Source organism: Zonotrichia leucophrys, chromosome 14 (genome assembly GCF_028769735.1).
Source record: "Zonotrichia leucophrys gambelii isolate GWCS_2022_RI chromosome 14, RI_Zleu_2.0, whole genome shotgun sequence".
NCBI classification, from domain to species: domain Eukaryota; kingdom Metazoa; phylum Chordata; class Aves; order Passeriformes; family Passerellidae; genus Zonotrichia; species Zonotrichia leucophrys.
This window is the reverse complement of record NC_088184.1, coordinates 5,692,254-5,764,342: the sequence shown is the minus strand read 5'-3', so window position 1 is coordinate 5,764,342 and position 72,089 is coordinate 5,692,254. Positions and strand designations below refer to the sequence as shown.

The 72,089-nt window shown below is 42.4% G+C and overlaps 1 long non-coding RNA gene across 1 annotated transcript; it reads right to left on the bottom strand.

Annotated features, from left to right (window-relative positions):
• Positions 1-20,319: 20,319 nt before the first annotated feature.
• Positions 20,320-60,251, bottom strand: LOC135454208 (uncharacterized). Its single transcript, XR_010442039.1, has 3 exons — positions 60,194-60,251; positions 35,287-35,426; positions 20,320-20,966 (listed from the first exon to the last, which is right to left on the bottom strand). It is a non-coding gene; the product is annotated as an uncharacterized LOC135454208 (long non-coding RNA).
• Between the last annotated feature and the right edge of the window lie 11,838 nt (positions 60,252-72,089).

Genomic DNA, 72,089 nt, shown 5'->3' with positions numbered 1-72,089 from the left:
CAGTTACATTGGTTTGAATCAACACCCAAACCTGACCACAGTTATATTGGTTTGAATCAACACCCAAACCTGGGCACAGTTATTACCATGTGGCAATGACCTGGCTGTCTGGACATGATTGCTGCTCTCTCCTCATCCCCTGCACCAGACAGGAATTCTGCTTGCTGACAGGAACCATCTTTCCTCTTGCTATCAACCTCAACCATTCAGTTAAAACCAAAGGAATTATTCTCCTCTTTTCCTAAAAGGGCTGTGACTCAGAAGGTAGCATTTTACAATGACTGCTATCCATCTTCCCCCTCACTTTTACTGTTGCCCTTTTCCCTCCACTGTAACCCTGAAGGAGAAGGAATTCCCTTAGCATGAACCAGGAGGAAAGAAATGTCTTCCTGGTTAGAGGCTATTTGTGTTCTCAGGCTCTTGCAAGAGACCCTAGTGACCAGAACACCAACAAACGGGAGAAAATCTTCCCAAGTTATTTACAAACATCTGCTCCTAATATCCCACAGCCACTCTGTGAAGTCCTCATGGACCTTGTTAATAGGGACATGCAAAAAACCCAATTGTGGTAAATCTTGTGTCTGCCAAGACAGCTCAGATCAGGTTTGTGTCATGCCTCTCTGGAAACATCAGCCCTTGAAGAGAGCCCTGTCCCTCAGGGTCCCTCCTGTGTCCTCCCTCCCCAGGGAGGGGCTCCAGCTGACCCCTGGTGCTTCTTTACCAACATTCTCTGCAGACTTTCACCATGTAACTCAAACCCAGGAATTAGACCTAAGTGATTTCCTCCACTTTGACAATTCAAATAGGAGAAGTTACAAAGGATATTCAGATCATCTCATTCCCATTACCCTTGCCCTTTTCCCTGGCAAACACAGCTATTGAGGAACATGCAAACTGTTTCTTCAGGTTTTCTGCTAGTAGTAAATATATTTCTCTTCATTGTTTTATTTCCCTGATCTTTGTTCAAAGAAACCTACAAATGCAGTGAAGTGTTACCTGCCAATCAGGTCATCAGCTTAGCAAATGTCTGCCAGCAAAGAAACATGAAAAAAAGCAGCTACAGTGTAATTTTCTGATCAGTCTATTAGACATTTGTTCATTTGAACAGTTTGTGCCTCTCTTCTGCTATGTCATCTGGCAAGAGCTGACATCTGAAAATTATATTCTTTCACCAGATATAAAGTCTATAGCACTCATTAAAATATTCATGACAAGAAACACTCTAGTCAATTGGTGAATTGCTGTTACAGTTAGAACATAAATCACCACCATGCCATTGCTGTGGTGTGGGAGAACTTAATGGACTTGCAGTAATTTGTGTGTAAATACAAAGAACAGGAACACTGTGATAAGCTCAAAGCAGCCAAGGGCTTCTCCTGTGTAAATGAGAATTTGTGTACAGATAATTCTGTAGAGAATTTTATAAAGAAATTCCCCAAAAATGAAAAACCCCTCTAATTCCAAATGAACTAGCCTGGGTACAAGCTCAGGTGCTGCAGGGAGCACAGCAGAGAGTGCAGAACCCATGCAGGGCTGTAACTCCCAGGCTGCCAGCCCTACCTGGGCTCTGCCAGCTGGGTCTCAGATCAGGAAATCTGGACTGGTTTTCTACAGGAATGGCAATCACTGCCATGCACACCCTACAGACCCCACCCCACCTGGGGAAATGCTTACAGAGTGTTAATTGAAACAGGCACTGGGTATTTCAGGTAAAAGGACCATCAATCTGACTATTGCATTTAAAATAAAGATCTTCTAGACTAGAGACAGCATATTCTGGAGCAGGAAAATCCTCCAAATGTGTATTTGAAAGAAGCAGAGAAGGCACGAAAGGTAAATTTCCACAGCAAAATCCAGGCATTTCACCTGGAACCAGCCACGTGGGAAAGGCCAGGACTGATTCTTCTTCCCCAGGTGCATTTTGTAATCTCAGTATTATCAGCTATGAGAGACTTAAATTAAAGCCATGAAAACCTGAATGAACCCATGTCCTGGATTTGACCAAAAGCCCAATGAATTCTGTAAAATTGCTTCACAGACTCCTAGTGTTAAACTCAGGCTTTTGGCAAGGCTGGTGCTAGAATAGATATACAAATTGATTCAACAGGCTCATTACAAAGTACCCAGAAACACTCAAACCCCTCTCCCCAAACAACAAACCCTCAGAGTAACTTTCCATTCTAGTTTTCCTTTAGATTACAATTGCCTTTATAAACAATTGTTTTTACAATTTTATCTAGCATTCAGCTATTACTACCCTGAATAGTAGTTTAAAAATCCCACCATTTTTGTCTGATTTATCTACTCATCACATCATAATGATTTATAGATCATTTCTACTCTCAAATTAACCTTGGGAAACTTTTAGATACTCTTTGGGAAGTGCTCAGCTGACTATGGAAATCTCTAATTTCTAGATCAACAGAGGGCTCTGCATGCCTGGTTAGGTCTGGAACTATCTGTTCCTAATTTGTTTCTCCATCTGAATATTTATTTGATTCCCAGCCTGTTTCAAAGATTCTTTTATACATATTGTGATCAAGGAACTGGGATACAAAACTAGAAACACCTATTTTGTTTTGCTGTGTTGCCACTAAACCACTCAGTTGTTTCACCTTCCAGTTCTGCTCTGAAGAACAGAGAGGCCTAACGTTGGAAAAACCCATTAATTAATTTTGAGGTGGGTGTTTAGCTGCTAAAGAGCAGCAGCCTGCTGCAGCACTACCATGGGTGAAGACTTTATTGCTAAAACCATTTCTTGCATCTCCTTCCATGCTGAGTGGTGAGTTCCTGACCTTGAACTCTGCCAGGTAATTGTAGCAGAGTCACCAATTTTAGGAGGAAGGTTAAGTGATAAAAATAAAAATATCACCAGGGATAGAAAGAGAAGTGGTAAGGCAGAAAATGCAAATAAAATGGAACAGAGTCTTTAAAGAGATATTATGAGTGGCAGAGTCAGTGTGGTCACCCTGCCTGCACCCTGCCCTGCCTGTCCCTGATTCTGTATGCAAAGGCAGCCACAGGCAGCTGATTAATTCAGCTACTGCTATAAACTAGAAAATAAATTGTTCCATTAAAAAAAGATATTTTAGCATCAGCTATGATCAGTGAACCTCTGGCTCTAATTTTTCTCCTCTTTCCATTTGCCATGAGTCCTTCCCAGCTCTGCCCAGGACAATTTAATTACCCGCAGTGAGCGATTGCCACGGAGCTGCAGGCAATGTGAGGAATCACTTTAAAAGTACAGTGGCTCATGTGCAACTTCTGCTGCTGCAGATTACTGTGCTAAAGATTACAAGTCACCCAGAAAATCCCAGAAGAGAGCATCATCAGGGTTTAAACAGAGTATGAAAATTGTAGGTTCACATTTGAACGTGTTTCTTATTGGATTTGATTTGCCACGAGAGACCCAGCATGACTCGTGTCTGCTGTTCCCTCCCAGCCAGCTGTGGAGGACTCAGGCTCTGTTTGGAGCAGGGTTATAAATAAAGCTGTCAGAAGCCTGTCCCCACAGGGCCATTCCTTTGTCCACACAATGACAATGGTAATACCCTCCTCTCAACAGCTTTTCTCCATAAACATGGATGTGATTTTGAGCTCACATGAAGTCCAGCCAGTTAGAAATCACAGCCAGGTCCTGTGGTGCTATTTATCCTTGTCACTGCATCTTCAGCAGCTCAGAAGTGAAGATCCAGCTGCCAATTAAAGCAAGAGTTACCCTTCAAATTACCATGTAACCCAAGTTATCCCCACTTGATGGCCTAATCCTGTTCCCAGGGAACTCTGTGAAAGTGCCTGACTCCACTGAAATCATCTGCTGCCCAAACCTGGCAGCTGCATTAGCACATTTGAGGCCAGAATGGGGGCAGGAGAAAAATCCAGGTTATTCTCATCAAGAATTTGCAGGAAGTGCTCAGGTTCTGTAAGCTACAAACTGGGATGTAGCCAGTAAAGGCAAATAAGGATTTGGCCCTATTTGAGTAGGTATAGATGTGGTTTTGAATTTATATTTATAATCAAATATAATGAAAGCTGACAAAAAGAAAAACAATGTTTTTTTTTCAAGTTGGCATAGCTGTTATTCATTCTGACTGTCTGGATTTGTAATCAGCTTTATCAATTTAATTTCATTTATAGCATGGTTTGTGGCAGCACCTTTCTCAAGTTCAGAGACAGCTGAACTCAGTTAATTAAAGCCCTGGATGTTCCTTGTGCTTTATTGATGCAAGTATCAATATATTATATGGAATTCAGAAAAAGCAGACAATTGAGATATTTGGGAATGTAGATATAGCTGTTAGACCATGTAGAGAGGAATACTGACAAGGCTAGGAGAAAAGCCAGACCAAACAAAGCTGGAATTGCCAAGAGAGATCAGTGAGGAATAAACACTGTATGCCTGATCCCTTGGGAGAAGAAGTGGAAGAAGGAGTCAGCCAGCGCAGCAGGCTCTCTCCAGCAGGGCACGTGCTTCCCAAAAGCTTGGCAAAGGGCTGGCAGTGCTTCAGGATTTCCAGAATATTCACCCATAAATAAGTAGGTAATGAACATATTTAAACCAGTTTATCCATGCAGCCCTGCCTGTGGAGGCTCCCTGTTCAGGGGCAGCAGGACTCTGCTGCCTGGCTCAGGTGTGGTGGTGAAGGGACAGGAGCTCCTCTGCCTCAGGAGCTTCACTGCTGCTCTCTGGTGCCATCATGCTCATCCTTTCCTCTCTAGCTGCTCTCTCGCCTTGGTTTGTTTGACCTAAAGGACTTGCAGAAGTCAAGTTTCACTGGTTGCAGACCCAGCCATCTCCTACCCAGCAGTTTCAAAATAAAGAGCCATGACCTGGGGCCAGGGAGTGCTGCAGGATGGTTCCAGGCACACAGTCAGTGTGGGGGAACCCACCTGCATGAGGAGCCAACACAGCTGTGATCCATCACTCCATTCCCTCCTGAAAGCCACACATCAGCCACTGAGACCTGCCCAAGTGCCTCTGAGCAGATTTTGAGGGAATCTTAACACATCACACATCCCCCAGCCTGCTGGTTTCAGAGTGGAAGCCAATCTGGGATTGCCTCTCAGTGGTCACAGGACATGGCAGAAGTGATGGGGAGGACAAAATGAGCAGAAATTTCACATTTCCTGAGATGGCAGAGTGAGCTGGGAGTGCTGGGCCAGGATTATTGGCAAAGAACATTGCCCATGTGCCACACTGAGCTCTGTGAGCTTGGCAGCTCTGGTTCCTTGTTCTGTGCCTAATGACTCCAGTCTCCATCTCTCACTGCATCCTTCACAGCAGGAAATCTCACAGCCCTAAGTGACCTTTACCTTCAGCCATGTGGATATTGACAGATATATTTTAAAGTGTTGCTATTGTAAAACAAGGTCAGGGATTGTGTTGCTAGATGAAAAGGAAACCACCACTGAAATGCAAAGCCAAAGAATTCCCACAATTAAGCCAAAAATTCTCATTTATATTTATGGATTCAAAACTAATCACACACTCCTGAAGCCAAAAATCCTCATCAATATTTGTAGATCCAAAACAAACCCTATTTCACTGATACATTTATTAAAAGGAGAAATCTAATCTCAAAGGGATGGGAATGCCATGACTGGTAGGACATTGAACTTTCCTTCTTCTCCAAGTTCACCCATTCGACCTTCTCTTGCAGCACTCTTAATCAATGCGTGCAAATCCCTTTTCACAGCTCTGTTCCCACTTAAATCAATGGCAAAAACTCCCACCAAATTGAATGAGGATATAATTAAACCCTTCACATTTTTCTAAACTCCACTCAAGTAGCTCCCAAACCTACAGACTGAGTAAAAATTTGGTATGTAGATGGCACAAAGCATAGAGAAAAATGTGGAAAATTAAAGAAAAGACAGTTTCACATGCCTCTTGGCCAAGTACTAATCCTGTTCCTCCAAGGGAGTTGTGGAGAGTCCTGTTCAAGCAAGTTATCACAATTCAGACCTGTCTCTAAGCATCCAAATTCAGCATGACTGGTCTGCACAAGATCAGATTCTGTCCCCTTTCCTCATGTTGATGCTGAAGAAACCTACCTCTACCTCCAATTGCTGGCTTGGGGATAGAAATACCTGCTGAATGTGAGCTGCACAAGGGCCAGAGATGACAGATAACCCCAGGATTGCTTCTGCAGAGTCACTGTGCAACGTGGATGCCCCTAGCAGTAAGTGAAGTTAAATCTCCAGGATGCTCAGCCTGCAGATTCAGAAGACATATTTAAAGGTATTTGTAGCATATTGGAGGGGAAAATAACTGGTCCTGGTTTAACATGTCTGTGTGAACAGCACAGCTGGAGGTTTTCAATCTGGATCAAGCCCAGCAGTGTGCATGAAGTACAGGCAGGCAGAGCCCAGCAGAGATGAGGTCTGTCAGAGTCACTAGAGTAATCCTTTTCCCCCAACTCCATGGTTAAAAGTGGCATTTCAGGGGAAAAAACTGGCTTGCTGTGCCTTGGAAACCACTACAAAACCATTGCTTGCCAGAAGCACAGGCTGCCTTGTAATCCTTTTCTAAGTATTAGTTTAGGAAAATGATTTTAGAGCATCTTCCAAATCTTTGCAACCAAAGCCTGAGCCCTGCAGCAGAGTGCTCCGAGTGCCCTGCCAGCACCCTCCACATTTCCCCTCCCTCTGCAGTGCCCAGCCTTGCTCTGCAAAGGCTCCCCCATGAGAGGTGCCACATCTGAGAGGCAGTGCCATGGCTGGTGGAGGAGAGCTGCTTTCCCCAGGGTGCTGCCCAGCCTGGAGATGGGATACAACTCTCCTCAAAACAATAAGCAGGAATAGGAGTTATTGCTGCTCAAATGAAGAACTAAAATAAGATGTAAAGAAGAAAGGAGATGCTCTGCTGGCAGGTTTGCCTCCAGACATGTTCCCTGCAGCACCAGCCTGCACTGGAGGCTGTGCAGTGCCCTGGGGGTGGCAGGAGCTGTGCAGAGCTGTCTCTGCTTCCCAGTCGTGTGCTGCCACTGCTGGGGCTTCCAGCAATGAGATCCCATGAACAGCATCTTCACACTGGAATCTGGAAATCAGAGCAAATCTTTGGGCAAGTCCTGCATCAGGTTACCACTGTTCTCATTCTAAATCTGTCTGTCTTATCTTTCAGACAGGAAACAATTAGCTGGAGAGACAATTATGTCATGAATATGTAAAATTCTCCATAGACCCCTGGGGGATGTCCTATATCATAATAAGCAAAAATCTTTGATTAAAGTGTGAAAGCCTCACCTCTCTAGTGATGTTACAGGGGTAAGTACATTTGTAGTGCATGTATATGTAATTATGAGTTCGTATCAGGACACACAAACAAATCACAGAATAATGAGGCTGGAAGAGACCTCTAAGATCATCAAGTCCAAACTATGCCCTAACACCTCAACTAGACTATAGCACTAGACTAAGTGCCATATGAAGGGTAGGGAAGGTTTAGGCTGGATATTGAGAGGAAATTCTTAACTGTGAGGGCCGTGAGGCCTTGGCCCAGCGTGCCCAGAGAAGCTGTGGCTGCCCCATCCCTGGAAGAGCCCATGGCCAGGCCAGATGGGGCTTGGAGCAACCTGGGACAGTGGAAGGGGATGGAATGAGATAGGATTTAGGGTCCCCTCCAATCCAGCCCATTCCAAGGCTCCGAGATTCATCTTTCAGGCCTAGAGGAGCCTGTAGGTGCCCTGGCAGGAACCTCCTGGCCTGTGCTCAGCACTGTGGAGGGGCAGGGTCAGCCAGGGCCTGTCCTTGCTCACGAGTGGCCCCTGGGAGCTCCAGTGCCACAGCAGGGCCATGTCCCCCTCAGCAGGGACACAGCACTGGGCCCGAGCTGAGCACTGGGAGAGCAGCAGCAGCAGCACAATCCCTGCCCTCATTATACACAGATCTAGTAACCTACTTTGTCAAAAAAGCCCTGAATGAGATGGGGTGGCTGGGGACCAGAGCAGCAGCTCTGTGTCTCGTACATCTTTGCACTGTCACCTCACCCCACTGAGCTGCAGCATAAGAAGCAAGGCAGGGAGGAATTTTTCATCTGCCTGGCACAGAGAGACCTTGCTGCTGCTGAAGCCTTTGATTTATCCCCTGCATGAACACCAGCTTCTTTTGCTGTGGCAGAACAGCCCATGAGCAAAGTTCTGCTGTCCTGGGGCTGTCACCTGCTCTGAATCCCCCTCACAGGGCAGGACACAGCCCTGGATGGCTCTGTCAATGCCATTCCAGCATTCCACAGCCACATCTTGCCCTCAGCTTTCATAGAAATCACTGATGCTCTGTGATTTACATCAGCTACAGTTTAGGGATACTGTTTTTGGAGAGCTGGACAAGATGCTGGGCACTAAGGGAGGAACTTCCAAAGGCCAGAACAGGGATTGCCAGGGAGGTGACCTGGGAGAGCCTGACCTCCTGGGAGAGCCTGACATCCCAGCCGTGCAAGCTGGTGGCCCCAAGTCTCTGTTTCCAGATGAGCAGGCAGGTGTCACCTCCCTTTTATTTTAATGGCAGACACTTACACATGGACTGCTTGAACCTCTGCTTCCTGAAGTCAAGGAAAAGAAAACAGAACTCACATTTAAGCCTCTTCTCTGGGATGAAATGACTTGCAACCTGTAAATGACTTTTAAGATAACTGCAATGTAGCCTGAAAATGAAGTATTCAAACTTAATTATACGCACTGAGGAGCAAACAAAACTGTCTAAACACAAGTTCTCTCACACAGTTTCATTTCCCAGACTCACATTGGAGCGATATTGTTTTCTTTCAGGCATTAACTGTTGAGATATAAAATTTCTGGACCAAAGCATCCATGCCAGAGAGTGGATATTGTTTGTGAACAAGAAACATATTGCTTGCTTCATTGGTCAGATCTTTCCTATTACAAAAGGACATTATGACAGCTGCTCCAGTGGCAGACAGAGCTCCCATCCCTTTCAGTGTGTGAACACTGGGTCAGCTCCCTCTGGAGGTGCTCTGTGCCCCCCAAACACCACGAGGGCATTGCTGCTGTGCCCAACACGCAATCACACTCACAAAAACACATTTAGCAGTCTTAGGGCCACAGAGAAACTTGCATTTTCACTACAGCCACAGCAGTGTTCAGCAGAGAAAAAGGCTTTCAGAGGGCCCCACCAGGTCAGAGCAAATCCCTTGGCAGCTCTGGGTCTCCCTCTGCTGACTTGGCAAGGTTGGAGAGCAGAGGGTTCCTGCTCCTGGTGCCTGGGTCAGCAGTGTGAATGGTGTGTTCAAAACTCTTGTGGGATTTCCAGGGAGGAGAAAATCTCTGGTTTCTGGTGCCCTGCCATGTGCTGCTGGGAGTTATTCCCTGCAAGCTCTTGGCCTAAGGCCCACTTTCATTTTCCTTCTGTCAGAAGATGACTTTCTTGAGTTTGCAAACATCTCCTGCACAGGCAAAATTTTCAACATTACTTGAGAAGTTTTTCACTCAATTTGGCTGCCCACATCTCCTGTGATCAGAACAGTCAGATGCTTATTTTACAGTAAACTGCTGTTTTACAGTAAACAAGTATTTTGGTGTAAAAAGAACTCCACAAAATTCATCTTATTAGATGCACTCCACTGTACATAGCAAGCCCTTTTTATTGTAGTCAAGCACAATTACTAACTTTCCTAACACCAGAGATCAGGTTCAGAAGCTGTTTGACCTAATGTTTGTGGCCTAGAATACAGCCCCCAAAACTATTTGGTTTTATGCATATATACTTTAATTGATGCTGGTGGTGCAGGAAGCCAGAAGGATCCCCTTCCATGCCTCAAAGTCATGCACCAAGTTTGTTGTTTTTTTCCACATCCCTGCCTGCTCCAAATACAAGGAAATGTATCAGAAATGTTTGCTAATCACTTTTTCCTGCAGTGCCTTTTCAGAACAAGTGATCCAGGGCAGTTTTTGCCCATCTGGCTCTTCATGGAAATGTCCTTCCTGGATGATGGCTAATTAGGCAATATAATAATTTATCCTTCTAATGAACTGATTTACTCAGCAAAGCAAACAGTATGCTGGTGTATTTATTCGTGGCATTTATGTAACTGTTTGCACATAGGTATTTCAGTGCCTGTGAAATAATTATGATATTGAATTAGCATAAACATTGCATTTCTCAGCTCACAAAATGTCTCCTTTTGATTTTGGGGCAAAAAGAAGTGGGAGGATGCTTAAACATTTGAGAATGAAACACACTCATTAACTGTAGCTCAGTTTATGAACTTCAGAGGTTAAGTATTAGCTACAAAAAATCTTTTAATCAAGATGGATCAAGCTTCTCCACTTAAACGCATTATCCAAATTTGCAGTCTTCTCTAGTTAATGAGTCAGTCTGAATTAGCCTTTCAAAAGAATTAAGGGAAAAGAATCAACACTTTGATGGTGTTTGAAGCACAAGTTGAAGTAATTGAATCAATGTGTTAAATCTTAGATGAGATCTCCTAATCCGTAAAGCAGTGATGGAGAGCTGTGTGACTGAAACCAGATGCAGTGGCTAATTTGGATGAATTATTCTGTGCAGGGAGGTCCCCCTCAATAGCAGCCTGCCTGAAAGCAGAATTTGCTATATTCACCCTGCTTGGAAAAGGAACAATTAGGGTTGAAATGTGCCATTTGTTGTTGGTGCATTCCCCTGTGACTTTAAGACAGATTTTCAGTTTTTAGGTCAAAGCTCATACCTGAATGCTGTTGTGAAAACAAGACTCAGAGTGAGTCTCCTGGGACACCATCAGGGAGGGATAATAAAACTTTTATCTTTCCAGGTCTCTGGAGTGAGATCAGTGAACAGACAAGCTCTCTGCATTCACACTGCAAACCTACTCTGAAGTTTGCCCAGATCATTAATTTGGGAAATTCCTACAGCAGCACACAAGCAGAAACCCTGTCTCCTCAAAGAATAGTTTAAAGGGACCCATTTTAACTTATAATGGACCAGATCTCAAGATTCTGAATGTGTAGGTATAAACGGAGATGTTTGAGCATTTTCCTGTCAGAATAAGTTGAAAAAAGGAGAAGTCCTCAGTCTCCTGAGTCCTTGTATTAGTCCTTGTCCCCTGGCCACCCACTCTGTGTGTGCAACTCCCTTTGAAGCAAAGACCACATTACTTTTGTTTGAAATTTCATTAATGGTCAGAGTCAGTTTCTGTAATTAAGATCTGATGAAACAACAACAAACCAAGCATTTTCTTCCAACAAAGCACAAACTTCAAAGCTATTTATATGCTTAAATGTGACCTGTAAAACCACCCAGAACATCCTTTGATGTTCTCCAACTGCAAGTGACTCTACTCAGTGACAAAGCTCAAAGGACAAATAAAAGTGGGCATCAAAACCCGGCTCTGAAAAAAGTACAGCTGTGTTCAAGGAGGGAGAACAGTTCTCTTTATGGCTGCTGAAAGCTGCAGAAATTCACAAAACCCTTCTGAACTAGGAGCTCCTTAAAAGCAGCACATTCAACCTGCCAACAGGGGCTCTTCCCAAAATGAAATACAGAAAAGAGCTGAGTCCAAAGCTGTTCCAGCCACAGGAGGGATGAGGCACAGCCCCACCAAGGCCCTGCACACCTGGGAGTGAACCCAGGAGCTGAGGAACAACCCAGGGACGTGTGAGAGAACACACTGAACTGGTTTGAGATCTTCATTCAACAGGTGCATTAATTTCCTCACTTGTTTCTTCTGTTCCTTATTCCCTCCCCATTCTGTGAATTGAACCTGGGCACCCAGGGGTGCCTGCCCTGGGCTGTGAGCCCCTGCTCCTCCTGTCCCTGCTGCAGCTGAGAGCTCCCAGGGCAGCCAAGGGGCTCAGGGGGATTTGCTGTCCCGGGGACACGAGTGAAGGACACGGACAAAGCTTCAGGCACAGTTTAAAACAATTTTTCCTTCCAGCAGAGAGAAGGAAAAAATAAAAAAGGGGGTGGGAAATGCCATGCAGAATAGAGAAGATCTGAAGAGAACATCACATAATGTAAGCAGATTTTTGTGTGGGAGAAATGAGCATTGACAAAATTCACGTCTGAAGGGAATTTAATTGAAAGATTAAATGCAAGTCAAGACTCAGAGACCCAAAAGCAAAAGATATCATGCTTTAAAAGTAGGAAGTCATGCCCTTGCTTAGAAGAGACTGTGTTGAACCACGTGCCTTCTACTGGCACAGCCTGATTAAACTGCTTATAACAATCTGAGGCCTCATTAACTATGAATTTTTAAAGTTTGTTTTTTATAAGAAGACAAAGCACATGTCAAAGCAAGTACAAGATGGTTATAGCCAATCTCTTTTCCAGCACACAGAGATATGCTCCACTGATCACTGACACCAAAAAAAAAAAATAAAATAGACTGCACTGGGTTTTAGAGGTGAGAAATGGAAAAGATCTATTAGGTCAGCTTGCCCAACTCCCAGCTAAAGTACACAGCTTTTTCCAAGGATTGTTTACCCAAGTTTCTAGAAAAATTTCCCTTGGACTAAAGGAAGCGTTGTATAATGTTCTTAGTAACATCAATATTTTCCCTGTGCTGAAATAGCTGGATGCATTTCTGTGTGTTTAAAATATTATTTCCCTGGTAGATAGGGGTACAAGGTTCCCACAGCCCCAAGCTCACATGGTCCCTCTAAGAACTCAGCTGGCACTGATAGTCCCCCATCCTGGTCTCCTGGAGGAGAGGGTTGGAGGGACATTTGGAGCTTGGCAGCTCAGAGAACCTGAGCAAAGCAAAGGGAGCAGACTCTGCCTGGGGATGGGACCTGCAGCAGAGCTGCTCCCACCCCTGGACAGCCCCTGCCCCTCTGGGCACAGGCAGGGACCTGTTCCAGGCTCCCATGTGCTTCCATGGGCTGCAAACAGCCCCAGAGCCAAAGCAGGAGGAAATCAGGTGATGGAACCTCCACAGCACATCCATGGGCATTGGCAGGAGCTTTGCTGAGCACAGCAAGGCACTGCTCGAAGAGAAAAACCCCTCAATATTAATATTTTTACTATTAATATTACTATTAATATTATATCTTATGGAGTTTTCTTTAAAGAAGCATTGTGCTTCAGAGTCAGTAAAAAGATAATAAATAATTGCTGAGAAATGCAGGGCACAGTCTGAACCAGGGTTTGATGCCTGAGGGAGCTTCCAGCAGCCCTGGGTGCAGCTCCACCCAGCCCCAGCAGGTTCCAGGGAACAGCAAAACTGTAATTCTGTTTGTTTCAGATTTCTTTTTGAATAAGCACAAGGAATGAGACAGAAGTTGTGAGGGTAAAGAGCTGAACTGTTAGCATATAACTTCTGTGATCAGATTAATGAAATGCCAGAGGATCCAGGTCTGGACATAACAAAAATATAGAAATTACAATCATGCTTCATGCTGTGAGGGCAATTAAAAAAGCAACAACATATATTTACAAATATTTTCTTTATCTATAATGAGAGAAAAAATGATAACAAAACAATGTTGTCTCCCTTTGAAAAGACTGAATTGCAATGAAAATGCATTTCAGGATTTTTTTTTCAGCTTTGATGAAGTAAAGCTAGTGGTAAATTGATATGAGTACAAGTCTTACCTTTCTTTTGATCACAGGAGACTTGTTTTCTAACAGTGAAAATCTAATATATTTGAGTGAACTAACTTAGCAGGGAATTACTGCACTGCTGATTGCATATTTTTATAAATAGCAGTTATTAGTTGTTTTCTGTCTGCTTTAACACTGCCAAATTAATTTAACAGTAGATAAATAATGATAGTAGATAAATAATGACTGTAGATAAATAATGATACATATTTACAATACAATACAAATGTTACTGTGCAATGACACAAATACCTGTAATCCTAGAAAGGATATTTATGTTGCTGAAATAAGTCATTTCAAGGGTGACTAATTCTCCTCCTGGCCATAGATTTCCCCACCAGTCACAATATTCTTACAAATGGTTACAATTTAAAAAACTCTGAGCAAAACAGCCACAAAACCCCACAGAATTCTCACACCAAACACTTCACAGAATGTTCCCACCAAAACTTAGATCTGAGAATTTCTGCAACTGTGTGATACAGTGAATCCATTTGGCCTACCACACGAATCATATATTCATAGCCCATAAGAATAAGCCCATAAAAATGGGTTTGTGTTGCTATTTTTCCTTACAAAAAAGCTCCTCCAGGTCCATGTGGCAGCAGCTGGTCCCAAGGGATGCAGCCAGCAGGCAGAGCCAGGCTGGAACATTCTGGCAGGGGAGCAGCTGCTGCCTCACTTTCCCTGCAGGATCAAGCGTGGGAGTCCCAGGCTGCTCTGGCCATGGTTGATGCCTTTTCTCTGTTCCTACACTGCCAGGTGTCTCCTTGCCCTGCCTGGGGCTCTACTGCGCAAAAATTTGCATTTCCACAGCAGCACAACAACTGGGTTGCAAAAAACCTTTTGAGATCATCAAGTCCAACCTATGACCTAACACATCCTCATCATCACCTAAATCCTGGCACCCAGTGCCCTGTCCAGGCTTTGATTAAACACATCCAGGGACAGTGACTCCACCCCTCCCTGGGCACACAGTTCCATGGCCCAATCACTTTTTCAGTGAAGAATTTTTTACTTATGTCTAACCTAATTTGTTGTGTTGCTCCAGACATGCTGCATCCTCCTGCTGGTCAATGGGGTCAGAGGAGGGGACAAACACTTGGGGCTGTCACCAGAGCTGCAGAAAATGAGATTTTTGTGTCCCTGGTGCTCTGCAAGGGTGCGCAAGAGGGGCTCAGACCTCACCAGGGCACGGAGTGTGCCTCCCACACCATGGCACAAACAGTGCCAGCTCCTGAGCAACACCAGAGCTGCTGCTTACACTAAAGAGCTTCTCCATTCAGGATGCACCTGATTGCTGTCCCCTGGCACTGCTGCACACAGTGAGGCTCACCCTGCCATTCCCTGGGGTGAGAGGGGCCAGCAGAGAAGCTGCCAAGGTTGTTCATTATCGCGGCCTTCGCTCCTTTGGCTTGGCCAGGGGGAACAGGCAACATAAAGAATGGGAATGATGGTCTTGCCCAAAAAATGAAGCCTTTAATAGCAAACTAACAAACATAGAAACTGCACAGTTAAGGGACAAGATCTGAAGACCCAGGGTCATGGCAAACACCACAAGATATAGGGGTCTTCTGAGGGCAAGGGTCCAACCATGAATGTGAACTCAGAACGTGACCTTACATGTGACAGGTGCTGAACCAGCTGGGAGCAAGAATCAGAAACCTGACGACATGTAGGATAGTTCTATGAACGTATTGACTCCCATGACCTGGCCAGGTGTCCCTTTTCCAGTGTCCTGTTTGCCATGGCCTCAGGTTGATGCTGTCTGTATACGCTACTGAGCCAAACCATCATTTATCCCAGCAGGATAGAACTCCACACTTCAGCTGCCACTCCCCTCACTGAACAGGGCCCTTAAATGCAGTGTCCCAGGGTTCATAAAAGCCTTCGACCAGTGTTAGGGAAGGGTTATTGTTGTCATCTTATTCTAGGGGTTCCATACCTTCTGAGCATTTTCTCATGGGCATCTCCTCACAGCACTGACTCTTTCTCCTTCCCAAAGCAGCCACTGACTCCAGTTCCCTTCTCACCCAGCCACCCCACTCTTTTCTAGCACTCTGCTTCTCATTGCTTACAGCTGTGGCCTGGTAAAGTCAGGCCTGTTCCTGATCTTTGATAATTGGCCCAGCTGCAACTCCTTAGGGGTGAGATTGCTTTCTACACTAGCTTTCTTTCCTTATATTCTACCCCCCTCCAGGTTCTCTCTGCACTGGCTCTCCTGGCCCTGCAGAGCAGGCAGTTTGGGTGTTGGTTTGGCAGAGGCTGGAGGTTCAGCACAGTTGCAGCCATAATTTGGTGCTGGAGCCAATGCTGGTCATGGCAGGGCCATCAGTGCTCTACAAATATGGCTCTGGGAAAGTTTTCTTCTTAATCATCCCAGTAGCTACTAAAATGAGAATTATCATGGCAATTAAGACTAATTAAAATAAATAATGAATGATAATAAGAAGCCAACATGATCTATTTCAATGCAATGAAGTAGAAGGTTTTACTTATTACTCATTATGGCCTAGTTAAATATATTCATTTATCTGGAAATGTAAAAGCCCATATTCCAGGAGGATAGCTACCTCACAATTCTTATCTCCTTTCTTCCTCTCTTGAAAAGATAAATGCTGTTGTACTCAATCTCTTTGAAAAACTGCTGAAGAAAAAGCCAGGAATAATTAGATCTGATGGGGCTGGCTGTAAACATTTTCAGAGAAAAATAGAATCCCCTTCAGAAATCATCAAAGTAATTATTACACTACAGGAACTCTAAGCTTGAGAATGAAGTAAGAGAAGAGTATTTGTTTTGGAGGTTATTCTATTTTGGTCAGAAATTGCTGCATAGCCTGTTTCTTATTTTCCTTTATTAATGTTCTTTGCAGCATGGTATTAACCTCCACTAAACAGTTCCTTCTCAGTTTGCTCTTTGCTGTTCAAAACAAACTGCACCTGTTTTTTTCTCACAGATCATTGTCAGATATGGTGTTGGCTTGATTACAGATGGGGTTTGGAGTGCAGGGTCTGTACCAGAGCCACAGTGACTCCCAGGGCTGCTGCTGGGGCTGAGGATGCTGCAGGGCTTGGGGTGAATGTGGGGCTGGGGCTGCAGGAGCCATCAGCAACATCTGTAGGCAGCTGTGGAACCACAGAACCCAGCAGTGCCTCAGTTCCTGGCTGTGCTGCAGCTCAACACACAGGGACAGCCAGAGGAGCCATGGAATGAGCTTTTCTCCCAAGATCAAGAGATTTCAAGGTTGCCCAATTCAAAATACATTTTTTTAAATGTTATGAACTCTCTTACAAAATGTGTTTACAAGCTAGTGCCAAATATTCAGCATATTTCTGAATATTCAAGGACTCCAGGGCAGGTTTTTCAAACAAATGACAAGTTCAACTACCATATTCAGGAGGAGCCACCTTCAAAACAAATTTCTCAGGACCTTAGAATACAGACATTTAAAAGTATCTTTAAAGATCAAATGCACTTCTTCTCTCCCCTAATGGTCACATTTAGATAATATTTTGTGGGTTTTGTGATTTCATTCCCACTTGAGCTGAACAAACATGCCCAGACAGACCTGTCTGTCTGAGTCCTTGCTCTGGTATCAAAGGGTCTGTCTGCCTGAGCTTATTGCAACAAATAAAAATCAATGCATTTTAAATGGAAAATCATTTCCACCTGAATTGCTGTAGATACAGATGTGGAAACAACATTAGTCACAGCTTGCTGGATGACAGGCATTTTTGCCTTGCTGCTGCTTTGTGACTAACACTTCATGAGCAAATATCTGCTTTCATGCAAATAGAAAGCCTCAATCTCCCCAAGTACATGGAAACCATCATTGCAGAATGGAAATGACTCACATTAATGTACTGCACTTCATAACAGCCCTGTGAGATACAAAATTGTCAGATGATAAGGATGTGAGGCGCAGAGATTAAATGATTTAACTAACTCCTCTAGACTGCTTTTTGACAGAGCCAGAAAATGAGCTCCAAATTTTTCAGTCCCCATGCAATATTTTAATCTCAACATTAGTAGCAGCAATATTAGAATAACCTCTCTCCCCTGCACAGTGATAGAGGATGCAATGGGCCATGAGGGATTGCTGCAGACACCAAATCCCCTCTCCAGGAAGGGCTTTGCTTCTTTTCTTTCAATCTGTGCACACCAAGACCAGGCACATAAATACAGAACAGCAGTGTCAGCCCTCCAGCTCTTGGGCCAAGCGTTAAACAATTTTTAATATGTAGATGAGGCTTTGGCTTTCCTTTGAATCTGGCAGACGAGACTTTCAAGAGCACAATGTCCAACAGGATTAGATGGGGCTGGCTCTGCCCTTCACCAGAGGAACTTTCCAGCTGCTCTCTCCCCTGCCTGCTCCCAGGAGCTCTCTGAGCCTGTCCCAGCCTCACCTTTCCCAGCTGTGCAGCAAATTTTGCGTGACACCGCCGTGTGCCTCAGAACATTTGCCTGCAATTCCCGGGGTCTGTGCCGCATTTCTGGCTGCTTCACTGATTTTTCTGAGCCTTTCCTCCCTCCCTGTTACTTGTGGGGAGGCAGAAAAGCCCCATTACCCTGGAGTTCCCTGTGGTGAGGGGCCTGGCAGCCCCTGCACAGCACAAGTTATCGCAGAGAACCCCTGACGTGTTTGTTTTCAAGCCAGTCATTTGGAAAAACAGATTAAGGCTTTTTTCAGCTGAAATAGTTCTAATTTATTTCTAGATTGGAGTAACAAGTAAACAGAAATGAACCTGCCAGGTACAATCTCTTCAAAAGAAGTTCAGAAGCTGGGTTTTAATTGTTTTAGTTCTTAAGCAGCAACCTTGGCTACATAAAACTATAAATCACTGGATTTTAATGACTTATGTAATATTTTTCCACAATGCATAGAGAAAAAGACAACAGCTAAAATAACTTCAACTGTGGAGCAGCTATTTCTTTATCCCATTTATTTCCACTCTTCAGCAAAATGAATAAAATGTTCCAGACTAGCTTGCTGATATCACATTCAAGTTTACAGAGCTTTCCTACCTTGAACTTTGCATCAGACCAAGAAATATTTGTAGAAACCTTTGGAAAAGAATGTCCTTGTTTCAGTGCATCTACTGAAACTAGCAATGTTCGACTCCAAGAGCCATGGCTCAATCTCACAGCAATTTGAACAATGTTCAAGTAGTATCAGTATTTATCAGCCAGTACAAAACCTGTTTGCTTCTAAATTATTTTAATCAGTGTCAAGATCTCGGTATTTTGCAGCATTGTTGGCTGCAATATCTTCAGAACTGCACTGGTTTGAAGGGCTTTTTTTTCCTTTTTTCCTCCACTAAATAAGCTGATTTGCTAAACCAGCCTGTTTAACAGGAGGGTATTGATTCAAAGTTTTTGATGGAAAGGTTTCTGAGGACAGACTAAGAAAAAGAAAAAAAAAGAGACTGAATAAAATGTCTGACCCTCTTGAATTGCAAAATGGGTGCTTTAACTGAATCCTGCTCCAAAAATATGTTTGAAAGTGTGAGTGGAAAGTGGTATGGAAGTAGAAAAAGTAAAATCTACAAAAGATGTCACAAATTGAAATTGCCATTCTTCAGCCATCTCTGCTTCTGGAGGCTGCTATATGTGAACTAAAGAATGACATTATGAATCATAAAGTGCTTAGAATAAAAATATCAAAGAATTCAGATCAAATAAGTGGTAAGTGCCCTCCAGTAAGATTAAATGAAATTCTCTTTTGACAATTACAGTTCAATAGTACAGCAGACATTTTATGCGATTCTATAATAATTTGTAATTTTGCAGTAGATAGTTATCAAATAATTTTTTCTTCTCTAGATAAATTTACTTCAAAGAGATTGTTGCCAAAACACCTTTTTATTTCCTTTATAAAGAACCCCAAAAGATCCATTCATTAGACTTAATCAAATTGTTCAATGTTGAAAAGGAATCAGGAAACAATTCTATAACATGTAGGATTAGTTATGACTAATAACCTCAACAGAAATTCAAAGTGATGAGCCACTGGTATGTCTCCCAACATGTATGAAACCTCCTGTCTGAAGTGTCACAGCACTTTCAGAGTGATGCTGGTTTGGGAGCAAAACTTGCTTTTTAAAAGGCATATTTAAAGACATTTATAAAGAGCATATTTTAAATAAGAAACATTCATTAATTACTTATAGTACAATTTTCTATGCCATAGTCTGTTTGTATGGAGCAAGATTTTAAATCTAAACAGTTGAGGAACTTTGTGGTATCCCAGCGTTGTGCCTTTATTCTCAGCTAAATCTGTTTGCATTAGTGGGGTTTGGCTTGTTTGGTCAAAACAATTCCAATTTATAGAGGCATCTTTTGTACAATTTCTGGAGAAAAGAAATCAACTTGTAGTATATTAGAAAGTTTAGGTGTTCAGCACTGTCCATAGTCCCAGTGGAGAAGCAGTCTGCATACCAAGGTAGGAAAATATTAATAATTTAGGGAACCCACTCCAAAGACCAAGGTGCCTGCTATTTTTACTGTCACAGGTGAGCAGACTTTGAATAAGTTGAATTCATGCTTAGAAATCTGCTTCAATACTTCAAGATCAGATGGCTGAAATAAAAATATTTTAATAAGCAGTAGGTTACAATGAGCTGTCTTTCATTAGAATAGATGAAGAGGTAAAGTAAGTCAGATCTTGCACTGAAATGTCAAATGACAGCTGACATCATTCACCACAGAATTGAAAGCTGCTCATAACAAGAGAACAGAAATTTAATTTCAATCTATTTCAATGTAAATTGATCTTTAAGGGCCATTACATAAAATAATCTTTAGAAATGTGGTTCTAAACATGCCCAGGAACAGCTATTGGACTCTTTGCAAATGGCATCTTTACTTGATGGAGGGAAGTTTACATAACCTGATACAAGAGCTGTTCACAGCCCTGGTAGAATCAATGCACAGGGGTGTCATTTTCAACCCAAAAGGTTTTTTAATTTTTTGTATTATGCAGAGACAACAGTGGAGGATCTGATTAAGTTACTGCTTTACCATCTGTAAATAAGGATTCAAAGCTACATCACATCCTGCATAATCTATAGCAAAGGCATGTGGGAGCCTGACTGAAAGATAGGAACTCTCTTCTCAGGAACCTTTGAAAGAGAATTTTGTCCCTTCTCTAGCATATTCTCACAGTTTTCAAACCTTCTGATTTTTCAAATGAACTGCTAGAAATTATGCATGCCAGCAATGTTTACACCACGGAATATCTTCCCTTGTTATGATTTTAACTCAGGTTTGGCTGCATCCCAGAAACAGACCAGGCCTTCCTCCCTGCCCAGGTAATTAGCAGCAGCTTAATTTCTCAGGAGAGAAATCTGTTCTTGGTCAGCACTGGGACCCATCAGGACATTTTCTCACTCCAGACACACACAAGCATGTAAGCCTGGAAGACATCAGAGGAATGGCTGTCATATATTGTTCTGAAAACTTAGCAGGAAGCCCTTGTTTACCTCCCAAAATTAACAGAGAAGAGCCCCTGGTGGCTCTATCACACTGCTGGCAAATACAAAGAGAGAGGAGAAAATAAATCTGCCCTGCATGTGCCTGGCATTGTGCAATTCAGAGCTGAAAGCAGAGGCAGAGGCAGCAATGAACCGTCAGGTCACAAATGAGATCTAAACGAGACCCACTGCTGGAATTTGTAACTTTCAACATACAGAAAAAGAGGACAGAAATGACACCAGTGTCTAAGAGAGCTCCCAATCTGCCGGATCTGGCCAGCAAGCTGATCCTTGGATGGAGGCCACAGCTCCCTGCCAGAACTCTGAGTCCTTGGCACTGCCCTGGCTGGGGCACCCTTGGGATGGGGCTTGCTGCTCAGAGGGGAAGGGCAGGGAGGTCTGTCTGTCAGTCCTGCTGTAACCATGCAGGGCACAGAGGTCTGTCTGTCAGTCCTGCTGTAACCCAGGACAGCAGAGAGGTCTGTCTGTCAGTCCTGCTGCAATCCTGCAGGGCAGAGAGGTTTGTCTGTCAGTCCTGCTGTAAGCCAGCACAGTAGAGAGGTCTGTCTGTGAGTCCTGCTGTAACCCTGCAGGACAGAGAGCTTTGTCTGTCAGTCCTGCTGTAACCCAGGACAGCAGAGAGGTCTGTCTGTCAGTCCTGCTGCAATCCTGCAGGGCAGAGAAGTTTGTCTGTCAGTCCTGCTGTAACCCAGGACAGCAGAGAGGTCTGTCTGTCAGTCCTCTGTAACCCTGCAGGGCAGAGAGGTGTGTCTGTAGGTCCTGCTGCAGCCCAGCCCTGCTCACACAGCCCAGCCTGGCCCAGGTGCTCTGGGAGCCCTTTGGAGTGCCCTGGGCAGGGCTGTGGGATTGCAGCAGCCACAGCTCCTTCCCCTGGCTGCCCAGGAGGGGATGGTGCTTCTGCCATGGCCACATGAGCAAACGCTCTCAGGCTTCCTCTGGGATGTCCAGGTTTTGCCAAGTTATCTCTGACAATCCCAAACATTGTTTACTGAAAGGCTTCTCTCCTCTGAGCACTCTGATTCCTCACCCTGAATTAGAGTCCAGTTAAGAGTAATTTTGCCATCCATGAGTGTTTGCTTCTGCCATTAATGCCTTGTGTGGCAGTTTTTCAGATGCTTTCAAATTAGTAATTTTTAAGTCCCAATCATCTGCTTGGTTCCACTTCTCTGGCATAACTGCAATTCAGGGATCAAATAACAGGAAATCAGGAAAGGCAAGGCTTGTGGTGCTTGGAGATGAATATTGTTTTAGGGATGTTGTGCATATCCACAGTCACCCAGATAATAAATGAAAGCCAGTTATTGGGATGTTATTTGGAGCAGAAATCAGTCATGAATAACTGAAACACTGAAATAAAGATTTTGCCATTGCTAGTTTCATTAATTTGCTTATTTAAAGAAAAAATAAAGGGAAGAAAGAACAAAGCAAGAAAGGGAATATTAATTTAGAAGATTTCAGACTGTACTGAAAAAATAACAGAGTGGTGTGAAAGACTGATAAAGGCCAAGCATGTACAGCTCCAGCACAACAAGCTGTGCAATAGAAGACACTGAAACACAGAGTAAACCAAATAACCATGCAGGAACAACACATCCAGCAGCAAAGTGATCTGCAGAACAGCAACAGAGATTATGCTTAATGAAAACAGGGGAGGATGGAAAGCAGGAGAAGGATGAGAAGCAGAATAACGCATTCACCTCTTAGACTGTTTTAGTCAAATCTGAATTGCTAACAGGGAGAGGGGAGTCATTCTCTGCCTCATTCATCACCATTCCTGCCATGCTCATTGCCTGTTTTAACTGCTATTACAGTAATTGAACGAATGAGGCTGTTTCCAAAACACATTTGATGTGTTGGTGCGGGAAGTTGAACAGCAACAACCCAAACAAGCTCACTCAAAAATGGAGCTGCAGAGAGGGAGGGCAAGGGCCCGGCCCAGCGCAACATAACAGAACTTGGTCCAGCTCATCCCATTATCCCATCCCATCATATCATCCCATCCCCATGCTGACTCCTGCTGGCCACCTCCACCTTCAGCAACAGGATTTCCTTGTTCTCCATCTCTTTTTCCCAGTTCTAAACCCCAGGAAGCATCAGGTGGGCAGATAGGATCTCTGGGGGGCTTTGGTTTATTTCTTTTTTTTCCCTTTTTTTCCCTTCTTTTCTTCCCCCCCTGCCTGCCCTGCTCTCACAGACACGTCCATGTCACTCAAGTGGCAGCTGCAGCCCCCCAGGCTGGTACAGAAGGGTGGGGGCAGCAGCCCTGTGAGCCTCTGCTTCTGTCACCTCCTGTGATCAGGATGCTGCCACAACCCCGCAGAGTCTAAAACAAAGAAGCTGAAGTTTTTGGTTTTGTGTGGGAGGTTTCTTGTTTGCTTGTTTTGTTGGTTTTTTCCTTAATTGAAAACGCTGCATGTGAAGCCACCAGAAAATAATGGAAACCTTTGAAATCTCTGCAATACTATAGACAGGAAATGAAGTCCAAGGAATGCTCACAAGTTGTGCTGACATTACTTTGAGCACTGGTTTTCATCTGTTTACTGATGCTCTCTGTTGTGTTGTTGCCCTTTCCACAGTGTGATTCTGAACAGAGGAAATCTCCAAGCACCCCAGGGAAAAACTCTGAAGACTGTAGATTTCAAAAAGCTTTTTTAAAATCCCTCTCCCTCCTTACCAAATGCTTTTTACGAGTCTATTAGCTTCATTAAAGAGTCAAAAGAAAATCCATCAGCACTCTGTTTTCTCTCTAGTGATTCTGAGATATTTATGGACTTGAAAGATGCACATTTAGGACAACCCAGACAGTGATAAGAATGTATAGACTTAAAACTCTCTATATTTTTTCCTTCATGAGTTAGAAATAATTATCTAGTTGATATCTATTAACTAGTTGATATCAATTAACTAGTTGATATCAATTAACTAATTGATATCTATTAATTGGTCCTACAAAACACAGTAATTTATGCTCTTTTCCAAATCATCTTTAGTTTTAGCCAAGTTTGTAGCAGCTACTATGGCACCTTCTGGGAGAGGTTTTTGTTGTGTCTCAGCAACGCTGCCTCAAGCTACAAGCACAGAACCAGTAAGGGCTCTCCAAGCAGCCTGTTAACTTTTGGCATTAAATCCTCCCAACTTCTAAAGATTAACTCTTCTCCAAAGGTGACTGTGCCACCAGTGAAGGGCATCTGTTATTAAACCAAGAAACACTGCTTGTCTGTGTGAGCTATAGGTAGGAGAGCAGAGCACATGGGAGATTTATGGATTTTTCTCATTTCCCATGTGCCAATTGCCAGAAGCAAGAAGGGTTCAAGAGAAAACAGCCTGGCCTTTGCCAGGCAAATGTGGGATGGGTTCTGCCAGTGCTGAGCAGCTGTTTCCAGACAAGAAAGACAGTAAAGAGCTGTGCTCAGCTCTTTCACTTTTTGGATCAATGGAATGTACAGAGGAGTGATCTGCTTCACAATGTGGCTCTAGAGCAAAATCAAAATAAGTATAAATAAATAACATAATGACCCAGTGTTCACCAGGGAAATTGTTAGTCCATGTCTCAGAGAAGGCATTGAGGACACCTCCTGTTTATCAGCTCCTCCATGTTTGATCATTTGGATATTTATTTGTTGGTACAATTGTTTCCAGTTTCCACAGGGCTGGGAACATGGGGTTCTGGCTAAGCTGACAGCACTAGTGCATTTTTCCTCCTCTGAGCTCACATAATTGCAGCCTGTGACATTTGCAGTCCCTTGACAAATAATCTGGCATGCTTCACAACTTCCTCTTTAAGGAGTGCTCAGCTATATTGAAACATAAATATATCATCTTCCATTCACATGAAGTCTGTCATCGAAGCAAATCCTGTAATGGCTGAGGGATTTTACTGGGAGCACAGATCTCTTGACATTTATGCCCTGTATGAGCAACTTCACTTACATGGATATGCAGACACCTTTTAGGCTGCATTAACAGCACAAAGAGGGACTTTGCAGGAGGGAGGAAACACAAGTTAAGTGACAGGAATCATCTTGGCAGCACAGCATCCTGCTATTGCCTAAAGTGGATTTCATGTGGTTAATCCATGGTAAGAATATTCATTTTAATGCTGCTTCGAGGATTTGAATGACAGCGAAGGATCTTAATCACTTATTTGTCACTGGGAGACAAATTCCCTGCCTGCACCTTCCCTGCCCCGAGGGGACACTGCAGCTCAGCCCAGCAGCTCCAGCAGGGCAGCCAGCACTGCTCTCTGCACACCTGCACGGCCACACTGTCACAGACATCTTCTATGGAAAATCCTTTCCTTAGGATTCTTCCTCCTGAGAAGTGAGAGGCCTCAGGGACAAAATGTAAACAATGATTATCTGCTGCTGTGGAATGCAACAGCTGCATCTGTGATTGGTCTCATGTGGTTGTTTCTAATTAATGGCCAATCACAGTCAGCTGGCTTGGACAGAGAGTCTGAGCCACAAACCTTTGTTATCATTCCTTCTTTTTCTATTCTTAGCTTAGCTAGCCTTCTGAGGAAATCCTTTCTTCTATTCTTTTAGTATAGTTTTAATGTAATATATATAATAATAAATCAAGCGTTCTGAAACATGGAGTCAGATCCTCATCTCTTCCCTCATCCTCAGACCCCTGTGAACACCGTCACACCACACAACCTGGTGCTCAACCACTCACCCCTGCAAAACCTGTTTATTTTACCATTTCTGCCACAAATTGCTGCTTGAAGGGCTGCATCAGAGCAAATCCTCAAATGGCATTAGCCTTGTGTCTATTTAAAGACTGAAATAGGAACAAACTTGTAGTGTCATGCACCAGGGACAAGGGCCAAGGTCATTTCAGAGGGAGCTGCTCTGAGCATAGACATAATTCTAATCTCAATTAACTCTTATAGTGCATATCTTAATGATTAAAGTGCTGGAGTTTTATTGTAATCACTAGTATTGCAAGGAAAAAAATAATATCATTAAGCTCTTTGCTATGATAAGTTGTTACAATCTTACCAGGAGAGATTTTTAATCTACCTGCAGCAGTAATCAGAGAGAAATTCCAATTTTTAAGACAAGCTTTCACCTCACTGGAAATGAATTTCAAAGCAGCTTTGCAAGTTCCACTGTTTTCCCTTGGTCCCTAAGTAGAGAGCAATTATTGATTGAACTAATTTCTGAGGAAGACAGGTCAAGTTTCAGGTTAAACTGCATCTTGTAGGAAATGTAGTCTCATGCAAAAGAAGAGACAGAGAGGGATTAGCAGCTTACAATTCACTTTCCTAGAGGAACGTGCTCTGTGTCAGCACTTGCTCACCATAAATCTCTGTGACTGGTATGTAGCAAACTCCATTTAATTCCTTGTTGATTTAGAAAATATGAATAACACTCTCACTTCTCATGGAGGCACAGCTTCCTCAGGAGGCCTTTCTGATCAAAGCTTCTCCTGTATCACAGAGGCTGCAGGGGAGAAAGTGCCCTGGGACAGGGGCTGCCCCAAAGCACCCTCAGGCCCTGGAGTCCTTGGGCTTTGCGAAGCCCCTGAGCACAGCCTGAGGTCCTGCTCCGCCCCGTGTCCCACAGCCCCACTGCCCATCATTCCATGGAAACCTGGAGCTTCACAGGCAAAAACTTCAACCTGAACCTGTGTTTTTTCACTAAGAGCATGAATCCTATGACTGCAAAGTGTTTAGGTCCTGTTAGGTTTCAGTGCAGCATGTTCACTACTTGATTTCTGAAGGCACTGGCAGGAATTAATGAGAATCCTCTGACCATTATTGACACCATTATTGATACCATTGGCAGGTGATCTAATAATCCATGTGACATTCAGACTTATAGCAAAGAGTGTAAAGATTTCAGTAGAGCTGTCCCTGGGCTGAAATGTGGAGGCCAAATACAAAGGCTGGGCAAATGTTCCTTCTGTAGGTGTATGTGTGTGAGACCCACAGGTAAAACACTCTATAAAAACAGCCTTTGGTTTTTTATTACCTTTTTTTTCTCTCAAAGTTCATTGCACCTATTCTCCAGGGCTGAGAACACATCCAACCAGGAGTATCCATTTATACTGTTGAAGGGACAAATTCCAGTGAAAAGGGATCACTGTGCCTTTGGAGAAACTGGTTCTTTTAAAGCTTTCTCAGAACTCCGGAAAAATCACATCTCTTGGTTTTCATTTCTGACCCTCAAAACAGTCTGCTCTGAAAAACGGGGATTTGGGAAGACATCCTCCTTCCTGGATGTATTCTCTAAGTTTTCTTTCTTGACTAACCATAATCCAGCAATATTAGAAGATCTTTGCTGATCTTTCTGCCGTGTGTCTCCTCTCAGAAGGATATAAAAAAAATTGTCTGAAAAAGACAATCTGCCTCACCCACTGCCATTATCCCTCCAGAAGCCAAGATAATACCAGCATCAAGGAAAAGCACTTGGAATTCAGGTGGCTGAATGGATGCAGGAGTTCAGCAACTGAGGACAAGCAGGGGCTCCCTGAGAGAGAAACAGAGGGGGGTCCTGAGCACAGCCACCCCTCCCTTTGGGCCAGGAGAAAGGATTACAACAGGGTTACCCCTGTATGCCTGCCAAAAACTAAGTGGGAAGGGCTGTGAGATATTTGCGTATCTGAAGTCGTGGTTCTTGTACTCGCTAGTCCCCAGTGTAGGGAGTTATAGGCAAATATTACCAAAATATCAAGCTGTCTACTGGAAGAGGATGTTGAGTCAGGCTCCAAGCCATATTTGGAACTATTAAATTATGGAGTAGCACTGATGTTATCTGCTGACATTTCATTCAGCAGAAAAACTTACTTAAGGTAAGAAGTAATGCTGCAAAAGCCATTGAGGTCAGTGTGACTAGAGACCTGCAAGGGGAAGTGTGGGTGCAGTGTGGGGTGCCAGCTTCCCGTGGGTCACACGTGGAAGCACTTGTGTCACAGAGATAGCTCTGAATTTAAATTGGGTCCGTCTGACAGGGACAACAGCACCTGGAAAACCCAGCAGGGTGGGAGCTGGGAGGCCCCATCAGCCACACAAACTCCTGCAGCCACCTGCAGAGGGAAGCTGGCAGTGCATTCATCTGTGCAGATCACAGCAGCCCACACTGAGCTGCTTTTTATAACCAGCTCCAATCCAGGTCGCCCACTTCCTCCTAACAACCTCAGCTTTCTCTTTTCTCTTTCCACTTTCCTGCTCCAGACTGAAATGTGCTGTACTGCCACAGATCCAGTTTGGAATCAAAGCAGGGGCCGTTCCTGCCACGTGCACATCAGAGCTCCACAAAGGCAGGGAGATGAGGGAGCAAAGCTGATATGACAACAAAGAGCAACATCAAATCCAACAAGCCAGTGGGGATGGAAGCGATCAGAGGCAGACACTTTAAAATGCTCTCTGCAGGTGTGAGTTAGACACGCTGAATGTTTTGACTCCTGAGGGCTGGCACTACAAACATTTTGAATTATAGCCACTTTAAATGCCACAGGAACCTCTCAGCCTGACTCTGAAAATCCACAAATTCATGATGCACGCAGAATGAACCTTCAGAAGCATCACTGCTCCTTAACTTTTAGAAATTAAATCTCCTAGACAATGAAAGATTATTTTGGATCTATTGTTTTACAGAGGATGTGAAACAACTGGGCAGAGCTTCCCTAAGCCCTCTGAAGTTTAAGGCACCTCAAAGCCCAGAGTTAATATTCCAGTCCAGTTTAATGCTGTGCCATGGAGGGTCACAGCCCCAGCTGTAATCTCTCATGCTCCGCACCGTGTGTGCTGTACCACAGCCCTGAGCTGAGTCCTTGCACTGACAGGACAGGGTTTTATCAGTGCTCTCAGACCTTTGGTGCGCTGTGTGCTTGTACAGAGCAGGTTCCCTGTGCCCCACACCGCACACAGAGCTGCCCTTCATGCAAAGTGCCAGTCTAAGGAGCTCCTGTGCTCTCAGGAGAAATTGCTGGGCTGCCTACACTTGCACTACAAACCTGGTCATTGTAGCTGTTATAACCTGTACAGACAGCCAGGCTCAGTTACCCCCTAAGGAGAAAAATCATCACAAGGAAGGGTTGATTCATGCTGCCTTATAATCTAATTATAATTAATATTTTTTAAAAAATAGTTATTTACTATTTTTTACTTCTAACACCATTATTTCCCTTAAATCAGCATTTCTTGTAGTATCACATACCACGGATCTCAAATGTGAAGTTGAATGTTATCTTCAGCTATAGAAACAGCAGCCTAAAAACACCAAGTTCCTAAATAGATCAGGAATTGTGTGCATGCTAATGGCAAAGACATCCAAGCACGTTAGACACAGCATGCTTGCAGTGATACAAGAGCTCCATTTACAGAAGTATAATTTCCTTTGATAACTTTTGCAGAATTATTTCCTACCCTGAAAGTGATAAAAACACATTTGAGACCTCCAAAATATTTATGTTGTTACCCATAAGGGAACAGATGAGCTGATTGGAAGTTTGCATGCTTTCAATTCCTAGCTGTAGCACTATTGTATTATTAAAGAGTTCTTTGAGGACTTCTTTGTGCTTTTAAAAGAAAGAATATGAAGAACCTTACTTATGATATGAAAGTTTTTATTTCAAGCATTCCAATTTTTATTCAATGAAGTTGAAAGGTAAATACTGAGTAGTGTTCCATGGTTTTCTCAATTTAATACAAGGTGAAAAACCAGACTCATTGAGGAAATGGAAAGCTCCTTACAATTAATATCCTTGACCCCTCTGTGCTGACTGTCTTGTAATAAACCTGCCACTGACCCCAAAGTGAGCAGTTCTCAGTCTCTGTGCAGAATTCTACAAGCCAATTTTCCACTTACAATACTCTGCTGCTAATTTAATTCTTATCTAAGCTCACATAGTAGGATTATATGGATTATAACTGTGAGAAAAATGTAGTTTCAAACCTGCAGAAAGGGTGAGGGATAGCAGGAGCAGAAGTACTCCAGAGAACTAATGTTTGGTGTAACTTCACGAGAAGGACTGGGACAAGAATATTTTCTATATTCGAATGGTTTCTCCCATCCTCTACCAAAAGACTGATTTGGTTCAAATTCAAGTGTTTCTCACCATCACTAGAGGTGCTGAGAGGTTACAGCTCTTAGACAAACCTTGCTGCAGCTTCAACTGCACTGCCAGGCTGGGCAGGAGTGGATAAAGACACAGATTCCTCTGGTTTCCCAAACCACACAGGGGCATGATCTGCACACCCTGCTGACAGCTCCCTCTGCTGTATCGTGGCAAGGTGCAAGAAGGGTTTTTGTTCCATATTTACCCAGTTATTATTTTGAACTGCCCCTAATTCCCCAGGAAGGTTTGCATTGTCCCAGCTCCCTCGTGCCCCAGCAGGCCATGCCAGTGCCACATCACACATCTTGCAACATACCATCCTATGTACCCATGTTTTCCTAGGAAAGGGTCAGTACATTCAGGAGCGGGTTTGACAACTTTGAACTTTACCTAAACAAAATTTTTAATTCACTTTTGTAGCTTGTTCTCATCAGCCTTTCCTTGTCCTCCCTGCCAGAGCTGCCGCTCCATTCCATGGACGAACTGCCAGAGTATTTCTGCATTTTCAGACTCATCACCCCTCCCCTGGTAATTATCACACCGATATCAAACTCAGACTCCAATTTTCTACATTTCCAACTGGCTCCTATCCAGCTCCTTGCCACCTCATCTGTGACATCTCTGACCTCCTACAAGCCCTGCTCCCTCTCCTCCCGTGCTGTCCCTGCTGAGGCTGACAGTGACTCCTTGTAGATCTCCCCCACCACAGCACCAGTCTGACCCTGGGTAGCTCCTCTCATCACCTGATAATTCTGACTTCATGAAAAAACTGAATCTGTGTGTTCCACATGTTTAATTGCTGGCCAATGGTCCATAAAATTTATTATAAATATTTTAAATAAATTATTTTTCATTATACATGTACACACACCATTGTACTCAATTCTAGAAAGGAGGATGTAGGAAGAGATTATCTGAATGAAGGAGAACACAAGATAAAGTGGTATAGGATTTATAGTGGCAATGGGAGAGGCAATGGCATCTTACTGGATGGGCAGATGAAGCTGGAAAAGGAACAACCATTGTGAGCACACAAAGCCTCAATACACATTGAGCTTAACTTGATGAGGTTAATCTGCCAAATCCCCTGAAAGGAAAGGTCAGGAAGAGGGAGGATGGGAAATCTGAGTAAAGAGAGAACTACAAATGTGTTCCTGTGTTGTTTCTGTATGTGGACTATTTATGGAGCTACACAAAACATTGCTGAATGCAAATGCATCCTCCAACAGGATTTATTAAAAAAATTTTATTTTGAATTCTGGCTCTTAGTAAAATGGTTGGAGCATTGTGTTTCCAAGCAGGCATTCAGCCTTTGGACAGGCAGGTTCTCAGAGGTGCTGGTCCTTCCCAAGGCTCCCTGGAGAGCTGTTGGGGCCGCCAGCAGTGCCCTGCACCCCAAGGAGGAGCTGTGGGGTTTCACAGAGCCCCATGAAAGCAGCCAGCCAGCTTCATGACACACCTAGTGCACTCACTGCATGGTAAGCACTGACTACTCTAATCCTGAAATCCTCAAACACTTACAGACCTGTAAATCATGATATTTTGCAGCCAAGGGTGTGTAATCAACCTGCTGAGTGGGTCTGGCCCAAAACCAGCTGGGGTCAGCAGGAGAGGCCTCCTGGCCACAGCTCAGTTGAATAACATCTACTTTAATCAAATCAGGGGAGTAAAACACCACCACCTGCTTTGCTTTGTACACCTGGGGTTTCTTTTCCCCCTGAGATCAGAAGGGTGAAAATCTTTCCTCTCAAAGGCAGGGCTAGTTCAGGACAGAAGTGCAGGTGCTGCTCTGCCTGGCCATGACCCAACACATTGCAAATACCTTTTAGCTATACACATGTAATTAAATAAGCATTGCAGGCATTTTCCTCCTGCAAAGGTATGCTAGTGAATTGAAAAGAGGCATTAAAATGGAAATCACAAATATGTTTAACCTTTACCTTTCTGTTGATGTGTATTTTAACCATTGTTTAGTTTCCTATAAAAAGCTGTGACTGTGATGAGACCAAGGGATGCAGTTTCGGATTTTCTCTTTTTAAATTATACCACCTTGACTGTACTTCAATGCTCATTATCCTACATTTCTCTGTGATATTAACACCATAATATACAAGCTGATACCATGAAAAGTAGGAAAAGTTGGCTTGACAGGAGAAGACATGAAAAAATGCTTGGATTAACAAGCACTGTTTACTCCATCTGTTAATTTTTACATTATTTGTAAATTATTATTTTGGAAGGAGGCTCACATAACCCAGGAAACACGAGAAGAAAAGCCATCTTTAAAGCCAGTGAGCGAGTCTGAACCCAGTGTCTATTACCAGAGCCCCACTGTCCCTGTGAGCCTCAGCCATGCCTGCTCTCAGCTCCCCTTCTCTGCTGCATTCCTCCAGCAGAATTCCCTGCTCTGAGAAGAAACATCTGTATTTGGGTTTTATCTGGATTGCAGCTGTGCCTGGAGGGCACTGTGCCAGGGAAGAAATCTCCTGGCCTGAGCTCTCGAGAGGATAAACGTGATGGAGGAGGATGGCAACGAAAATGGAATCAGTAAGTGAAAGAAGCCTTTCCTGCTTTATGCTTCCTAGCAGGCCCATTCAGCACTTTCCTATTCCAGTTGCTTCTCAAGCCCATAATAAATGAAGTTTTAGCGAACTGAAAGCCTTTTATTTTGAGATGTGCTTCTCTCTTTTACACTGTGTTGTCTGGGCTTTTGGCTAAGTACAATTTAGGTATAGCAGATAAAATATTCATCTTTTACAGCAGTGTTTCTTCCCCTTCTGACCCTCCTCTTTTCCTACAGCTGCCTGTGCCTGCCATATAAATGCTCTTATCTCTATCCTAGTAATCCAAGACTGTCCCTTCTCATAACTGGGCAGAAGATTCTTAGCTGTAATTAATTTTACTCAATATCACGCAAAAACATACATGCTATTTCACTGTTCCTCCAAAATATTTCTCACAGAGATGAGCATTCCTCCAGAGTACATAAACCACCACAGCTCCAATTCCACCTTTTCTGAGGCAGAGAAAGTGCTGCTGCAGCAGCAGAGAGCCAGAACTCCAGGAACTAGCAATGGAATCTAATGCCAAAGCCAAGAGAGAGCACAACAAGGAGCACAAAACTCTCTGAGTGTCCCAGAAGGTTATGAAGGGCAAAGCCCTGACATGATGGGAGGAGCAGGACTTGTTGGTGGATAAAAGAAGTCCCATGGCAACTCCTGACCACCTACAGCACTGTGCTGGATGCACAGGTGTGACCATACACCTGCTCTGTGCTCCTGTTTCACATTGGGCTTCATGCTGAGCTAGTGCTCAGCCAGGGGTTTGTGACAGACCCCCATCAGCAGCACGTGAGGGTGATCTCCAACCCCTGGGAAGAGCTTTTCCTTGTTACCCCAAGGCAAAAGGCTGGGAAGGAGATTTCAGTGGTTTCCATGAGCTGTGCTGGACATCACTGCCTCACAGTTTGCAGTGCAAAGATCACCTCCACATTCTGGGATGTTTTGGAAGCTCTGGCAGACATGCCCCAATGCTGGGGCAGATAACTTTCACAGCACTCTGCAGCATATGATTTATAACTTATCAGTATCCCTAGACAGGAAGCACAGGACAGCAAACTCTGAGATAAGCTTCTCCAGCCCATCTACTCCTCTCCTTCAATCACTGCCTGGATTTATCCCTGTGAGTTAAAGAATGGATAACTTGGTGACCTTTTCAATCTTGTCTCCTTGGCTAAGGTTGCCAATCACGAGGCATGCACCAACCAGAGCTCTAAGTCACACAAATCCAAAGAAATCAATTTCTAATTATAAATCCAAAATTTGATTGTGCCTCGATTCCAGCTGAAAGGGGCACAGAAATGCACTTCTGAAAATGTGACACAGAGTACAGATTCCTGGTGAGATTCTGTTCTGTGCAACAAAGGGACACCATCCTCTGTGCCATCCCATCTCACAGGGCACTGAAATACCTTTCCATTTCATGGCATCTGTCCAGTGATTTGATCATTAATGTCCAGCATAAAGACATGATGACAGCATTCCATGAAAGCTTCTCCATTAAATTAACCTTTCTACTCATCTAGGTTCTCCTTTTATTGTCAAAGCTTTGAGAGTGACTTTGCAACCGTGTTTGCAATAACATTAATAGGCCTATAATACGAAAAGCCTGAGGTCAATTCCTCAGACCTGATAAATTGCACAATAAATGCCAAATGAAAGAGCTATTTCTTTCTAATTTTAAAGCTTTCCTTAGTACTTAGTCTAAATGTATTATATACCACTTTTGCTACTTTTTTATTTAAAAACAAACAAACCCCTAAAGCATAAAAGTCAGATGGTTTTGCTTCATTTGACTTGTGAGATGTAAACAAGAGCCAATCTTGCTATGGCCTTATTTAAATACTATTGCTTTGCTATTACACTCCACAATTTTCTCTTCAAATTACCACAAGCACCCCATTCTCAAAATAGTTATGCAGAATCTAATATTTACCACTGCATTTACTACAGTTGTTAATATCAAGTGGAAATTGAATATGAGGAAGTGGAATGTGCCATTTTGCTATCGATTAATATGATAAAGCCTAGAAATCCATTACTTTAACATTCAAGACATCAAAGCAGATAAACACTGGCAATAAAGTATTTGACACTTACATGGAAAAAGATAAAAACCCTTAGTAAACAGAGAGAAAATCACATTTGAGTGAGATGTAGACATGTGGTTTATCTTTAGTCAATACACTTAAATCAGTGCTGCATCTTCTGAGAGCCACAAACGGGAAATGTGTCCAAGCAAAGCACAGTGACTCATTGAAAAGGAGAATTGTTATAGATTATCCCATGTTTCTAAAGCTACCTGCTAAGTTTTGCTACTTCTACTACTCATCCTTCTAACAATTCAACAAGTTGTGAAAGCAGCTTAGAGGGAAGGCACTTGGAACTCAGAATGCAGCACATTGCTGGGCTACAAACAGCAGCCTCTCTTGGTTACTTCAATCCCATTAGCGAGAAAAGTATCTTTTGGGAGGCCTTGTTTGGGCTGTGGGCAGGGCTGGGGTGTAGTAATCACATATCCTCTGAATAGAGACAGACATAGTTCTCCCAGGATTTTCCTGGGAAGCTGGAGAAGCTATGAAAAAACTCAGAGAAAAGAATGAGAAACAATTCTTACCTTGCCTTGCTGCACGTGTTGTTGTGAACATGTGGAATGTGTTATGGAGATTTGTTTACCAAAAGGTGATTTCTTCATTGGCCACTGGTGATGGTGCTTGGATTCAACTGACCAATTAGGTCAAAGCTGTATTGGACTGTCTGGAAGGGCAATAGTATAAGTATAGTATAGTATAAGTATAGTATAGTATAAAAAATAAATACAATACAATACAGTGATTGATCAGCCTTCTGGAATCATGGAGTCAATGCTAATTATTACTCAGTGGGGCCCCATGCTATGATACCGGGGCAGGGCAGTGTAGGAACGTGCCCCCTGTTGACAGAGTGACAAAACTATCCTTTGTCCTCTTAAAAAGGAAAGAAGGCTAGAAGTTTCTTTCCTCAATTAGGTGAAACAGGCATCTCACAGGCTTGGGGTACTTCACCTCAAACTTAAGGACAGCTGATTGGACAAGAGCCAAAAAGTCCCACTTGGGCAATTTTCCAGAAAAAGAAGAGAACAAAGAAACTAATGGCTTTTGTGAGGTGTTTTACCAGGAGCAAGAACCTCTTGCACCTGGATTGGTTTTTCTCTGTAAGGAGTTTGTTATTTTTGCCTTTTATTAAAACCTTTTTGTTTCCAACACTGCAACAGAAGCCTTAAAATAAAATCCTGCTGATTTTATGTCTATAAAGCTAGCTGAGCTATCTTGGGTGAAATATAGACCTCCAAGAGCTTATGAGAGCTGGCTTGAGGAGGCTCCTATTACTGAGCAGGGCAGGGCAGTGGTACCAGAGCAGGGCGGTGGTACCGGGGCAGGGCAGTGGTACCAGAGCAGGGTGGTGGTACCAGGGCAGGGCTGCATTCTGATGTTCCAAGTGCCCGGCCGGATGCGCACTCTGCTCCGCTCCGTGCCCATTCTCATCCCGCCGGGAGCTCCGGGGAGAGGCAGTAATGGGGAAAGCTGTCAGCACGGATTACTGCCAGCACCCTCAGCCTGATGCCATCCCCCCTGACATTGCCACGGGCAACCTGCCTCCATTTATAGCCAGCTGCACCATTACGGTGCTGCTGATAATTTGGAAGTAAAAGTTTAAATGATTGAGCGCTCCGCCTGGGAAGAGAAGGCTTTTTGGTACGTCATTAATAATGGAGGGGTTTAGACACTTTATTGTCTTTAGAGATGTGCTGGTTTGAATAGCACAGTGAGCTTTCCATGCATCCCTTTTAGACTGACACGTCTGTCTTGGAAAGATGGACAGCCAGTGCTCTTCCCAAACGAGGTATAGCTGTGATTCCTTGCAGAGAAAGGAAAAGATGGATGTCATCCTAAGAGGTTCACGCTGCAGACTGCTGTGCCTTATTAACTGCAGACTGCTGTGCAATTTGGACCTCAAAACATTAGGAGCTGTTTTCAGTGAAGTAATTCAAATTACTTGAAGACTATCACGTTAACAAATGCAAAGCGACTGTTTACAAAATTGGAAAAACACCCATTAACTTGCCTGAAATGGAAAAAAAAAGGAAAGACAGAAAAAAGTTCTTGAAGTTTGGACAACTTTTGAGCAACAAAAAGCACATTCTTAGTTCTGAAATATTAGGGAAATTACTTAATTTTTCATAAGTTACTCAAAGGTGTTTTCTGTCTGCCACTCTGGCACTACAACACAATGCATTTGATTGCAAACCCAATAGAATCTGCTTGACTGTAGTTCATAAAAATATTAGAGGGAAAATTAATTCTTTTTCTTGTACTGTAGTCATGGATAATATACCTAGAGGAAAATACACTTCTTTGTATAACAAAATCATAAAACATGGTATATATAATTGAGATGAATACAAATAGACAGGAAAATTGCTTTCTCCGATAAATGCTACATTTAGCTTAAGTAGAAAATGTGCAGCTCAGTATGAAGTCTCATTAATAACCTTCTAGATTTCTGCTGGTCACAATTGAAAAGTAACTTTCACAGCATTTCAAAAAATTCTTCTACATCCCCCTCTTATTAGCCTGTAGCAATCCCTCAACATGCACATAAAAAAATCATACAATTATAGGAGAAAAGGGCAATTTGGTGAATTATGCAATATTCCTCTATGACTAACACAGAAGATTTTTTCAGTTTCCCTTTGCTTCTGTGTTTTTTGGGTTTTTTAAGGAAAAAGGTATTTAAAGATAAGAAGAGAATTCCTCAGGAAAAGGGGCAAGTACAAAAGCCAAGGACCTGAACGACAGCCTCACTGTAGCAATAATTTAGCTGTAGCTGCACACAACCACCACGGCAAATGCACATTCAAAGTATTAAAACAATAATGAGCAGGTTTTAAAGAGGTGGTTTTATGTCTATTCAATCTAATTATATGCTTCTCTCCTATCATCATATTCAGTAAACCAGCTAATTTCTTTCTATTTTTCACCTCGGGCTATTAAAGCTTTCATATATAACTCAAATCACTAAATCTTAGAGCAAATATTCGCTGATCATTTAATTTAAAAGGAACAGGCTTCTTTTTCCCTCTCACCAGATGAATTGCTGACATTGAACGCTATGAGCTCTTGATGTGATGAGTATTCTCCAAGTGGGGAGAAGCTAGTACAGGTGATCTAAAGAAATGTAGAGTGCTTATTCTTATTGAAACCTGCTCAATTTCAGGGGTAATTAGTGTGTTTTTACTGCAATCACAGACCCTGGCAGCTTAGCCAAGGCACAGGTCCCATGAATTTACTGAATTGTGAGGAAGATCTCATGGTCTGCATGGAAAGAGTTGGTGAGAGGAAAGGAAGGTGGGAAGTGAGGATCTGGAGCACACCTGCTCCAAAGCCTGGGAAGGAAGGCACTGCCGTTCACCTCTGCTGCCTACAGCTTCTTGTCTTTCACATCTGCAGTATGGATTCTAGAAAGACATGAATTACAATAGTGTGGAGCCTGTAATTGCTCTCATTAGCTCCATTAGTTTCCTTCCAGCACCAGATAGTTTCAAGGCACAGCTTGTTCCAGGAGGAGCACGTTCATTCACCAATGGCTGACAGAAAAGCTTTGTTTTCCGCCTCGCAGAAAGCTGCTACACAATCTCTGCAATGTAAATATCTATTTTTGTTATCTCTGCTGGCATATGACTTGACATATGCATTTGGTGAAACGTTGTCCTCTTCCCATGCTTCTGGAAGCCACGTCCATCCCATCTGCTCCATTCCCAAATACTTAAATTTGCTTTGTCTTCAACATCAACAACCCAAAATAAATAACACATATCCTTTGTCTGTTGATATGGCTGTCAGCCATTTACTATTTCTTACTCCATCTGTGTCCTCCCAGCTGTTCAATCCCAGCACTTCTTTCCAACCATGGCATTCATCAGCAGCACTAAGAGCATGACATGTTAACATGGAGCTTTTCCCATCATGTGCTGGGGCAGAGAGCACTACCCACGACTGGCAAGGATCAAGGGTTTACAGGACATGGATGGCACAGGCTGCATGAAAGACTGCTGATATATTTGATTCACAACAGGTAACATTCACATTTGAAAAGCTGTGGCAAACCATCTTCAGTAAAAGGCAGAGGGAACTACAGGTGGGGCAGTTTAACCTCTCTTCCCTGACAAAACTGTGCAGCACACCCTCACAGAAGCCACTGCCATGTGAAGGACAAGACAATGAGGAGGAACAGCATGGACTGACCAAGAGGGACCTGCTCTTGCCCAGCTCAGTGTTGTGAAGCTGCCCTGAATCAGTGCCTGTGATTTCCTTTCTCCTTAGCCAGGCTACACACAAGATGTCCCAAAGCTCCCCAGGGAGATGTCCCCAAGATGTCCCTTTTCAAACAGGGACAAGCAGACTGGCTGCCCAGGCTGCAGGCAGGCTGAAAACCTCTTGGACCACTCAAGCAATAGTGGCTGTTGGCTAATGGAGAATGTTTTCCTCTCCAGGAGCCAAGCTCCTCAGGGATAACATTGCCTGATTATCATCTAAGCCTGAGAAGATGGGTGGGAGTGCTCTTAATTTTTACAACCATCAAACCTTTCCATACCACACTAACAGATTTCTCTTGAAGTTTTAGGACCTTTCAAGAAAAAAAATACATTAAAAGGAGCAGATGGTTTGAGTGGGGTTGTAAATAAGTGTATTCTCTAAATGCAATGAGTCCATTTGGGATAACAAAAAAAAGCTCAGAACAGTCACATAAAGAGGAAGTTTATTGTGCTAATAAGTTGTCATCTAGAGCAACAAAAAGAAAAAAAAATCCAAGCATCTGTTTGATTTTAAACTAAAGTCTTTTGGGAATAACACAATGGAATGCCACTAAAAATTATATGGATTTTCAACTTTCAGTGGGAAAATAGAATTCCAAGAGCCCATAAAAAAGTGAAGGAGTTTTAAGATTTTACAGACAATTGCACGTAGGTGAGGGGTGGTGGGATAGTTACACAGTTTCTGGTCCAACGTTTCTCCATCTGTGATCCACAAAACACCAGAAAAGCCTACACAACACAGTTGTAAAAACAAATAAAACCAGGCGTATTTCTCTCCACATGCAAAAATGCTATGAAATTAAAGGTGGTAAAAGAAATACAATGTTTAAGTATAAAAGTTTGTTTCATCTGGTTGTAAATGAAAAGTATTGTAGTAATGCTGTTTGAGTTAGTTCATTCTCTTTTTTTTTTTCTCACCAGATGTTTTTTTGTGCTTGTTAAGACTAGTGTAAACCATCAAAGGGAGCTGGGTCAATTAACATACTGCTTAAAAAGCAGTTTAAATGTTTTTACTGCTGTATCTTCTACTCAGAAAGATAAGAAATAAATGTGTACCCTAAAGAACTTCCTGAAGGGGAATGCAGGCATTTTGAGAATTTTTGATAGAATTTTGAGCTTCTAGGGAAGAGAAATTTCAGCTTGAGGAACTGAAATCTGACCAGTACTGCTAATGCAGGTTCCATTGGTGCTTGAAAAGATAGGAGAAATTACATTATAGTATTGAGAACCCTTGTGAAACAGCTTCAGGTGAAGGTTCTGGGTACAAACAACAGCCAGGAAACACAGGACATCAATTTTAAAAGGAATTGAGCATTCAGAATTCTTAGCAATTCTAAATTCTTGGAAATTTGATATATAGTCTCCCCAGAACTCTAAAAAAGCTTTCATTTATTATTTCTATACAAATGGGGCCAAAAAATAGTGTGCCCAGGAGTAGTAAAACATGTGGAGGATTGAGGAATAATTGAGGAATGAGTGCCCTGAATGAGGGAGAGCAAACTGGATCAGGCCATCACCAATTTTGCAATGGAAAAGACATTTTCTTCACTTGTTACCAAGTCTGGAAATTTTGACAGAAAGACTTGAAAGGGACTAAAACCCATCCAAGCCAGTGATTAAAATGACCTACTTGATATCGTTTACTCAAGGCCAAATTTTGCATGCATTATGCTCCTTAGTTAAATGATACATTTGCATGCATCTATTTTTGATGGCTCTCCTACTCAAAGACTTGGAGGAAATTAATAACTCCAGACAAACTCACTTCAAGCATTACAAGCTTCAGGGCTGGGAAATGATTGAGAGCAGGAAACTTCTGCTTTTGACAGGAGCCTCCTAGAAGGATGCTATCATCCTTGGCTTTGGAAGAGAAAATATTTTACAGCAAGAAATATTGGTTGTTTTGCTTTAGTGGCAATATTAAAATAACAAAATTCCAGTACTGATAATTCTCAAGTTCTTTTGGCAAAATGGGATAATTCAAGATTTTTTGTTGCACTAACTTTTTTTCCAAGTTTAAAATTTTGGGGTTGCATTGATACCAGTAATGTCTTTCCATTCACCTTTTGAGAAACAGGGTTGGTACATATATGGAATATAACATTTTAAAACAAGATCACTTGTTTTGCCAATGAAGCTTTTGAAAGCTGCAGGTTTTATTCAAATCCTGATTTTGTGATAGCTCCTAGAGAAAGCCCAGCCAGATTAAAACCATTTTTATCCCATTGCCTGCAGTTATTTACTTTGTGAATGACAGGATTCTGTTAGCATTGGCTGTTCAAAAGCCCATTAGCGAGGAAGCCCAGCCTGTCCTGCACACCTTCCAGCTATCACCCCAGAAATCCATGTTTATCCCACAGTCTGAGTGGATATTTCTAATGCTACTGGAGATGTGAAGACAAAAAAATCCAGAACTGAATATTTGGGATGGGAGGGAGGAGATTTTCCCATTTCAAAAATCTAGGGCTATAATTATTAATCCTTAGACTATTCTAGAAAACCAGATGAGTCATTTTATGTTAGGCTATTATGAATAACTAATCTTCATCTTTTCAGGGAAAATCCCTCAGCTTTGGACATCACTGCTTATATAATCTCTTTAAATTTTTTTTCAGAATAAATAGGTTTTACATATCCCTACAGTGTCAATCTAAATATAATTTTGATTGACATAGATACTTCAGCAAATTATACTGAGTTGAGCAGAAAACTACAATTACCCAGTTTTATTTGCTAATCACCACCCCATATTTATTGAAGTGGCTAGAAAATTGGATCACTTGATCTCTTGCCTTCATAAAAATTACTTTGAAATGCTGCCTTTGACTTCTTCAGTTATTTTTATTGCATATCACCAGCCTGGCCACTTTGATCATGGAAGAATGACAAGTTGTAATTATTGGTGTTTTTCTCTAAGGGCAAAACAGTGACCCTGGTAGCAGTAAATGCCTGAGCCTTCCCCTCTGGAGGTTTTGGGGCTGTGCCTGAGGCAGTTCTGCAAGACAACTCCACAATTTGGGGTCTCTGAGAGAGGTTGGGGAAAGGTTGGGACCTTCCCACACCAGGGAGCTCTACCAGGCTGCAAGGTATCATTTCATAAATCCTTTAATTCTTCAAATCTAAGAAAAAGAAATATCCCCATCAGTTTCACCCATAGGTTCATGCTCTAGGAATGAAGGAGAACAGAAGTAAAGCTAAAATCTGACAGTACAAGATACTTCACATTCATTTATGATCCATAGATCCAGGGATTCATGTAAAAGTTTTACTGTTTCTCACCATTTAGGAAAAAAAAAAACATTGCAGCAGCATATCAATAGATAATGAATATAGCTGACTTATTTTCCCTAGAGTAAAATAACTTAACCTCTGAGTCAGGCTTGGTTTACTTGGCTTACTGATTTTAAGGCACTTTGAGCACCTGGGCTTTGTCATGATGTGTGGAAACAGTAAATGGAAGGGTCCTGTGCTCTGAAACTTTAAGAAGCAAATGGATAAATAAGTAAAAAACTTCACCAGGAAGACCACAGTAAGAATAAAATTATCAAAACTTAGTCACAGATATCTCCTTGCTCTAGATATTTCCAAAATTTCTGTGAAATATTTCACTTTCCAAAGTTGCAAAGCAACAAGAGCAGAAATGAGAGATTGTGTTCCAGGCACAGGGTGACCTTTTCAAAAGGGAGAGCATATGTCCTCAAATTCAAGTTGTCTAGTCTTGCTGAAATTCCACTTTTAAGTCAGCTCCCAGGATGAATTATGTCTTCTGGTAAAATAAGAAACAGAAGTCTGACAGCTGACTGCAATCTTAAATTTCATGGAAAATAGCAGAGCACGCTCATGGCCTAGGGTATCTTCAGCTTACAGCAAAACCCTTTTTGTGCAGGACTAAGACTTGCCCAGAAGAAAAAAATATCCCAGGTCCATTTTCATCTGAAATAAATGGAGTGGTTTGGAAACATATGAAAAGTCCTAATGATACATTCAAAGCACTTTTTGCCACAAACAGTACTGAAATGTAAAGCTTGCTAGAGACTCTTTTCTTAGAGAAAAGCTCTTTCTTTTCATCTTTTTATCCACCCATCCATCCATCAAGCAGTTTGCATTCCTAAAATGTCATCATAACACCAATGTGCTGGAGAATCACTAAACAGCCACCAATTTCCTCCCATTTGGGCTCATCATTGAAGCAAACTTGAGCAGTGGGGAAAAGAAAATAATCTCGTTAAGTTATCCAGAAATCCAAATGTGACCTTTATTAAGAAGCTTTTCTTTGGGCCAACATTTGTTTCTAAATCACATCCTGGGAGCTTCATCCTCACACTGGAAGCTGTCACCAGGTTACTGGAGTGTTTGGTCACTGAAGAGAGACCACATTCTTGTAGAGCATCAGTCCTTTCCCTGTCCTGCCTTTCAAATCTTTCTTTCAGCTTTTAGGAATGGAGTTTTCTAGTTGTCCTTATTACTTTTCCGTCACATTAATAATTTCTTTTATTTTTGCAATTTTGCAATAAAGGCAGTGTGTCAGAAATTCCAGGATGGGCAGGGGAAAAATGAAAAGATTGCAAAATTAGAGACCTGGCGCTTCAGAAGGTGCACTTTTGAACCTGGGGGTTGTTCCTTAGTTCTGAAAGGGAAATTAAAAGAAACAGGGGAGGGGTGTCTAAAAAAGGCTGTGGTTCTTTACTGTGCCATGAGGGATGTACTGAACCCTTTTCTTGTCTCAGGAGATCAAAATGTGGGTACTGCTGAAGGAAAAGTAAAGACCAGCGTTTGGTGTGTGCTGCTGTGTGTGTTCAGCCAGTAGAGCCCATTCAAAGATAATATACAAAGTGGGAAAAACTGGGAATGGATAGCAGCTTTCCCATTGCTGGCAATTTTCTCCTAAAATGTAGGCTTTAAATATAACTTTATTTCGCCAAAGTAGCATTTCCAGTTTTCTCCTTTTCTGTCTTCCTGGGAAATATTTACAACTTTGCCAGCATTTCCCACTGAGGGAGGTGCCCTCAGAGCCAGGCACCAAATCCCTGCTCCCTTTGCACTATGTCATTACTGGATGCCACTTTTTCCTTCTCTCAAAAATTGCCTTCATACAGAGACACTGGTAGGAAAACCTAAAGGCCCCAGAAAGGGAGAGTGAAAGGCACTGGCAAACCTGCTGCCTGTCACATTATTAATTCCCTGCCATGCCCTCGGGGGTGAGGGCACAGCTCCAGCTCCCCTGAGCTTCTCTGTGCTCACCCACAGGATGTGCCCCAGCAGGGCAAACCTGACGCCACACCGAAGGAGACTCAAGTGACAAATGCAAACAAGGAGCAAACACCTTCGTTGTTTGAAAGAGAAAGATGAGAACACCAAACACCTAACGAGATTAAGGGTGAGGACAAACAGAGCATCAAGGGTAAACTTCACAGTCAAGCAAACAAATAAAATGCTGAAGGGCACTTCCATTCATAAGACAGAGGAAGGAAGAGATCTGATTTCAGGGCACAGAAACTCTGTCAGCCCCCAGGAAGAATTCATTCCTACTGGCACAATTAGGAGAAAATACCTGTGCCTACCTCCTGTTCTAATCTTAAAAGATCTAATATACAACCAGTAGCGTTTTCTTTCCTGTAACTTTATTGAACTGTTACAAACAGTAACAGGCAAATAACAGAAGTGGGCTGCTTATCTTGTGGCTTATAATCACATGGAAGTTATTGACCACATATTTTTGTGTCCTAGAATGACATAAAAGTGGCTGTTTAAATACTCACAGGTCATCAAGCACAGGCACAAAGTCAAACTTGCATGTGACAATTTAATTTTAGGCAGCGCTCTCTGATCATTTTTCTTCAAGACAGAATTAGCTAAAGTGACCTTAACTGGACTGGTGCTAATCCCTTTGTGCAGGAGAACCCATACATGAGGGAAACACAGTTTAATATTTACAAGTGCTCTGAAGAAGACAAAAATGACCTTTCTTAATTAAATGTCATGACATGAAGGGGAATATTGGGATAGAATATGCAGCTAAATAAAGTTAGGGTCCCCATGTCTCCGGTAGATTTAAGTATTCTGGGCTCAATTCTCTGACTTAACACTGGTGAAAAAACAGGATTTGCTGTTTTGAGATAAATGGAATTACCTTGTTTTATATCAGCAAATCCTGCACAAACCCAAGCTGTCTGATAGACTGGCTGGGATAAGTATATTTAAAGAATTTATAAAGTTCTGTGGGGGGAAAAAAAGTGTTTTCACAGACTTGTACTCGGTAGGAGGTGCAGCTCTATATTAACTTTCTCTCAGGAATGCTTCATTATCCAAGATTATAAATTCATTTGACATAATGGAAGGACAGGATAAATTATTCAGAAAAGATGTGAATAGTTTATATGCCATCAGTAAATTCTCAAGGACAGGGAGATTTGAAATATTTTGTGGCATAAGGTTAATTACCTATCTGATGTGAATTCATACATAGATATTCTCATTTTGAAGTATGATTATGCTTTTAAAACACACACAAAATGTTATAGTCTGCTTATTTCTCTGTCTTAACCAAAACTTTAGTACAGAAAGAGAATATACATTTCTCTGGTTATTTCTCCTGCTGATAAATTTCAGAGCAAGCTGTGATTTCATTTGTTTCAGCCATGCTAGATCATTTTTAGTATTTACACTAGATTTTCTCCCTTCAAATTTGTGGGTTTGTTGCAAATGAGGGAAGATACAGCATGAAGGCACAAATCTCTAAATACAAAATATAAACTTAGAAAATTTAGAGAACATGCAAAAAAGAATCACATTAAAACATCTTTTAAACCTTGCCAATGTAATATGGTGAACTAGCTCATTGTTTTGCTTTAGTTCTATAGTAAGGACATATGTAATAAAATGCAGATGAAAGGACTGCTAGTGAATCTCACTCACTAATTCACTTAAGAAAAGGGATAAGGGCTGTTCCAGTCCTGGTGTTAGACCAAAGATGGGTTTGAGTCCCCCTGGAGCAGCCAGAGCTGCCCTTCCTGGCACCTCCTGGAGCTTCTCACCCCAAACCCTGTGCACAGAGAGGAACACACACAAATCCTGATGCTCAGAGCAGTGGGGAGAGGCCAAAGGCAATCAGTTCTGCCAGCTGAAGGAGGGCTCTCATCTCCACATCCCCGAGTCAGGAATGAACATTCCTGTGGCTTTTCTGGTGATTTAACCTGCCAGGAGGCTTTGGGTGTTATCCAGCAGGAAAGCAGGCACAGTTTGAGCATTAGGGGAGGCCAAGAAGGGCTAAAAATGAGACTCCTCTCTCTACAATTCAGAGATCTGACCCAGCAGCTATAGTTTCCCTAGTCCTTTCCAGCATAAAAACCCAAAATAAACAAACAAAGAAAAAACAAACAAACACACAAAACCCCCCAAAAGCAAAACAAACAAAACCAAACACACACAAAAAAACACCTATGGGACAAAATATAGAAGGAGAACAAATATCTCTAGTACTTAGAAAAGACACCATCACTGCTATTTTATAAGTAGAAACACTTGAGTTTTATGGACTGCATTTATGGACTTAAGTGACTGGCTGTCCTCTCAGCCTCAGAGCATACATGGAACAGCTCGAAGAAGCAGGGTCACAGAACTTGGAAATATGCCTTAGCACATAGCATGTATTTCTGACACTGCTAAAAACTTGGCATAAAACAAATTTAGAAAAACTATTACTGTTATATTACATGATCTCAACTAGCAAAGCTCTCATAGCCATGACATAAATCCTGAGCCAAAAATCACTTTACCCTTTAATAATTACTTTATCTACTATGACTAATGCTGATTATTTTTCTCAGTGCTTATATTTTGTTTCATTTTTACAGGATTTCTGCTCAATGCAATTGAAGACTGTCCCAAATTCGTTCAATACTCTTAATTAATATTTGTGTTTCCAAGATATTCTGGTGTAATTACAGGAACATTAATCTGTCAGCAGTAATTTCAGAAAGGTTCACAGACTCTCTGCTCTCAGTGCACTTAATGAGGCCACTTTGTCAGAAGAAGGCAATGGGAGAGATGGGTTCAAATTCAGGCTCTTCTCTAATAAAATGTTCCTGCCAAGCCAGTAGAATAACAAAGGAGAAATGAGAATAAACAGCTTATTGAGTCAATTTCCAGTGGCAGGATATAGGCCTAGTCCAAATTCCCCCAAATCAATAAAAAAATCAACTTTCCCCAGGCTGAGAGGCTCCCAGAGCTGCTGGGCTTGCAATGCCAAGGCCAGGAACAGGCAGCCCAGCAGAGCCTGGCTGCTCCTGGGACAGGGGAAGGGCTCTTGCACTCACTCTCAAGGCTCCATTTTTTATTGTTTCACAGGCAAAAATCTGTGGGGGAGATAATTTCCCTCTGTTGTACAAACTCCTGAAAAGATGGGTTCCATATTTAAATGCCTAATTAACATCCACCCAAACGTGGCTCAAAAGCTGGGTGTTGGGATCAAGGTCTGTCCTTCTGTGGGTAGAGTTACATCAACACCCACCTGTATTCTGATACCTGAGGCAAGCGATGCCTGGCCCATGGGATTAGCAGGTGTCAGTTTGATTAGGCTCATGTGAGGGTCCCTGTTGTGGGTTTTTCTGGGTCTGGATTGAAAGCACTTGAGAGGGTAACTCATGTTTGCACTCAAGTGTTTATTATTTCTTATCAGTCAAACAGTCTCACTACTGTGAGTTTGGCAGCTTTTCATTAGAAGGCACAAAATGGCCAACAATCTCTTGTTACAAGTTCTTTTAAAACTAAATTATCCAATGAAGAACTGACACCTAGATTATTTTCCCTTTTAACCCAATCACTGATCCCAAAGAGCCCACAAGGGGGACTTTTCTGCCCAATTACAAAATGCCACCCAAACCCAAGAAGAAGGAAGAAGAAGGATGAAGAAGAAACCCAGGACAACACCCTGTGCCCTCCCATCTTGCTTCTATCCACAACATACTAAAAATCCCAAAACCTCAATTTCTTACCAAGTGATACACCTGCACTACTCTCTATAATCTATTTCACACTTTTGTGGATTCCAGTCTATCTTGAAGTCTAGGAAACTTTCTCCATGAATGAGGGTCAAAGTCAGTGCTCCCCTGGGAGTGAGGACATCCCAGAGCAGACAGAGAAATATTCCTAGTGCTCTGGGTTTCCACAGGCTGACCCTTAATTGCTTGTTTGAACCCCTGAGTATTGTTAATTGTTTAACCCAGCTTTCTGTGGGAGCAGCTGCCATCCCAGCAGGGTGACAGTGCCCACTGAGGCACACAGCTTGCTTATCCTATGGTAATTTGAAGTGGGATGAAGGCTAAAATCACCTCTCTTCAGGAAAACACCCTGAACACCTGAAGCGGGGGGCAGGCAGTGGCCGTTTGCCAGCTTTTATCAAACCAGTATGGTACTGGCAGGCTCAGGTTCACTGTGCTGTGACCTGGATCCTCCCACCTATCCCTCTGGGATGCTGCTGTCATTGCAGCCTGTCCCTGGCAGGAACCCCTGACACCAAGTGAGCCTGGCTCCCCAGACAGGGGGGAATCCCCATGCCATGGGCTGGTCTGGCACACCAGCACTGCTCTGTTGACTTCAGCTACGTGGTTTTCTAAGGAACTACACTAATTTGTACCAGTTGAGGCTCTGACCTTTTAAATCTGAGATCAGTTCAGTCTGCATCAGTGAATAGGTTATCTCTTTAATTTAAATCATTGCTGCATATGAAATTACTCAGTATAATTTGATGGTTGGCTAAAATTAATGAAAAATTTGTCTCGCTAAGGCCTTGCACAAAGTTGAACCTTGCAATATTAATCTTAGCAAATTAGGGCATAGGAAAATGTGCTTTGTTAGCAAATGACAATTTGTGTCACAAAGCGTGTGCTGAAAGAATCAAGGCTCACTGCTTAAATTGGATGCTGAATTAATGAATTGGTGTTAGGGACCCTCACCTTGGGGCTGTGCATGTAAACTTGTGGGGCTCTGTCTCACTGTGATCAAATGCAGGGAGCAGCACAGAGCCACAGCCTCTGCAGCTCCCACAGGACATTGGATCCCACTGACGCCTTGGGGTGCCTGCCTAGAACAGAGGCTAGCCAAGAAAAAGAGAATGAAAGTGGGTGATTAATAAAGGCCTTTCAACAGATGCACCTTGGGCAGTCAGAAACCTCCAAGAGGGGCTACACCCATTACAGATGAGGGCCATGGGTTTTTCAGACAGATCTAAGTTTGGTCTATTTACATATCAGGGGTTAATCCTCCAATTACAGCTTCAGGTAATGAAGTAATTTACCTCCAGTTTGCTTCTCCTCCCCAACTTGTTTAGACCTTTTGGGGCCTGAGGCAGTGAGGTGTCCTTGAGTTTCAGGCCTAGAGAGGAATGGTTTAGAGGTTTTATCTGACCAAAATGTGAAGACAGTAACTAAGACTCTGTAAGGAATTTAGAGTTATACCCTAAAGCAGCACAGGATTTGAAAGGTATAAAAGCTAAAATCCTAAGGCATCACCATGTCTGCAGGAGAGGGGCTGCCTGTGAGCCCCATGTCTGCTGTGCAAGCACCATGCAAGGGAAGCTGGAGCTCTGCAGGCTTAGTTACAGGCAGGTGTTGATGAATTCACATTTATTAAACCACAGACAAAATGTTACCTCTTGTATTACTAATACTGAATAATTTGTTCTCTTATTGCCTGTTAATTATGTGCCACTAATAAGTCACTAAACCCCTTTGATCCTAATTTGCTGCAAGCTGTGTGAGCTGAGCAGGTTTCCCCACAATGCAGCATTGCAGCCAGACATGGCAGCAGGCCCCACACCCCCCTTTCCCCATGGCATCTCCGTGCTGGGTGGCAGCAAAAAGAGACACTGACACATGGGGATGAGGGAAGATCACCTCCAGCAAAGTTATTGCTGTGGGAGGGAATAATTTATAGTATTTGTACCAATTGTGGCACACGTGCTCTGAGCTAGCAGACAGGGTGGAGGCCAGGCTGGTACCCACTGCCCCTTTATCGTCCTTCACCCCATTAAATATCATCTAGAACACTGCCATGACTGGAATTTTTGGCACTGCAGTGGGGTAACCATGCTCACTGAGGGAGAAGCAGAGAAATCTCCTTCCTTCCCGTTGCTCCCCGGCACAGTTAAACCAGACTGCAAACCCCTTGTCTATCTACCTTCCCAAATACAATATTTCTGATTCACAAATACAGCATGTGCAGATAAAAGTTTCCCCTGGGAGTCTGCCTGTCCTGCAGCTATTTTGCTCTCAGTGTGTTTGCTATAAATGATAAAGTGAGATCTGCATGACCTCATGCATCAAAGCCAGGACCATATTGCTTGTGCTGCTGTAATTCATCAATACCAGATTCTTTCAAGCTTCTTCACATGTTCATTCATATTCTACCAGACAGTCTTGCATTCACATCTGCTGCCAGATGTGAAACAACCTCTGAGCCAAAGGAAGGGTCCATATAACGCACTGGGAGATTTCAGCAAAGGGCCAACCTAGAGATACATGATGACAATTTCGAAAGAAAATGATACTCATAATTTTATTGCAACTCCAGTGCCCTAAAGGTTTGTAAAATCTACTTCTAAGGGAAGAGATGCTTTAATAAACCTGAAAAGTTTAGCAGAACATGGTCCCTTAAATGTTACCAAGGTTCACTGGTTATAATTTAATGCTTGGCTGACACCACTGTTACAAACATGAAAATAAAAACAAAAGTAATTTAAGAGAGAAAACAACCAGCTCTTTTTTCTATCTGTCAGGGTCCAGAAGCATAGCAGAGGCTTTTTCAGGAGCTACTTTTAAAGAAAAGTGAGTGCCCTGCCTAAGGCTTTACCTCAGAGTGACTCACCAGGCAGGGCACCAAAATTTCTAGATGTGAATTAACCCCTTGAGATAAGGACCCTTGAATCCTCTAGTCCCACTACTCTACAGCCTATGCCTGAAGCATGAGAAAAGCAGTTCAATTGTTGGTTCAATTGTGCGTTTCTATGTGCAAATCCCAGGGAATCTGCTGTGCTGCCTGACCTGCAGTGCTGCTCTCCATTTCTAAACCCTGCATTACAATTATTTAGCCTGGAAAGCTCAGTCCCTGCCTTCATGGAGGCTTGCTCTTCACTTTGAGCAAAGGGTAGAATCACAGAACACAATCTCAATTTAAAATTTGACTGCACTGACTTTCAACAAATTTGTGAAATTTCATGGATTATCTGAGAAGGTCTCTGGAATGTGAATTTAAATAGGAATTGGTCATCTCATATTTCTGTAGGAAAACTTCTGAGACCAATGTGAATAATATTTTAACTGTGAGTCATGGAGTGCAGGAGAACCAGAAACAAGCCTTATTTGTTATTATCTAATTGAGTGTTCAGTTTTCACTCAGCAGAACCACAAAAAGCAATCACCTCTGTGTGCACCTGCTGTGTCCAGGCACCTCCAGCCCTGCCCTGAACAAACACTACTCATTTCTCTCTGTCCAAGTGCATGAAGCTGGCAATTGCATCCAATCAGAAAGCCCAGAAGGGCTCTGCAGCTGCTGAGAAACCCATTCCCCACCCCTTGGTAACCACGGCCTGTTTAAATGCAAAGGCAGGGGAGTTTTTGGTCTCTCCCTTTGCCACCACCCCAAGTATTTACAAGCTCTCCTGGCACTGCAGGCAGCAAACTGCTCCTGCCTCCCTCCCTGCCTTGGTGCTCAGTCCCAGGAGGCTGCAGGGATGGCAGCAATTTGATGATGCAGTTCTCCAATAAAAGATTCAGATCCAGCCAAAAGGCCTGTAAACAAATGTCTGCAGAAGCTTTTATCTTCTGAACAAACTTTAGCTCACCCTTTCTTTCTTGTAAGAAGAAGAGACTGAATTCAGAGAGTTTGTTATGTAAGGCTGATTATTTTCTTCACTACAGAAACACTTCACAGCTGGACCCCACATCTACCTGAGATTGAACATGCAGTGGAGGAGCAAGGAGACCCTCTGCATAGCCTCAAGATCTGTTTTAAAAAGATAGTTTTGTGCTGCAGGGATCTTAAAATGTATTTATTCTGGTCTAGATGGAGCTTTAAATCTGTATGAAACAAGTTTAAATCAGAACTCATCAGGAACTGCAATGCTTTATGAATGTGCAAAAGCCAATGAATTAAGGCAAAAAATGTTCTTTGTGTCCTAGTAGTGGTTCCTTCAAATAATCCCATTACAAATTTCAAGGAATGTCAACATGTAAAACACAGACAGGCTATAAATTATTCCTTTCTAAATGTAAATCTTATAATGCACCAATTAAAATTATCTAAATATTTAATAACAGGTTGCTACCAATTAAAGACCCTGATCTTCCCTGTATACTTCCACCACTACCACAGGATTATTAATCCTTTCTCCTTGAAAGAAAACCAGTAATTTGTAGTGTCATTCTATTGGTCTGTTGAAAAATAAGAATGAGCATGTGTTGCTTTTTTCATGCATGAATGATCTTTGAGATGTATAAATTAATAAAAAATGCTGCCAGTGTAATGCTTGCATATTGATAGGATTAATTTTTTATTATTTTCCTAATGCAGGTTTTTGTTTTCTTCTTGCTTTTGTACTAGGGGTAATTTCTGGAAAATGTCATCATTTTCTTTGCTGAATTGGTTAATGAATGTGCCAGAGCAGCTTGTATTACTTGCATTCAGAGAAAAACTTGCATACTGCAGAACAGATGGGTATTGTGAACTGTTATGATGGCAGTGATTTTAAATAATACATGAAGAATTTTTCTATCTCATTAAGTTTCCAGTTTCTTTAAGAAACATCTTTAAAACAAAAGCAAAATATTCTTAGTGGAAGCTGTTCTTGTTTTGTGTAACTAGATGACTTTAGCTGTTATGAGGAGAAATGTTGGTACAGAACAAAGGCATCACAGCTTTAACTCTGATTTACAGTTTTAGTGCACACAGTTGTACAGCAAATGGACTCAGTTCCTGGTGCTTCTTCAAAACCACCAGGGCCAAACACAAATCTAAGGAACAAATACAAAGGAAGGTGCTAAAAATACCTTTCCTTCTTCCACCCAACTTTCTAGAATACTGAAAAAACTCCCACCTCCTCAAAAGCAGCTCCCTTCATCTCTTTTTTTAGTCCTACATTACCAATCTTTTCCTCCTATGGTTTCATTTTCAAATGCATACCCCATTTATTAACAGAAACCCTGTCTGCTTGCATGTTTTCTGAATTCTATTAAGAGAGAAATTGGTAAGCACAGAAATTTCTTATAAGTTTCACTCACAGGCTGCACAAACATTATTTAGCACCATTTTGAACAGAGAAAAAGACTAGTGCTGAAGAGGAAATAAAGGCAATTATTAAAATTTTCACTTAGAATGCTTATTTGCTGTTAAAAGGATAATAAGGTAAGATAGTTTCCAAGTCAAATAGTTTTGCTAACATTCAGACCATAAATTTTCGATTTATGCCAATCAAAATAATGAAGAAGATATGCCAGTTGTCAGAATTCATTTTCCCTTTGAATAAGCTGAGCTGCAATGCAATTTAAATGAGATGAGCCAGAACAGCAGACCAGCACAGAAGGACTATGGCCCAGTATACAAAACAAGCACGTTATGAATTTGAGCAATGAGAATAAATTCATTTATCAAGATGTGAACTGGGGGAGGGGAGACTGAAAGCTGGCAGGACACACAAGAGCCATCAGGATGGTCAGGCTGGTGCACCTCTGAAAACACACAATCCCCCTGAAAATACACAATCCTTAAAACAAGGGCAAGCTCTGCCTTTCTTGCCACCTGAGCTTCCTTTGCTGTAAATGTGATCTGAAGATAAGGGCTCAAACAAAAGATTGCTGTGTTTTGTTTGTGTTGTGAAGAGACAAGATTAAACTTTTGGCATTTTAAGGCATCTTAAAATCTGTGATATCTGCCCACAATTTAAAGACTTCTTTTGTCTTGTAAATCAAAGCAATCCAGATGCCTGTGCCCACTTTGAGAACAGCCTGAGCCCAGGCACTGACACGAGGGTGATCAGGGGGAGCTCAGTCCCTGCAGAGCCACTGCAGCTCATCTGTGTCAGCCACAGCCAAGGGTTTTACCTTTCCTCCAGCCCTTTGGCTTTAATTCTGCTGTTTGGCTTTTAGTTCTGCTGTTGGACTCTCTGACTGTCCCTACATCAACACCACCAAGGTGCTTCCTCCATCAGATGTCTGGGAATGCCTTCTCCTGCTTTCGAGGATCTTCAAATGCCATTCCAGAACTGAATGGAGACAGTAATATAAAACTGCATAGATGGGAAATGATATCCAGTGATAATTTAAAACAACAAAAAAAAGAAGATAAAGCTTCCTAATTTTAGCAAGAGCACATGATTTAACAACTCAAAGTCCTGATCCTTTCGGAGTTTCTGGAAGCCTTAGCATCACACAGCACTCTACTGGAATAAAAAGTCACTCTATCCCAAACAAAACCACAACAAGCTCCATATATTAAAGGCACATTAAACTTTTTTATAGGCAGCCTAAATCTCCCCATAGCTTTGAACCACCAGCTAGACAATGTGAAACCAGATATTCTCCCTGCCTGAGGATTTGTGAGATAAAAAACCCATAATCACCTCTGTGGTTGTTAATTGCTGCTCAAGACTGTCTAATTCGCACAGCAAACACAGATACTTTGTGGCTTAGAGCTGAGTAATCTGATTGGATTTGTTTGCTTGTTTTAAATATGCCTACCATTACATCCCCAGTTTAACTGCCTGAGTTTCCTGCTTCTGAAATATTTATGAGCTGACTCAGGTGACTTTGGTTTACAAGTATCAGCAATTTTGTCACAAAGTGGTTAGTTTTGCTTAGCCTTCACAGCTCCTGAGCAGATTTTAGTTGTTTCTGCTTATATGTTACCTGCTTCTGCAGAGGAATGCACTTTTCTCAGCACTGATAAGAGATAAGCGAGCTGATGTTTTCTCTAGAATTCCTGGGCACTAATTCTCTCTCAAAACAATTATCCAGTACATCTTGCAAAAACTTCATCACTCAGCCACACAGCTACATTTGAAAGGTGAGATACAGGACAAGATGTAGAGGTACTTTGAATCCCCCATCCATTTTAGGGTTTTTTTTTAGGGTCAGTTATGACAGTAAATAGGATTAGTCACAGCAGTTAGTGCAGCTGATAGTGTTTGGCTGCACATGAAGGTCTGTGGCATGTGGCCATTGCTTTTGGCAAGATGTGGATTATAGAATTGTGCATTCAACTCTTTCCTTCTCATGTTAGTATTCTGCCAAGTCTCTCAGGGCTTATTCGTGCTCTTCAATAGCATCTGTACCTCCTACTTCCCATTACAATATCCTAAATGGAAATGCAATGAGATGTCCTCAGCATTTCCTGCTTCAGTTAAGAGCTTGGTTGAGTTTGATTAAAGCTGTTAAGCAATTTTAATTTGAGGGCTAAAAAACTGAGGGAATGCAGGAATAGTCATAATAGAATTATATGCCTCAATTAACAATTAAAAATGATCAATGGGGCACCACCAAGACAGGAGGGCTGCCAACCACAGTGAAGGCAGCAAACAGAGAAAATTTAGGCACAGCCAGGTGGGAAGGGGCACCTGCAGAGAAGAATGGACTACAGTGATGTGGCTGTGGAAGAGAACAAGAGGCACCTAATGAGGCAAAGAGCAGGGCCCCCTCTCCTTTTCTGCCTTCTCCAGGCATTCCATCCCAACCTTGGGCAAGCCCCTCTGACTTGAAAGTGAAGGGAACTAAGACAGATGGAACACCTCAGGGACAGACTGACCACCTCTGTGTGGGGAAAGAATGGAGAAGGAGCTGTGGGATGAACCACAAGGTGTTCGGCTCTGCTGAGGACTAGAGGCCACTGGAGGCATTCCCATGCCAAGGAACCTTTCAGCCAGTAGCATAAGAGAATTGAGAAATTCCTTAGAATACTCAAGGTGACCAGAGAGGAGACTTGTGTCTCCACAGACTCGTGGAAATCATGGGTAAATTCTCTGTAGGGTGTAGCTGATCAGGTAGGGGTGCTGGTGTAACTCATGAAAGCTTTCCCAGTTTCATTAAGAGCAGCTGACTTCCATCACTCCCTTTAGTGTCAGTTTCATAACAAAAGCCCTTGACACACCTTCCATCCCATTTTATGGTATAGTTCAAATACATTTTAATATCACCTGAATGTATGGCTCTTTCATTGCTCCACAGAACAGACTATCAAGTCATTTACAGCTTTCTTCCTCTTTGTAAGCACTAAAGTATTCTTTCTTCTGCTTCCTTCATTTTTTCCTCTTATTTGAGTGTGGATATGTCACCAAATAAGAATTAGTTCTTTCTGCAGGCACTGCCTAACTAATAACTGGGCAGCTCTTGGCAACTCAGACCACCTTGCTCCAATTAATTTCCAAGTGGGTGATCTTACTATCATTGTGCTGGGTTCAGCTAGGAAAAAGTTAATTTTGTTTCCAGTGGCTGTTCAAGGGCTGTGTTTTGGAATTGTGCTGAACAGAGGGTGGGTAATACAGGGATGATTTTACTGAGCAGGACTCACCCAGAGCCAAAGCCTCTTCTGCTGTTTGTATGGCCATGCTGGTGAGGAGATGGGGGGTGCCTGGGAGGGGACACAGCTGGGACAGGGGACCCCAAATGACCCAAGGGATACTCCAGACCATGTGGCATCATGCTCAGTATAGGAAGTGGAGGATGTTTGGAGTGATGGATTTTGTCTTCCTTCCCAAGTAACTGTTCCATGTATGGGACACTGCTCTCCTGAGGTGCTGAACACCAGCCTGCCCATGGGAACTGGTAATTCCTCATTTTACTTTGCTTTTGCACATGGCTTTTATGTTCCCTATTAAATTGCCTCTATCCCAAGCCAGGAGTTCTCCATCTTTTACCCTTCCCATTCTCTCCCTGGTCCCACTGGTGGGGGAGTCACAGAGGGGCTGCTGGGGCTGGGCTGAAGCCATGGCATCTGTGAAAAAGGACCTGCGTGCAGCCTTTAAGACTTTCGTTGCAGTCTAGTCCAACCTTCTGTATTTTCCTGCTCTCCTACTCTTTTCCAATGAAAGCTGAGCAGGCAACAGCCCTCAGAAGGAACTGCTCTTTCCTTCTTCCCAACAGTGCTCAGTGATTTTACTTCATGCAAAGGACTAAAAGCCAACTCAGAAGTATTGCACTTCCTCTCCCTCCCCACCACCTTCCCCAAGAGTAATTTTAGTGGAGCTTTGATTGATGTCAGATGAAATTAACTGGAAACATTTAATGTGTTTAACATGTAAAGGCTTAGGGCTCTATTCACTCAGAGTTAGAGACTTTCTGTGCTTCATAAACTCAGAGGACACTGAAGCCTGAATTTCAGCTCTGCAGCCAGATGACTTATTAAACAGCACCTTGACTCCTGCCATCATTGCTACTTTTCACTCCATTATTAATAGAAGGAGGACTTGAACTGATGGCAGCAAGAATGGAATCAAAAGTCCTGTGGCAGAGATGCTGTTAATTTTAGTATTGTGTCCATCATTAAGCATCAGATTAAATCAAGCTATATATCCCTCAGCAGCTGTTGAAAATCCTCATTTAACCAAGTGAAGAGGAATATTGTGCTTCAAATGGAAGGATGAATGAGGCTCCTGCTAACAAATAGCTTTGAGAAGGGCTCTGAATAGACAGGGAGGTTTCATGAGGCTCAACAGTATAGTCTCCGGTTTCTTAAAACTAGAAAAGTCTTTGGTTATTTAAAAAATTGAAAGTTGAGTAATTTTTTGCTCCCTTCTCATACTTGCAGCACACATGGAAAAGACAGGTTCATCTCTAACTCAACAAGTTATATCAAGTTAGAAAGAAAATAATTTTTAATATGTACTTCCTCTTTGATCATGTATCAAAGGCAGATTAACTCTCTAAGGGATAAATATGGGAGGCTCTGGGACTCCTGAGGGATGCTTCAGCCAACCACCGCTGAGCAAAGGGAAGGTCTCTGAGTGTGCAGGCCAGTCTTTGAGGGTGCATAGGCCCTTGAGGACGTGTAGAATTCAAACTTCACTCTCCTGAGGAGGATTTACTTGCACCTGCTTTACTGCTGGTATTCAGTATTACTTTGTTGACTTGTAAGCAAGTCTATCAGCAGCAAAATTTTTTCCTAAGTGATAAAGGGGCTTTGAAATGTCTGTTCATACAAATAGCAGACATTACCCTTTCTACTCTTTATTCTTTCCATTTCTAAACACATTTGCTTGTGCCATGCATTGCTCTGTGATTATTTACCAACTTATCTTTAGCACACACTCAACACACCAAGCTCAGAGTGGCTGGGCTGTTAAAAGTCATGCTTCAATGAGACAACTGGACTCCATCACTTAGCTATGGCTTACAAAGCTTGCCACTAATTCTTCAAAACCCAGCTGCAGTCATGACTCCAGCAGCTCATTTGCTGCAGCCATGGCACTAAAGGAGCAGTTACCACAGAGCAATGGCTCCTCTGTTACTCTAATGCAGATTGTTGGCTTCCTGATCAATTCCCCCCCTCACAGGATCTCGATAAGGGTTCCACAAGATAGGATTATTACATACTTTAAGTATTAAGCTCACATCCTCCATTCAACCGGAAGATTTTTCATTTTCATAGCTCCTTTTACATCTGATTTTGTCCCAGAATTCAATAAGAGTTGAGTTTCAGTTGCCTTACACTGGAGTCAAGCAGCAAGGGGTGGCAAGGCTGAAATTAGCCAGACTTTTGCTGCTCATGAAGGATTAAACCACTTGATGAAACTCTGCAGATATATTTATCTCAAAGTGTCAGAGAGGAGGTAAGAATTCAATTTGCTGAAGCAGAGAACCAGCTGAGATGAAGTCAAAGGCCCTACAAGCATTTTAGTCAGCTCCATGTGAAATGAAAGGAGTCCATAAACTACAGAAAGAGCATGTATATAAACAGAGATCTCAAATCATATCAATTTCTCAAAAGTGAAGCCTTCCACTAACTTGCTTTAAATCTTCCAGAAAATTAAACTGGAAAATTAAGAGCAGCAGGACCCCATGTATTGTACTGACACTTTAAACAATACCATTCATTTTAGTTTCATCCTTTTGCAGTAGTTTCAAGTACGTATATCATATATGCTTTCTGCTGAAAAAAATATATATTGTATATATGGGGAGATAGAACTATATACTTTCCCCATAAATAAATCTATATAGATATCTTTCTCAAACACCTGTAAGGTACCTCAGATGCAGATGAATAACCTTGAGAGGTTAATCAATCAGTAACCATTTTCTAGGCTGTGTGTGAAGCCAGGGTAAATGGACACAGCTGTGTTGTCTGAGACAATTTATTTTTCCTGCAACTTCACTGCAAACAGCCAGTTAGAAGGTATCAAGAAAGACCCACGTAATGCAAATCCAAGGTCATACCCACTGAGCAATGGGCTGGTAATTCCAGAGGGTCACGGGGTCAGGTTGCTGCTCTTTGTTTCATAACAGCACAAAGAGCAAAAGTTCCTTTGCTGTCTGTCATGTCTTTAAGATCAACCACACTGCGCAGCCACTGATGCTACTACAGTGCACCAGGAGGAAATCAAACAGCCTGCACAGATCATCATTGATGTCTGTTTGAAGGGACTTACAGAGAAAACATCAGAGCTGCCACATTTCTCCAGTTCTGTGTAGGCAACTGAACAATTTTACATTTACAGTTACTGCTGGGTCAGACTGCAGTGATAGGCCACAAAGCTGCCCATAAGCCAGTCCTCAGGGTCAGATTCTTCTGTCATGGAGAGGCTTTCAAAGCATATCTGAATGTCTCCATGTGCTAAATACTCAGCTATACAGTGTGATCCTCAAGTCATACTCTAAAAAAATACTGTTCAACATCTTAGCATAAGTTAGTTACACTATTTCTTAGATACTGAAGAAAACTAGAATGTGTTCTAGCTTGGGTTAGGCAAAAATAAGGCAGCTATATAATGTATTCATTTGATTCAAAAAGCATGATTTACTAAAAATTGTATGGTCTTTTCCTGAAGCAGCCAGAGAGAAACAGGAAATCACTAGGTGGTTAAACACAAAAGGCACAAATACTGACCTCATAGCTAAGCTGCCATAGGAAAGAGCAGTCCACTTCCTTCAACATGCAGTATTGTCCTCTTATTGTAAAAGTTCCATACCTTTTTAGTGATTTCTAATGGACAGATCCTTACAGCACTGACTCCTTCACAACAGAACCAACTCCAACTCTCTCCTCACCCAGCTAACACACTCTTTTATAGCACTCATCCCCATTGTACACAGCTGGGGCCTGTTAAGGGCAGGCCTGTTCCTAATCTTTGATAATTAGTACAGCTGCAACTCCTCAGGGGAGAGATTACCTTCTGCACTACCTTTGTTTTCTTACATTCTATCCCCCCACAATGCAGGGTTTTAACATGAGTTCCTGAGAAACAGGAAGACATGAAACATAAGAGATAGCAAGACTGAGATGTAATGTTAGCTGGAGAATTCCATTTCCCCAAATTAGGTCCAGCATTTCAGAAGCTGTGTGCACACATAGAAGCTCTGAAGCATCACTGGGTCTGCATTCCACTTTTGCAAGCCTCCTATTCCAAAAGAGCACTAGGAATTTTTCATCAATGCACAAAATCAAATATTGAGGGGTTGAACTCCTAATTCCACAGAAGTCAACATTCCCACTCTCTTGAACTCACTTTTTACTTTTATTTTACTTTACTGGGTAGCAGTAAAGCAGGAGTTCAGGCTGAGAAACTGATAGCGAGCACAATTCAGACCACACTGAAAAGACAAACTGCCTAAACGATAGGGTAAAAATGGTAAATCACTCTCCTTATAGACTTCAAACCTGAACCTAACAGCCCATTAAAAACAGAGAGATGGCTGAGGTCACCAACTTAATGGTTTGCTAAAGAAACCAGGGTGAATGTCAGGAGCAGGATGAACACCCATCTCAAAGAGCTTTTCATCAGGATGTACAGGGAGGGGCTGACTCCATCAGGTCATGGGGCAGGGAAACGTGGAGCAGTCTCCACCTCTCAGACTCGATCAGAGAAGCAGCACTCTAAATTCAGAGTGTGTCTCCTTCCCAAACCCCAATTAGTTTGACAAGGCAGGATTGGAGTCTCTGTGGAGCTGAGACCAAGCACAAACCAAGGCAGGGCTTGCTGCATTATGAATTGTGATATATCAAAGGTGAAAACACACCCAGGGCTGGGGCTTGCTGTTCTTTTAAGTGTGATTGAAGCTGATTTCAGGCAGCAGAGATGGAGCAGGATGGGCAGAGCTTCTCCCCAAAGTGCCCACACTGGGCACAGTGCCCCAGTGAGAGCAGGGAGCTGCTGCCTGAACCCCGGGCGCAGTTCCCCTCAGCCAGGCTGTGGCCCACAGAGCTGTCACCCCAACAGGACACAGCTCCCCCCTCAGCCAGGCCGTGACACACAGGGCTGTCACCACAGCCAGGCTGTGACCCACAGGACACAGCTCCACTCAGCCAGGCTGTGACACACAGGGCTGTCACCACTCAGCTTGACACAGACACCGTCCACTCAGCCAGGCTGTGACACACAGGGCTGTCACCTCACTGGGACACAGCTCCCCTCAGCCAGGCTGTGGCCTACAGAACTGTCACCCCAACAGGACACAGCTCCCCTCAGCCAGGCCGTGACACACAGGACTGTCACCCCTACAGGACAAGCTCCCCTCAGCCAGGCTGTGACACACAGGGCTGTCACCCCTACAGGACACCAGGACATTTCCACTGCCAGCCCAGGAAAGCAATGTTCTGTCACAGGCCTGGCTGCAGGGAAGGCAATGCCAGGCCAAGAGCTGCTGCCTCATCCTATTGCCTTGGGAGCTGCAGAGATTCATGGCACAGAGGGAAGCAGAGTTCTCCAAAGTGTCCTAGGAAGGCCTGAGGAGGGAATTTGGAAATTCACAGCTCCTCCTGAGGCAGCAAGGAGGCTCCAGGACACAGACATCAGACGAGATGGCAGTGCTGGAGGAGAAGCTCAAAGTAGATTGTGTTCAGAAAAAGAAATTTGTATTTGCTGTCTCCAGTTGCTAGAAGTGGAAAAATATCTATAGTCCTGTCTTTGACCCCAGTAACTCTTCTTTTATCACAAGTCCCTGCTTTAAAACTGTAACGGAGACTACAAGGTGTGGAGTTAAATACTTTGGGATTAGAGATACAATCTGAGAAGCAACAGTAAAATAGTTCATCCCACAAGAGATTTCTCTCATCTCTTCCAGAGATAAGTACACAGGGAGCTGACAAAATAAATTTGCCCTTGATATCTTCCTGGGTAACCTGAGAGGAAAATTAAATCCAACTTCTTTCCTGAACATGACATTTATTTTGCTTAAGGAAAATCATGTTTATCAATTAGGTGTATCACTTCTGATTAGGACTGAGGGGAAAAAACAAAAAAAGTTCTGAAGGCTTAAAGTGAGTATGGATATGGAGCTTGTCCTGGTCTCGAGAGGGACAGTCTTAGCTGTTCTTCCTACTAACCAGTACAGTGCTTTGTGATGCCAAGACTTCTAGAAACTCTCCCAGGGTCAGGACTTTTTCTTGACCTCTTAAAAGCTGTAATCCTGTTAAAATTATGAATCAGAGCTTTGCAATTTTTAAAAATTATGATTAGATAGCATTTCATGTATATACAGTCTCCTATTGTGTCAATTTCTTTCCAAAATTCTTTTCTTCCCTCAGTGAGAGAAGTTAAAGTCATCTGCCCTAATACATTATCCAGGATTATCTCACAAAGCCTTATCAATAAAGAATATCAGCAGTTCCCAACTAAGGACACAACCACAGTGACAATTCTGGGGTCAGGTGGGGCTATGGCAAACCCCTCATGCTTCTTCTCTGCAAAAAAGTCTGATCTGCTGCTTTTACTTTGTCTGAGGTACATGAGACTGAAGTACATGACATAACTTTTTGGTGGTTTGGTTTGCTTTTCTTTAAAGATTTCTTAAATTTAGTGGAACTTTTGTTGAAAAAAAAAAAAAGAAAGAAAAAAAACAACAAACCCAAACCTAAAGTGAATTTGCTGACTTTATGCTAAACTCCTTTTCCCTCCCAGTTTAAAGTGACCTTTGATGGAAACTAAAATGTGCAGGTGTCAAAGTGTATCAGTATTGTACACCAGAGATGTGCACAACTGAGGTTTTTTTGGCACTTTCTCCTTCCAGTTTATTAAAGGTTGTGTCAGAATAAATTTATGTAAGCAAGGATCAGATTTTATTAGTGGAACATCATTAGCTTTTAATGAATAAGAGTAGTTTAGGAAAAGAGCTGGTAACATTTAAGAGCTGAGCTGTTTCTCCTCTTTCCCTCCACCTCTCACTTTAACCCTGCCAGTAAGGTGGAATTCAGCAATGGAGAGGTGCAGAAATGGTTTTGTTAAAGCTGTAGCTCAGCAAAGCAGCTGACACTGTTCCAGTGTCTATCACTTTCCAGCACAGCAATATGTGCTAAGGCTCTCTTGCTTTAATGGAACTTCATCAGTTATGCAGATTTTTCTCTAAATATAAGCCAATTAAGCAGGGTCCAAGCCTGCACCACTGATGAGGTTATAGGAACAGCTGGCAAACAAGATGCTCCACAGTGGATGAGGACAGACAGAACAAAGATGGCCCCTGGCCCCAAAGTCTAAATTGTAAAGCCTTGGAATATCCTGGGGATTGTCCATCGGGAATGTAACTGATCCTCACCACCAGAGAGAGATTTAAACTGACAAGGGAGCTCTCCAAGCTGTCACAAAGGACAGAGATGCTCTTGAGCTCTTCTCCCACAAAATAACTATTCCCTCCTTTTCTGCAGACTTGTGGGGTCTGCCTTCTCCACCACAGCATTTAATTCTGGTTCCTGCTTGTGTTTTATGGTCAAAAAGATTGGAAAAAGAGAAAGTGTTCCACAGTTACATAATCCAGCTACAAAACCCGGTGCTGGATGATATCAGTGCACAGGTTTTGCCCAGCCCTACTAGGATGCAATAGTAATGAAAAACAAGACCCAATGTTAATTGCCACTAGCACTGAAATGTCTAAAACCCACTGCAGGTACAATATTTAGAGCTCAGACCACTGTTAGAAGTGGAGATCTCTCTGCTCTCCTATTTGACTGTGAAACACGATTTTTTTTGATTCCCTCCAGTCAAACACACCCAAAGAGTCAAATACACCCAAATTTCCCAGCACTTCCCATTCAGACCCACACAGCAGACTTTGGGGGCAGCAGAGGCACTGACACCACCTTCTCCTCCACCAGCTTAGCTGGGTACATCTGGAAGCCGGAGGCCAGGGGAAGGGAGGTACCACCCCTCAGTTCAGCCCCAGAAAGAGCAGCCCCACCCCAGAGAAGGGCACAGAGCTGCTCGCCAGCAGCTTTGCTTTCTTTTTCTGGACACAGCACAGCAGAAGGACATTACAATTTGACATGGGCAAATCCAGATTTTGGGTCTTGTTATTGGATTAGCAGAAGTAGGGCAGCTGGTGCAGAGTGCCAAACCCATGCAATTGTATTTTGCTGCTCCACTTTGGAACAGATCTGTGTGCTTTACACTGGACCCTGTGCCCTTAGTGCCTCTGCAGACTGCCCAGACAAGGCTGAAGGGAGCTCCACCAGGCCCCTGCTTTGGTCATTCTTGGGCCTAAGCAGGTTTGTGACCCCAAAACATCTATGGGGTCTATCTATGCACAGATAGTCCTTTTTACAGGCTCATCAAAATCCCTCTGGAACTCAGGCACAGATGTGACAGTCAAACTGGGGTAAGTGCTAAAGAACCATTAGGTTTCCTGTCCCTAATCACTATGGACTACAGACATAATTGACTTCTTAATCTGGATCTCTCTGAGGTTTTGGGGAAACACTGAGATTTTCTTATCCTTAAAATAAAGATTTCTAGAGAGCTAAGACACAGATATTGCAGATATTGCCAAAATCTACCAGAAGCACATTAACGATTTGCATGACCTTAGCCAAGAAATGCACCCCACCTGCCTGAAACCAGGTAATAACATCAAGCCTGCAATTGTATCTTTGCTAGGTAACAGCCATCAGCACTCCTTAATGCACTGAGCCCCTGCTTAAAGCCAAATCAGCAAAGTTCTTATAAGGATTGCAGTTGCTCAGTTTTCCCCAGAGTAGCCCTGTTCATATTAGAAACTAACAACAAAGATGTAGAAAAAAGCCCATTTACATATTTTTTCCATTAAAGAGAGGTGTTACACACACAAGGTTGGTATCTGCTTATAAAGCCAAAAGTCCCTTGTGTGCACAAACAAACATCATTTGAGAGAATTTCAGAGTCCTATGCAGTATGTGCCTATCAATTCCTGTTAATTTGAGGAGGCTGTTGATGAACTGAGCAGCCACTTTCCTCTTCTCTCATAAATGCCTGCAAAAAAAAGGAAAACAGACTCAACTTTTCCTCGTATGCCCACAAGATAAAAGATGAGAGGCTCAGTAACTCAAATCCCTGCTTTTTGAGCATGCATAACACAAGCTAAAGCACACATAAGCAAAAACTAAACTGCCTTTTCCCCATTTCACATTTTTACAGTTCATTGGCCTATAAAGTAGCATCCAAACAGCCTGAAACAATTCCATCTCTGCTGTAATTACAGGATCCCACTAAAATCACAGGATTCCAGCACTAAAAATGTCTTAACTGCTTCCATAGTTTTCCACAGTATATTGTATATGCCACCCTGCTTTCTTGCTAAATATGCTCCTGAACACAGAGAGAAAACATCCTCCATCCCCAAACTGGCCATTGCTCCAGTGCTCAACACACAGATTTATTTTAATGGGCAAACAGGATCCAAAGGGTGGTTGAGCCATGGAGCAGCACTGCCCTGAGTTCAGCTGGCAGCAAACAGCTCCAAGATCTCTCCCAGAGAGCCATGGCAAGTTCACTACCTGACACTCACTTCATCCCTGCAGATATTTATCTCCCCAGACTGAGTCCATTTGGTGTATTAGTCACAGATTCCCCAGCCATGCTTCAAGCACAGCATAATATAGCATGAATCACTGTGCTGAATAATCCAGAAGTGTATTTCAAATATAACTTTTACCATGCTCCTTTTTACTGATCTTTCTTTGATGGATCATAATATGATCACTTTAAAAGTACTTCAAATAATAGCTACACTTCAAAGCATTTTTCTCTTTTATCTTATTTAAAACATTACATCAATTGTCATGTATCATGATTCCACACAGTTATTATCATGCTGACATTTAAATATTGCTTCCTTATGGATCTACCTGTTAAGTATCACTCATTGCATTCACCCTTTAACCAGAAATATTTATTTCCCACAGCAACACACTTCCACTCTAACACAAGTTTCTGCTTTTTATTCTCATAAGTGTGTTCTTCACTTTTATTGTTAAATCCTGTGGACACCAATGGCTGTTTTATATGTCCTACATTTGAAAAAAACAACTGCAGGACTCAGCAGCATTGGCAGGAGCACTGATTATCAGCCCTGCTAATCTGAGTGTCATTCTGCAGCCTCTGGTTCTGATGGTGCCAAGCTGTTACAAAGAATTGATAGCCAGGGTCCAGGTGATACAGGCTCCTTTTCCAGTTCTGCCTCTTAAGTGTTGATTGATTTCTGAGAAGCTGCTTGATTTTCCTCCATTAGGAAGCAGAAGTGATGGTGCCAGGTCAAGCTCAAAGCAAAAGAACATTTAGTTCTTCACTTTGAACTCCTCTCATCCCCTACTGTTCTCACATCCTGTCATTATGTTAAGGCATGGGTTTTATTCTGCCTGATCTGAAACACAAAAATGATGCCATGCCAGGCACACGAGTCTATCCCATGGGCAGTACCAAAGATTTAAATTTCAATAAAAGCATTTAAAAAGTTTCACTTTTTCCTTCTCACTAGCAAGCACAGCTCATTCTTGTCCTTCTCCTGACAGTGACGAGTATTCTTTTTATGCTTCCATCCAGCCTTCACTCTTGATGGAAGGCTACTCATCTGGAGCTCAGCCAAAAAGCAGAGATGATGGAGAGTAGTTTTCTCAACTTGCCTTAAGTAGTTCTACTCAGAGAGGCTGACTTACTTCATAAAAAATGGGAGTTCAGCCTGGAAAATGGCCTTGAGTTGAAAAACCAGCAACGAGTTTCAAAAGCCAAAACTTACAAGTTAAAGCAGTTGCAAGGGAAAATCATAGTTCATATAATGCAAGTGAGATCTTTTTGGCAAACAGCTGAGTACATCTGCACAACACACAGCAAACTAATGACCTATAAACACAAACATCAGAGATGGCTTTAATTAAGCGGTTTTTTTACAATCCCACTTGCTCATGCATTGGTTGTAAACACTGACACCCTTGTTTAAAGCTGCATGTGCTGTGTTGCTTTGGTGCATCATTTCAGCCAGTTTGCAGCTTTGGGAGGCGAGCTAATCTGAGCTGTGTGGTCACACCAGTGACAATTGTTCTCTCAAGCAAAGCAGCTGCAGTCCATCCACAAAATTTAACTTAATGAAAGAAGGTTACAATTTGAAGTTTGCATACACCAACCTCACAGTTTAGTTTTGTTACACAATCTCTTGCAGCACTCAGCTTTAAGTGATGCAAGTGCATTTCTGCTGTGACAGCTTTACTGGCTTTGCATGTTTGATTGGTTTTGGGAATGGTCCTGCCCCATTCTTTTTCTCATAAAAGTATCTTGTCAATCCACAAAAATATCTACTTTTCTGCAAGTTCCACTACTCTTTATGTGTGAAATAAAGGATGTAAAGACAAGACTTGAGGCTCTATTTCATAGTCAATGTGCTTAACAAAAGTATGCTGCCCTCTTTAGTACCCCAAATTACGCGTAGTTGTTTTATTTCATTTTCAAGTAAAACTGCTTCATAGAGCAATCAACCTAAACTTCCTATAAAAAGCCCTAAATCAACAACAACAAAATATACAAACCAAACAAATAAAAAAAATTAAAAAAAAACCCCAAATACAACACAAATACAACAACCCTTCCCTGCTTGGAAATAAAATTGTTTATTGCCATCAAGGCACTGCACATACATTTCATGCTGACCTGGCTACATGTCAACATCTCTTTTTGCATGGTGAGGGTGATCCCTTTAAGTCACAACCATTTTGTTATTGAAATAGAAAAAAGAAGTTCCCAGTATATTATCTAGAACCTATAATTCCTGTAAGTCCACACAGTACATCATAGCTACTGATCATGAGTGACTTTGTTTTCCAGGCACGCAAGTTTCTCTCACTCCCTTGTCTTCAATCACAGACTGTCTCAATAGGGAAAGCTCTAAGTGAAAGAAAAAATAGAGGAGAAATTCAGAGAGAATAGAAAGAATAATATATATAATAATAATAATACAGAGTTTCTTTAAGAAATGACAAGGAGTTTTGCTGTGCCTGCTCCCAGAGCCCCTGCAGAAAGGCTGCTGTGACTCAGCTTTGTTGGGTGATTAGGCAGGATGAGGTTTGTCAGTGAGAATAAAGCCAGGCACCAGGTGTGCTCTGTCCTTTCTGGGAGCCCTCAAAGGCCACAGTGCTCCCCTGCCTGCAGAGACCTCTCTGCTCATCAGCCAAGGGGCAGAGCATGGTTATGAGCACAGGATTTTAACTCTGTTTGTCCCTTTCCTCATTTTGGGGCCAGTTTAGTTTGAGCCTCCACCAAAAGCTCAGTGGTGTTTTGAACATGCCCAATTTAAACAGTATTTTTCCCCTCAGATGAGCAGCTACCATCCAGCTTGGTCCTAATACCCAGGCAATGATTGCTATGATGAATTAAGAAGCAGTGCCTCTGGAATGTGTTCTATATGTTCTGCAGTAATTAGCGTTATTTTTAGGATAATATTCTTACAAATTGTTGAGTTCCTGGATACCTGTGAGCAAAAACCCTGGCAAAGTTGCATTTGTTCTTTTAGCAAGAAAAGAAAGCATTATTAACTGACAAGCCTTTTTCTCTTTCCATTTACAAAGCCTGGGGTTTTTTTTTCCTTTTTCTAACATATGAAATTAATTAGTTTTCACACGGTTTCCTGCTTGTTTAGCATAACCAGTAAGTGGAATAGTCCTTTACCTCAGCTATGCATAGGTTTCTTTAGGAAAAAAGGTGATTATTGCTGTGGTCACCCCATGGTACCCCATTGTTAATCCCCTCACTGCATCTTTGATCCACATCCAGGTAAATGTGTGTCCAGGGCACACTGCTGTGCCTATCTCTAATCCTCCCCAGAAAACCAGAGGGTTAACAGCTCTAGATGTCACTGTACTTAGAATTTGGGAGCCAAATAACAGTCCTGAGTCAGACTAGGTGATACAGCAGGGACCAGTGGGGTCTGAGCTGCCCATTGTTTTGTTTTCAAAGAGGTAACAATCTGTGAGTGCTCTAACACTGGCAGCAGCCTCATCAATGTATGATCACAGCATTTTCCCCTCCATTAAATAATTCTCATGTTATGTGAAAAGCAAAGTAACGCATCACAGGTTTTAAATAAAAATAAATCAATTACACATCCTGAACACCAATGTTTTGAGAAAAATCTTGTTCAGGTTTTTTTATAGAACAGGCTGCAACCCAGTGCTCTTTCACATCGTGATTTACTTCAGTCCACTCCATGATTTTTAACAAAAAGCTACAAAGTCCTAAAGACAGAATGGCTTGAAACACCCTGATGAGAGCCTCAAGTGTATTTTAATCTGTTGAAAGCATTTTTCTCCAGAGTAATACATGCTTTCTCTGATGAATGGAAAGAACATCTCAGTATAATTACTGAAAATGTGAGCTTTATGTTCCAGTACAGAATCTTGGGTATTTTGCATTAAATGCCAACAAATGTTTTATTCAAGTCACAACAGCAACACAACTCAAAAAAAAGACACAGTGATAGTCTTGATTCCCTCTTGTCAGATCCATTTTGTGCTGGTGAGATGCCATCAGTTTCCAGATGGCATCACTGTATAGAAGTGATATACAGAAGAATTGCTGTAGTAACAAGACAAACAATCAGGTTTAATGAACTTGACATTCTGGGTTGCTTCTAATTATCACAGGTAACAAGCTAAGGCCAGAATGATCAGTTTCAGCTAAGCTTACTTATGCTTACAGCTCTTTGAGTTTCAGCAGTAGATGGGATCTGCTAAAGTTTTGTTTATCTTCTACACAAGGAACTGCATGTTCCTAGGAGTCACATAAATGTGTGTCCTGAAGGGATAATCCTAAAATCATTCCTTTCCTTCTGCTAAAAGTTAGAGCTATGCATTACAGGAACACTGTTTTTATTAATGAGCTGTATTTCAGGTCTGTCTTCTCAGAAATGCTTTCCAGAGCAGCCATGTTTATGTCTTCTCCTGTGCAGCATAACTCAATATCCCTGTTATGTAGATAACTCAGATTTATGCCTCTATCCTATGAGACATTTCACAAGCTCAGGCTTAGTGTTGTCAGGCAGCTTGATGGATGTCAAATCCTGAATTTACCCAAAGACATCCAGATAATGGCATGGCAATGGTTCCAAATCTAAATGCATCATCATTGCAGTAAATAATTCCCTGCTTTCCCACCCTCATTCCCCCTGTGAGAGCAGTCCTGTTGCTGGAGAGGCACAATGCATCAGAGATCACCTGAACATCACCCATAGCACTGCAAAACCCCTTCAGACAGGCACTTCATTGAGCCCTGCCTAAAGGAATTCTGCATCTATTCCCCAGGCTTCATGATCCTGTGATCATGTAGTAAAAATAAAGCCAGGAAAGACATTTAAAAAATTGTTTTGCTTCATTCTGATTTTAAGAGAACTCAACACTAGGAAGTGATGGCTGCATGGCAACCATTTAACACTGACTAACCTGATAAAATTTGATGTGCCAACAACCAGTAACAGCACTACCAGATCTCCAGACAAGAAGCAATCATGCTGGTAAATTTGCAGTCCTACAGCTCCTGAAACATCTGCCAGGTCAAACTAAATAATTTCAAAGGAATTCTGGAAGCCCATGAAAAATAGTTTGCTCAATAACATCCCATCCTTATTGTGACTGCAAAAAGCCTCTGTGCAGCAGAGAAACAGAAGCTGGTGATTTGAAGGCAGGCAAAGGGGACTTAGCAGGGGATAATGTGTGATGTCATGTTGAAAGTCTTTAATTAATGGAAGCAGGGGCAATACTGAGGAAGGGAAAGGACTCATTTAACTGGCCTTCTGCTTTTCCAAGAGGCTTTGTTCAGACTTGGATCTGTTACTTCAGGAGTAAAAGGGACAGACTCCTAGACTGGCCTTCTCCTATTCTGCTTACACACAAGGTCTTTAAAAGAATTTTGGACACTATTACAAAAATCAAAATCCCACAATTGCATGAGCAAGTGTCAGAGTTCCCAAACAGAAACTTTACTGAGCTGCTGAGTATGAGGAAGCCACTGAGGAAAGAACTGAATATTTCATCTTTCAATGGAATGTGCAGCTTCTGGACAGAGAGTTTCTATGAGCTGAGCTGACCAGAGTTTTGTTATTTAATCCTTATTTTCCTGGTTATTTCCCTTTAGAGAACTTTCCAGCCACTGCAGTGTGGCCCAGAACTGGAGGTTATAACTCCAGGGAGAGGCTTCATAGAAGGAATCCTGCACTGCTGTGGGACTCAGGACTGGCCAGTGCAAATGGAGGTGTGATTTTGGGGATAAACCATGAAAACAGCTGGGCAATTCCTTTTTAAAGCTGTTCTAGTGCAAACATGATGCCTGAATCTAAGTAAGAGAGCAGGAACATTACTATAATACCATGATGGATGGTGTTGCTCCTTCCTGCAGACCTCAGTCCCTAAGCAAGATATCCACAGGTTAAAATCAGTTCCCTTTGTAATAAAATATAAGACCTGCAAAGAATAACTCAACTAATGAGCAGTTCTCTTGAACTTTGAATGCAAACTATTATTTCCCATGATTTCCTACAGTCCTTTAGTTCTGTTGAATTATGTATCCATTTAGCCATTCTTGGTTTAGCAGAGGCATCAATAGGAGGTGAAATATGAGCAGAGATGGTCAATATTAGACAGACATA